This window comes from Cavia porcellus, unplaced genomic scaffold, assembly GCF_034190915.1.
Source record: "Cavia porcellus strain 051 isolate PalLab524CR breed Dunkin Hartley unplaced genomic scaffold, mCavPor4.1 scaffold_39, whole genome shotgun sequence".
Taxonomy (NCBI): Eukaryota; Metazoa; Chordata; class Mammalia; order Rodentia; family Caviidae; genus Cavia; species Cavia porcellus.
Window position 1 is genome coordinate 1309245 of NW_026947522.1, and position 72089 is coordinate 1381333.

Below are 72089 nucleotides of genomic sequence, written 5' to 3' on the forward strand. Positions count from 1 at the left end.
GCTGCCCCTCACCTGACTGGCCACCCAGGCATCCAAATGTCCTTTCCCAGTGCTGTTGCTGGCTTTGGGAGGCGCTGGATTGGAGTGGAGATGCCCAGAGCACTGGCTGGCCCTGGGGAAAAGTTGTTGTGCCATGAGTTTGTCATCCTTAGCCCTGCACCTCTGTGGGTCTGGGGCCAGTTCAGGGTTTCCCCCAGCTGCAGTGAACAGCATCCTCCAGACAGCTCTCCTGTGCATGCTCTAAATGGAGGCTGGGGGGGGGGGTCCCAGTTCCTTCCTGCTTCAGACAGGACTGTGAATCAAACACTTGAATATTTTTTCAGCATTCTGTGTGGCAGAAAACTCTATTCTTCGTCCTAGATGTTCTAGGGAAGGCTGTGTAGAGCTCTGATTGGAGTTGCAGGACAGGACTGTTGTCTGCCCCCCATGTTCTCCCCATTTTTGCTCAGCACCTGCCTTAAAAGGTTCCAGTGGATGGGGATGTGTGTCTGCATGAGTCAAGTTTGGGAGGCTCAGTGTTTTCTGTGCTTGTTAGCCATGTCTGGTGATTCTCTTTGAGTTAGAAAAATCTGTCATTTCCCTCACAAAATGGACTCATGAGACCTCTTTCACACTTGTAGCTCCCTTTGTATCACTGAAATCATGGAAAACTTTTTCTGACATGAAAAGATGAATACATACACAATGGTCTCTACATTTTCCCTGTAGAGTTTGTTTCTCTAGGATTTTCTCTTCTGTCAAAGAGCAATAGCATCCAGTCTCCTCCAGGAATGTTTGGCCAAACAGAATCTGATGTACTGATACGAAAGACCCAGGGTAGTAAATCACAGTGAGAGAAAGGTCAGCATTGATTGGTGACTAGCAGGAGCTCTGCATTAGAGAAAGTGCACAGGGACTCTTCCAGTGACTCAGCATAAGAATCAGTGCTCCTATTTGGCTGTTACATTAGCTGTGAGTTGCAATATAGCATCAAATTTGCTGTCTCAAAAAATGTGTATATATAAAAAATTAATCCCCAAGATATGGAGTTAAGATTTGAAGAAATCAGTCTCCATTCTGTTTTGTTTGGTTTTATTTGTTTAGTTTAGTTTAGTTTTATTGAGACAGGTTTTCTCTATGTATATCAGCTAGGCATTGACTCTCTGAGGTTCCAGGTCCTCTCTGATTGTATATCAATTTTGGTCTACATTGACATCCTTTGCTAAAATCACAATAGTATTTGAATGAATAAAGTGATGTTTATACATTTAAAAATATTCATTAATACAGGCCAGGGATTTAAGCTCAGCTGGCAGAAACACCTGCCTGGAAAGTGGTAGGTTGTAATTTTGATCCCCAGTAACTATAAACAAAAGTAATTTAAATTGCAAAGAAAGAAAATAATTTCATTTGTGAAAATGTAGGTTTACAAAATTTATAACTAAATATGTCAATGGAAAATTAAACATTGTTAATAGTCATATGTAGTATCTAAAGTTGTTGGGGCTGGGGATTGAATTCAGTGATACAAGGAGCTGCCTGGAGAGCACAAGGTCATGAGTTCAATCCCTCATACAAAAAAAAAATTCACAGTTGTCAGTGATGCAGTGCTATGAGCACATTTATTGGAACTGATACTTGTTAATTAATAGGCTTAATGTTTCTTTATGGCCTATGAAATACCTGAAGATAACATGGAACTTACAGTAAATAATGTACTGTCCCCTATAGGTTGCTATTTTCTGAGTTGTTTCTATTTTTTGTTTTCCCACATACTTGAAAGTTTAAAATGTACGCTAATGCTAGCTAGAAAAACTATGATAATCATTTTTTCAACTTAATGATATATTTCCCTATATCCATTAAGAACATTTTGTTTGATACAATTACTCCAAGTCAAATTGATAAACAATTCTTAAAGTTACAGGCAGCTGAGTTAGATAGAAATACAGGCAACCATACCATGATATAGTGGAATGACATTCCTGACCTTCTATGTCTGGTATGAGTCTGTGTTGTCTAAAATGCAAGAATTAGAGAGCACAAATAGCTATTTTGAAGAAAGCAACACAACATAAAAGCTAGTGCTGATTTAATATTGTCTTGTTTTAAAGTCCCATCAAGCTGTAGTACATCTGTTTCCATTGGTTTTAACATGTTGTATCTTACTATATTTCACTATAAGCTGTAGTATAAACAAAACTCTTTATAAGCAAATAGATAATATAGAAATTATTGTTTGTTTTCTATTAGTAGGTTCTAAATACCCTGTAATTATTGCATTCTCTTGAAAGGCTTCACACTGTCTAGATACCTAGATACGCTTGATATTATAGCATGCGAAGTTACACTCAAATAATTTAAGGAAAGAGGCACTGTGGTGACTACTATCATGTTAGATTATCTGGTGGTGAAACACAATGATGCTTGAATTGCTCGGTTCTGCCCTGCATTGTTCTATTACAATATCCTCTCTTATCTCAATCTTCCCCATATTTTTAAATTAATTTATTTTCTCTCTCTTTTTTTTAATTAAGGAAAAACTAAAATAAAGAACAACATGACATATTATAGTAACTTTTTTGTTGTCCTATTAACCTGTCTTGAACCCCAGTATTACTCTCTCCATCTTGTTCTGCCTGATTATTATATATTCTATTTTGTTTGATAGTATCAAGTTTGAAGGTATAGGCAATCACTTTGAAGGCAATAAGATATACTATGATGCCCAATATGGATTGACAATCATCCTTTTTTTTTTTTTAAATCCTGTAAGGTCCTCAGTGTAGATTTTATTGGTTTTGTTCCATATTGTTTTGATCAATTCTATTATTGAAACTCAATTTGAAAATAGCAAGAGGCACAATGGTAACCACTTTTGATCACATGCTGTTCTAGTTTTGCACCACGTGCTATGCCCACCCTTCTGTTCTGACTCTGTTTTGCTTAGTTACATTTGTTTTAATTCTCTTGAAAAAAGTAATAAGAACCATGAGAGTAATAAAACCCTAAAAGTCTAATTGTTACTGTAAAAAGAGAGGAAAGTAAGGTGGACTAAGGGATATAACTGCAGATATGTTCGAGAGTGTAAGACGGAAAACCATATAACTGAGCTTTTGTTGGATCATTGAATGGAACTGTCTCCAATTCCACTGTATGAATGTTCACTTCATATGCTTTACTTTAGTGATATGGACAACTGTTTCTGGGAAGATAACTTGTAAACTGTTAACTGGTGATTTTGTACTGTATATATTTTTTTCTACAAATACAGTATTATTTGCACCCTTTTCCTGCATTGTTTTTTTTTTTATGTCCTTTCTTTTTTTTCTTCTCTCTTTAAATAAAAAAAAATGGGCAATTGAAATGAATAGACATTTCTCAGAAGAATAGAAAATAAATACATCAAAAACTGTTCAACAAAATAAATAAAATGCAAGAATGAATTTCAGGAACAACAGTGTTGAAGAGCAGAGTATATTTATTGAAAGAAACAAAGTGAAAGTTTTTTGCTCTAAATAGAATATTTTGGAGGTGGGAGGTAGAACCAGGGGACTTTTACCTTGAAGTCACTTTCCTCTCCCCTATTCAACCTACCTGTGGCCAGAAAAGAATCTCAATCAGCTACTTACATATCAGCAATGCCACCTTTAAGCACCACCCAATTCAAAAACTGTATGTATGCTGCCCACATATTTCCAGAAGAAAAAGCCAGACCCGCAGTGGTCATGAGGTTCTCCCCATATTCTTACAATAAAGGCCATTTTGACTTTATATTGTCTTCTTTACTACACCAAAGATCTTATTGGAAAGCTTCTGTCTGAGAAAAACAGGAGGGATTCTGAGCCTGTAGCAAAGGACTCTGTCTTTTCTAGAGACTTTACAAAATAAAATCATGTGATGAGATAGGTTTAAAGTGGATTAGCTTACTGAGGTTACTGAGGAGGTAAATTAGCACAACAGAGAAGCAGAATATAAGTAATGCAAAAGTGGCCTTTTATTTAAAGAATGTGGAGAGGAGCCCACAGCCACCAAGGGTTTGGCTTTTTTTTTTTTCAGACTGACTATGGGGTTATGGGGTATATGTGACTTTTGACTGGATGTGGTGCTTGGAGAGGACATTGATGTCATGCCAGGAGCTGATGGGAATTTTCTTTAGGCCCCTGGGTAAGAAAGAGGAAGTTGTAATCAAGGAGAAAAGAGGAAGTGGCCATATGAGCAAGCATCCCTGATTCACCTTCTTCCATCTTGAACTACCACCATGAGGTTCTGTAATTGTTTGAAGGGCAAAGCTCTTTCAAGTACATCCTTTGGTTTGAATGAAGAAATCAAAACAAAGAATTTTTGCTATCTGTCTTCCTCCATGGCTGGTGGTAAACCATTCATAAGAAATATTTTGAGTCAATTCCTTAATGCATTGTTGATACCATAACCAAAATTACGGATCGATTCACTTTCAGAAAAAGAAGCAGCACTTAAAGACAGGGATAAAAGCCTTCAATGCAAGTATTCCTGGCAAGGTGAGATCAACAATGTGTGATACAAACTACTACTGACTTCTCTGACTTCAAGAAAGAGAAACATTTATACTGATATTGATATACTGGAATGAATCTCCCGGTCTACTATGTCTGATATGAGGTTTTTTGTTCTCTAAAGTCAAAGAATGAATTTTAGGAACAACAGAGATTAAGAGAAGATTACATGATAGATTACCAAATGATTACATATGGTGCTCATAGAAATAGTTAATGAAATACAAAAGTGAAACATACGAAGTGGGGACTCAAACAGCGAGACTGCACACAGTTTTGTTCAACTCTCCAACAAAAACTTAGTCATATGGTTATAAATCCTGTATGTGATTTTTTTTTTCTTTACAGAAATGACAAGCTAGGGAAATCCTATTTACATACATCTTGGAATCAGTGTAAAGAAGTATTCCTTCATACTGCAGATGGTAATGTGAATGTGAAAGAAACAGAAACACACCACAATGTTCAGATCCATGAAAAATATTGCAGTGGAGGTTAACTCTATGTATGCAAGCAATGCAGGAAAGGTTTTACCACACATGGAATTTGTAAGAAACATGAAAGAATTCACAGAGGAGAGAGACCCTACAGATGTAATCAGTGTGGGAAAGCTTTTACAACACGTACATATTGTCAAGCACATGAAAGTCTTCACTCCAGAGAAAAACGTTATAAATGTAAGCACTGTGAGAAAGCTTTCAGCACACGTACTTATTGTGTAATTCGTGAAAAACTTCACACTGGGCAGAAATTGCATATATGTAAGAAATATTGGAAAGCTTTTAGCAGTAAAATTCATTTTCAAATACATGAAAATGTTCACACTGGAGAGAAACCATATGTATGTAAGCAATGTGGAAAAGGCTTCTTCCAACCTGGAAATTGTAAGCACCATGAAAGAATTCACACTGCAGAGAAACCATATGTATGTAAGCAATGTGGGAAAGCTTTTAACAGACGTGCAAATTGTAAGGTTCATGAAAGAATTCACACTGGAGAGAAACCCTATGTATATCAGCAATGTGGAAAAGGTTTCACCAAATCTGGTCATTGTAAGCAACATGAAAGAAATCACACTGGGGAGAAACCATATGTATGTAACCTATGTGGGAAAGCTTTTAACACTGGAGCATACTGTAAGATTCATGAAAAAATTCACACTGGAGAGAAACCCTATGTATGTCAGCAATGTGGAAAAGGTTTCACCAAATCTGGTCATTGTAAGAAACATGAAAGAATTCACACTGGAGAGAAACCATATGTATGTAAGCAATGTGGGAAGGCTTTTAACACACGAGCATACTGTAAGATTCATGAAAGAATTCACACTGGAGAGAAACCATATATATGTAAGCAATGTGGTAAAGCTTTTATCACACGTGCATATTGTAAGGAACATGAAAAAATTCACACTGGAGAGAAACCCTATGTATGTCAGCAATGTGGGAAAGCTTTTTCCCAACATGGAAATTGTAAGACACATGAAAGTTCACACCTCTAAAGTCCAGTAGTGAGAAAGTTCATAAATACTTAGATAAATAGCAGGTTACCCCCCACAATATAAAACCAAGGGTGTTGAGGAGACCCAAAAATACACAGTACACCCTGGGGGAGTGAAAGGGGAAGAATAGTCTTTAAAAGACAGAAGAAGATATTGCTATAAGTGTATCAGGAATTAAAACCCATATTACTTGTACCACTCTGTTTAGATAGAACTTATTCCATCCCAGTTTTTATACAAGCACTAGATCTGAGGGCACAGACAGCTATCCCAAAAATATCAGGATATAGCACAGTAATCATCTTTAATTTCCTGTTAACTTAAACTGGATCCCTCTATAACTTATATTGTTATATCATTAATGATTTTATTTAAATCTGATTTGTTTGATTGCTTCTTGTTATTGCCTATTTTATTCAAAACCGTTAGGTTGATAGTATTGTCAGAGTGTAGACAACAATACTGAAAATAGCAACATTCACTCTAATACCCATTCTGATTTGATTAATATCTATTTTTGTAGCTCTATACTATCTACAAAGTTCTATTTCTGTTAATACTGTTATGCACTGATATATTCAATTATACTTTATCTGATGATATAGCCATTTTTCTTGATGATAACAAGAGACAATACAGTAACCAAGGTAGAACTCCTTGTACAGCAGTTTTATATGTCTTTTTAGTTTTATGTATCTCTAGGATTATGTTTTGCTCTGTCCTGCTTTGCTCTGTTCCTCCCTCTAATATAGAAAGGGTAGTAACCCATGTTAAGATGCATGCTTCCATAAAACCTATCAACAATTTACAAGAACTGATCTTATGACACGTGATGAAATGAACAAATACTTTGAAGGAGAAAAAAAGGGACTACAGTACCCAGTGCTGATTCCATAGTGTCATGATGTGAAATCAAGCAATACTATTAATCTTCAATTAGAGTGATTTGAATCTGCTTTGGTTTGTTTAAACTCAACATAAATGAAGATATGGATAAATACATACATGTTTAAGTGTATAGGATTGATTACCATATTACTTAGTTTTTATTAGATAGTTGAACAGAACTATTTGCAGTCTCCCTGTTTGAATTCCCATTTATATGTTCCACTTTTGTATCTTGAACAATTATTTGTAAGAGGACAATATGTAAACACAAACTAGTGATTTATTACTGTTTATTCTTTTCTTTGAATGTATGTACTATTTATGCCTGTTTTCTGTTTTGTTTTGTCTTTCTTTAAATAAAAATAAATTTTAAAAGATAAATGAATAAACAAAGTCCCTTAGCAGTGAGATTGGTAGACCAAGCTCTGATTGATAAATAAGAAAGCAGCTGTCTGGTAACATTTTTAACCAGTTTTTGTCCATTGATTAGAGACCTCAATGATCTCCAGAGCATTATAAGAGACACCTCAAATAAATTTATGAAATGTATTCCTAAATGTTCACATTGGTCATTATCAAATAAAGTAATACATATTTTTGGTTTGATGATGCCTGTATAAAGGTTTCACATGGTTATGACAGTTGATTGTAATCAACTACATGGTGTATTGCATATATTCATAATTCCAGATGCATAAGACTCCATGATTTTAAAGTGGGTATTTCTTATGGTAACAGATTTTTGTCTCATGTGCACACCTTTGCTGATAACAAAGACTTGTTCACACATTCAACTAAAGATCAATAAGTTGTTCAATAATACACAAAAAACTTCTTGTGTATTAGATAAGGCTGATTGACTAAAAGGGATATTTTATGTCAAAACAAGAATTTAGATTATTTCAAGAATCTCATGATTGTCATGATGCAATACTAAGTATGGTTCTGATTCCTGATATGTTATGTAAAATATGCAACTGTTAATACTGTAGGTATTCAAATGCTAAAATGTCCATGGATAGAAGAAAATAGGATTCATTTAATGTTCTAAGTTGTTTCATGTTTAGATAATATAGTAATGTTAAACTTATTGCCTCTAATATACTCTATTCTTACCAAAAACTTCTTTTGGATGTTTGACAGCTAAGGTTTGGAAGTCAAAAGTTAGAGAAAGAGAAGGGCTAAATGGATAGCCAATATTTTGGCCCCAGCCCTTCAAGGGTGGTGGAGACCCAGGATATAAAATAACCTCTGATTGCATCATCTAAAATATTCAGTGAGTCCCTGGTTGTCTCATCAAGAAGATGATGAGACCACAGAGGAAAGTCACCTTCAATGCAAGGTGTGTCTAAGAAGAGTCACCAGGAGAAAAATCTCCCAAGCTTTCACAGAGAGCAATGTGGTCAAGCAATGATTGTGACTCTTCTAAGTGGCTGACACTGACAGAAGAGCCATGAGGTGTTATGCATGGTTCTAAAATAACTCCTGAGAAGACCTAAGTGACCTTGATAGGAAGTAAGTAACTGACTGTAGTTGTCATGGTTTAAGCATGTGTCCCGCAGGCCTCATACATTTGCACTGTGCATTTGTGATGGTTCATTGTCTAGTGCTTGGGTTGATGGTGTCAGTGCTAAACACACATTGGGGTGGAGCCAGGATGTAATTCAATGGCAGGAAGAAGGTGTGTCTTGCTTTTTGCTGGTTCCTGCTTGCTCTTTGCAGCCTCCATGTACTGTGGCCCAGCCATACCTGCCTGCCTTGGAGCCAACTGAGTGTGAACTGAAACCTGCCAAAACTGTAAGAAATAAACCTTTCCTTTCTCAAATTGGGCCTCAGGTATTTTGTCTCAGCAACAAGTAAAAAGTAATTAAGACAGAATTTGGTACCTAGGAGGGGGTCATTTGCTGTGACTATACTTGACCATGTTTTTCGAGAGGCTTTGGAAATGGCTTGTGGGCAGAGTTTGGAAAGATTTGGAAGTCGCCTGGATGGGTAGAGCTGGAACAGCTTAGGCTGCTCTGTAGAGGGGATTCTGGTCAGAGCTCAGGAGACCAGAAGGCTGATAGATGGCCTGATGGTAAAAACCAGGCTTGCAAGGTTTCTGTTGGGAAGAAGGACTGCACTGGTTGTTGGACTCCACATGATGTGTGTTATGGCTTGGCAGAATGTTTGTCTGCAAACCTCAAGGTTTGCTCCTGCCCAGAGACTTTGCTGAGACTGAGACAAAGGGCAATTGACTGATTGATCTTGAAAAAGAAATTAAAAAGCAATCAAACCTTGAGGCTGTGTTGTGGCTATTGTTGAGGGCTTTTATCCAGATTTATGTTGCATATGAAAAGCAAAGATATCAGCAGGATGGTGTACAATGCTGTGAGTTTGGCCAGAAGTAAAATTCGAGGAAGACTGTGGCTTGCAAAGACAGAGTTGAGATTTTGATTCCTGAGGAGAAACATAGAGATAAGAAAGATGGCCCCAGGGCATCATAGGAAGGGGGTCCCCACCCTGTGCAACCTCAGTGCAAAAGTGAAATAATTTGCTCACAGGGAAAAGCTGTAGAGTGCCATGTTCCAGAATGGTGACAGAGGCCACTTGAGGTTCCAGAATGGTGGCAACTTAGAGAAGCTTTTCCTCACAATCAGGTACACAAAGCCCTGCAATCCAGGCAACTGACCTGTATAGCCAAAAGACAGAAAAGCCTAGGTACTGCTCCAGCCAGCAGCAAGCCTTGGTGGCATCCACAAGGTGCTGATTTTAGGTGCAAAAAAAATGCACAAATTCTGAGGCAAGATGGCATCCACCTCAATTGCAAAGTTCCTGGGAGGCCAAAAAGTGTGCCCCTGAGAGGGCAATTTGTGAAGAAGTAAGGGTGAAGCCAAAGTTGTGGTGGACACTTCAGAAGTTTGGAAAAGGCAGGAATGTGGATGATTCAAGGGAAGCTACAAAAAGAGCAGAGAAGATTTAAGAAAAAAGCTGTGGGAGGTAAAATCGCTGGATGTGCCATGGGGGTGCATTTACCCAAGCCTTTTGGAGTTTGTAACCAGATTGCTTCTGATGCTGAACATGGAATTCTAAGACTTAATGTACACCCTGCTGGACTTCTTTTGTTTCCAATGCTTTATATTCTCCTTGTAACTTTTGGAATGGTAATGTTTACCTTGTGCCTTTGCATTTGAGAAATGTCTAACACTGTTTCATTTGTACAGGAGTTACATTTAAGAGTTTGCCTTAATCTTGGAGCACACTTGGGAATTGGACTGTTCAGCAATGCTGAAACATAGAACGTTGACAACTCTTGGAAGTGGACTAAATGTCTTTTGTATAATGGATGTGCATGAGTCCTGGGGGCCAGTGGTGGAATGTCATAGTTTATGCCTGTGTCCCCCAGCTTCATGAGTTTGCATTGTGCATTTGTGATGGTTCATTGTGTAGAACGTGGTTTGATGGTGTTAGTGCTACACCCACATAGGGGTGGAGCCAGGATGTACTATAATGGCAGGAAGAAAGTGTGTATTGCTTTTTGTGGGCTCCTGCTTGTTATTTGCAGCTGCCATGAACTGCGGCCCAGCCATGCCCACCTGTCTTGGAGCCAACTGAGTGTGGACTGAAACCTCCAAATCTGAAGAAATAAACCTTTCATTTCTCAACTTGGGCTTCAGGTATTTTGTCTCAGAAACAAGTAAAAAATAACTAAGACAGTAGTTAATGCAGGTCTCATGTTAGCTTGGCCTTGAGCATCCTGCAGAAAAATCTGGCCTCTGAACATATAGTGCAATGTAAAAGCTTGGCTGTGGGGGAAGCTAGGATTACTAACATCCTCTGACAATTGCTGGCTATACTTGTAAATGACTACTCTTATGAACTGATGGACTATGATGAGTTTAAATTGGAGTTCTCCTCAATGCTTCCCCACCATAAGCTGGCAACACATCATGGGAGTCAACAAAACAAAAAAAGAGAGAGAGATGTTGGAAAGGATTGAAGATGAATACTTGTGCAGGCCTGTGGTGTGGCCTGGACATTATTGAATTGAGAATGAGAAGACACCGCAAGGAACAAGATAGGCCACAGCTGAGGCGACCTGGAGACTTCCTGGATAGTTTTTCTTAATTAGAATCATCTGTTGCTCTGTGGGTTCCTTGAACCTCTCCTAGGGCCCTGCTCAGGGTTTTACCATTGTGCACTGACTTCCTTCCTTGTCCTGATTAAATATGGGCTGCCTAGTGACAGGTGGCTGGCTGGTTAGCAGGGTTATGAGTTCTGAAAAAGATTTCACTCTTCCTGTTGCCCTCAAGATAATGCCACTTTTCTCATTCTTTTGGTCCTTTGCTGTGCATATTTTGGGGGCTAGATATTTAGGCATAGGCCCCAACAGAAAATTAACTTCCAGATAGGATAACTGTAAGTTTCCTGAAAATTTTGTTGCATGTAAATTTTCTTTACCTGTAGATGGAAGTGTTATTATCAACAAATATATTGCTAACTTATCAACATATGCTACGTTATTAACATATTGAGGGGTATTACAGTGATTTCTCAGAAGGCATGATTATACACCTCTTTACATCATTGTGAGTATTCTGAATAACTTTTCTAAGTCAGTAGTTATAACTGAAATTGGTAGATAATAAAGGAGGCCTCTATCAACTTGCTAAGTACTATGTAACATGAGTCTCGGTATTTCTAGCATTTCATTTGTTTTAACCATGAATTCCTCACCAGATGCTAGTTATGCCTACGTGGCAGAGAATGGATTGTACAGGAAATTAAGTGGTTTTTTTTTTCTTTTTCCTTTTTATCGATACTGGGGATCAAACTCACAACTGCCTGTTTGCAAGGCAGGTGCTTATGCTGCTGAGCTAAACCTCCAGCCCCGTGGTTTTGATCTCCAAAGAATTGCTGGAGTCAAACTGAAACAGGTAAATGCTAAAAAACTGTTAGGGTTTTCATAGATTAAAAACTCATTTACATAATTAGTTGAAGAATGAGTTGATGCATTTGGAAGATTATTCAGAACATACAGCTAGCTGAATTATATTAGATATTTATTTCTTTACTTTTATATAGGTACAAAATACCTGACTTACAGAATTTAATATAAATATATTCTTTATCTCATTGTTTCCATGAGGGAAGTTTGGTTTTGACTGTTTACAAAGCAGAAATATCTTGGAAAATAGTGAAAAGAAAAGGTAACTTTTCTATGAGGTCAAGGAGCCAGAGAACAGTTTCAGAACCTGAGAGGAAGGATCCAGGGACCAGATTTGGTTCATGGGTTCCAACACAAATGGCTGCAGTTTATACATATAGAAGCAATCATAGTAATATCCTACACATTTCTGAAGCCAAAAAGGTGTTAACAAATGGATCACCAGGCTTTAGGGAATATATGACTTCTAGGAATATTAAAATCCTAAAGAGTGTTATACTAAGATGCTAAAAATTAAAATAATTGATTGAAAGATAATTAACATAAATAGTTACTTAAAAAGATAGTTATTAGTAATATTGTCATTCTACTGAGCTCATTGTCCTAGTAAGCAAGCACCAACCACATAGTTATAAATTAACTGACCACGTCATTCTGCTGTTCTGTAATGCGTCATCCCCCCCACCTTAGTGACCTGTGTGCTATGTCAACTTTTGTTCCCCTTTTAAGAGACAAATGATGCTGTGTCAACCACTGTTCCCTTCATGAGAGACAAATGTTCCTGGAATTGGCAGACCAAGCGCTATGAATTGGCTAACCACCCACTGTGAAATGTCTGTGTCCTCAAGCAAAGGGGAACAAAGGCCCACCTTATTTCTGTTTCTCATCACTATGTACTTAATGATCAATGAGCTAATCATAAATGAACTATAAAAATCAGTCAAAACTCTAACTCAGTTGCACAGCTTTGCAAATTCCATCTGCACTGTGTCGCTGGGCCAGCTAAAATAAAAGCGCTTCTTTTAAAAAAGATGTCTTGCCCCGTTTGTCATCTTGGGGTCTTGCCCTGTTTTTTCATCATGGGGCCCTGTTTTTTGAGTATAGTACAACATTTGGGCGCTTGTTCAGGATTACATGGGGACCCCTCCCCACATTTTTTCACCAATCGATTGGCTTAAAACATCTGTAAGTATTTGGATCTTTTGTTGTTTGTAATTTGAATGCGCACCTTTGAAGTTGCAGAGGAGCTTGGCTGGCTCCTTCTGCACCGGAGCGGGACACCCTCCGGGACAGAAACTCTAGCCCATTTGTGATTTGGGATTTTTTTATCCACTTGGTTTTGTGCTTGGTATATTTTTACGGTGGAGCCATTTGTTCATTTGAATCTGTTACCTCAGTACTAACATTTAGATTTCTTTTTTCTCTTAAACTACTGTTGCAGGTTCCATGTGGCTTATTGGACCTAAGGGTCATAATGAAAATTTATTTCCCTTTAGGTCACCGAACCATGGACAGAAAATCCTTTGTTTGTGTCTTTAATGTTGGTCTTGTCTTTTGTGGTGCCTTGTTTAATGTTTTAGTCCTCAACTGATTATGTACAACCTTGGCATACCTTTAAAAGTATTTTTCTAGTTAAAACGTAAATAACAATACATATATATGTTTATGGTTTTTAAAATCATATTGGCTTTACCAAATAAAGCCAGGTCATACTGTTATTGAGCCATTTTAAAAAGTTACAGTTTTTAAAGTGTAACATTTTAAGGTGGTAAAAAGACATAAAATCATTTAATATATTTTAGACTACTAAGAAAGTCACTTCAAGGATTTTGTTAAAAGTTTTAATGTTGTCTAAAAAGCTAGAAAAAAGGTAATTGATGGGTAATAAACAGAAACAGAAAAACAGAAAAACAAATGTGTTCAGAATTTGACAGTATTGGATCAGTAATCTTTACTACAAAATGTTTCCATTAAAATGAGATTATATTCTAAAAAGGGGAGGATAAATTGGAGCCCTTTGTCACCCCAAGTTTATATAATGGTAAAAGTCAGTGTTGACCATACATAAAGTATATTTGCCTATGAAAATAAAAATTAAATAGGACTGTAATTCTCAGTCCCATCTGGACTAAAAGCCATCAGTGTTCAGAATTGCTGGACTCCTCTTCCTCACCCCCCTTTTTTCTAAGGACCCTCAGGGCCTTATTCCTCTTTTGGAATTTGTCTTCTCCATTCATCATCCCACTTGGGATGACTTCCAGAAGATTTTGCAGGTTTTGTTTACAGTAAAAGAGAGAGAGAGAGAAAAAAAACATTCATGTTGTGGGATAAAGAGCAGTGTGCATTCCAAATAAAAACCTGTCCTCTGATCCCGAATGCCAGAACTGTGTTTTCCCTTTGTCCCACCCCTGATCAGACAACCAGAGGTAAGAAGGCTCTCGTTCAGTATCACCAATTGTTCTCAGAAGCCTTTAAGGGCTGCCAGAAAACCCACCAATTTGTCCAAGGTAGCAGAGGTGAGACAATTAGATGATGAGTCTCCCTCGGGGTTTCTGGAGAGATTGCTAGAAGCCTATTACTTTTGTACACCTGTAGATCTGGTAGCACCTAAAAAGGCAAGGGCCATTAATAATACCTTTGTAACTGTCAGCACCTGATATTAAGCAAAAATTGCAAAGGCTTGAGAGATTTAAAAAAATGTCCCTCAGTTAGTTATTGGAGTTTGCTTAAAACTGACTCTTTCCTTCCAGCTGGTGCAAGCCATTGAATGGATTCCAGTTCCTGTGACTAGAAAGCAAATATGAGAATTTCTAGGAGCCATAGAATATTGCCTGCTTTAGATTACAGACTCATGAGACCAGGCTTTTCAGCAATTGAAATCAGCCTTAACAGAAGCTCCAGTTCTGGCTCTGTCAAAGTTGCAAAAACTTCTTTCCCTCTATGTTGATAAAAAACAAGGGATAGCAAAAGGAGTCCTGACCCAGAGTTTAGGACCATGGCAAAAGCCTATTGCCTATCTTTCCAAGAGACTTGATAATGTGGCAGCCTAATGTCTGCCTTGCCTGCAGATGATTGCCTTGGTGGCCCTCCTGGTGAAAATGGCCCAAAAGGTGACATTTGGACAAAAACTTTTAATTACCTCCTCTCATTCACTGGAGACTCTCATCAAAGCTTCACCAGACGGATGGCTGCCTATCAGGCATTACTTCTAGATCTGACTACCATCAGTTTCAAGGGGACAGTGTCTTTAAACCCAGATACTCAGCTGCCAGTTGATGACCTCTCCTTGCCCCTCTGATCATTTCATGGGGCTTCGACCAGACTTGACAGATGAGCCACTGTCCGTAGTTCCATCATATTTCTCTAATGAAAGCAGTCACATATATCAAGGTAAGCATGTCATGGGAGCCATTGTCACAGACTCTCAGATTCTATGGGAACAAATCTTAGAGCCAAAAACATCAGCCCAATGGGCTGAACTCATTGCCCTCACTGAGGCCCTCAAGTTGTCAGACTGATAGCAGATACGCAATTGCTACTGCCCATGTTCATGGGTCCATTTATCAGGAATGAGGTTCATTGACTTAAGGGAGCCAAAAGATAAAAATGCTCCCCAAGTTTTGGATTTGTTAGCTGCCATTTGGATGCCAAGGAATATTGCTATTAAATAATCTAATAGATGCAGCTACCCAAAAAGCAGCCTCAAAGTCAGTGGGGATTGAGATAATCCTGGCATTGCTACTGATTCCACCCACTCTGTCAAAGCCCTTTTGCACTCAAAAAGACTTACATTTGGCAGCTCAACTCCAAGCAAAGTCTGATATCCCTGGGGCCTGGTAGCAACTGCCTGATAATCAAGTCCTCCTCCATGAGGCCTTGAGATAAAAACTCATCCAACAAGCTCATCAGTCCACTCACATGGGAGGATCAAAACTCGCTGCTATTTTTGAGATAATTTCTTTATCCCTCAGTTATCAAAGCTTACTCAGTCTGTGAGCCTCAGAGGCCCTCACTGCCAGTTGGTAAATCCTAAGCAACTGCAACAAATGAAAACCACTTGGTATCATGGGACTATGCCTGAAAAACATTGAGGAATAGAATTCACAAAAATTAAAAAGCCTGGACTGTAAGGGAATGTGTACTGGTAGATAGCTTTTCCTACTAAGTCTTGAGTCAGCCCTGATAGCAGTGTTCCCAGTTTGGCCTCCCTTTATCCATGGGGTCTGACAATGGCCTGGCTTTTATAGCCCAGATAACTCAAAAACTAACCCAAGCTTTGCAGATTGATTAAAAACTCCATTGTGCTTACTGGCCTTAAAGTTCAGGACAAGTAAAAAGGATAAACCAGACTTTAAAAATGGTAATAACTAAGATGGCATTAAAAACTGGCAAGAACTGGGTGAGTCTACTTCCTTTTGCCCTCTTGTGTGCACAATGTACCCCATATGTTACAGTTGTTTCCCCTTTAAAGTTCTATGTGGGAGACCTCCTCCTCTTATTCCTAAGATTTCTAAAAAAAAAAAAAAATTAGCTGATCTGACTAATCAAGATCTTGTTAAGTTCCTCCAGGCCCTTCAGCTAGCTCTGACTTCCATCCACCAGTTATTCCGAGAACAACAACCTCTGCCTACAACCCATCCTGAGGATAAATATCCTGCAGTGAAACCTAGGACATTATCATCAAGAGACATCACCATGAGTCAGTCAAACCATGGTGAGAAGACCCTTACACCATGGTCCTCAGCACTCTGACAGCCGTCAAAGTCACAAAAAAGCCTGCCTCAATTCATCATTGCCACTTCAAGCCAGTTCTGGCCTCTGACAGTGATCAACCTACAGATAAGTGGACTGTTGTTCCCTCCAAGGATTCTTTAAAGCTTAAGATTGTGAAATGTATCTGATAATCTTGTTCTTAGGTGTTATTCCTCATGGACACCCAAGGAGATACCTTGTAACCCCACTGTTTAAAACTTAAAATTACTATTTCACTGGTAAATTATTGGTAGCCAATGCTACTGTCTATGAGATAACTAAGATAGATTTATGTTCCCTATTAGATGACATCCTAGAAAAAATTAAACAAAAAAAAATGTTGGGTTTGCATGTCATGCTGCCTGATTGGTTGCTAATGGAGACTTACAAGGACCTATGTATTCAAAAGAAATTACAGAGCACTGGCTGGTATCTTTGCCCCCAAAACCAACAGCCAACCTCTGATCATAGGTGTTCACAATCCGTAGAGACAAAATATTTTTGTAGCTATTGGGGTTGTAAATTTGTATCTCCTTGACAGAAAAATAAAGGGGGTCTTTACCTTTTTCCTCCCTCTTGAGACCCAATCTTCTGTTCTCCTCCACTAGACTTCCTGCTCCTGAGAACTTTTTGCCCTCTGCAATTTCTGTGACATCTCTAGCCCCTTCTTGCCTCTGGACATTGCTTATGGCAAATCAACTTTTAAATTCCCATACAGATGACACCTTTGTTGGTGGGATACTAAGCCCCTGCTCACACTGGACAATGTACAGGGTGCTCCAGGAATCTGTGTTTACTCTGCCTCCTACTCCTTGCACACTTCCCCTTATCCTGTACTCTGTAATCCTGCCTCTTCAGCTTTGATTTATACTTTTTCCTATCCTGCTAATCAACACCTTGTTGCTCCCAATGGAGCCTGGTTTGCCTGTACTTCTAATATAACTCCTTGTTCCATGCAGCACCTGTTTACCCAATGCCCTGAGCTTTACATATTAGTCAATATCTTTCCCCAGTGTATTGGTACTCTAGAGATAATGGTAAGAGTCACTTGTTCCCTAGCTTTGACTTAAAGAGTCCAGTAAGAACAAAAAAAATCCTGTATTATTACCTGTATTACTAAAAATTGAGATAACAAGGTCAATAGGTTTAAGAGTGTCTAGCCTAATAGTCAAAAGACCAAAATTATAGACACTTATATGCACTCATTGACCGAGATTTAGCAGCCCTTAGTGACTCTGTCTCCAAATTAGACGATTTTTTAAGTTCACTGACTGAGATGGTTTTACAAAACTGGTGGGGTCTAGATCTCCTGTTCCTAAAGGAAGGAGGCTTTTGTCTGGCAGTAGAAGAAAATTGTTGTTTGTATGCCAATCATTCTGGGGTTATCAGACAAAGTATGGCCAGCCTTAAAAGGCAGCTACAGGATCAAGAACAAGCCACACAAGCTGAATAGAATTGGTTTGAGCAATGGTTTTCTCTATCTCCCTGGTTGACAATGTTAATCATAGCAGCCTCCAGACCTCTCTTAATCTTAATTACTTGTTTAACAATTGGACCTTGCATTATAAACAGATTAGTAAATTATGTCAAAGACCAGGTGCAAACAATAAAACTCATGGTTTTAAGGACACAAGTTTATGAACAAATAGCACTTCTTGAAAATTCCATGAGCCAATGATTTGGTTCACTGACAAAAATCAGTGGGGAATGTTATACTAAGATGCTAAAAATTAAAATAATTGATTAAAAGATAATTAACATAAATAGGTACTTAAAAATATAGTTATTAGTAACATTGTCATTCTGTACTGAGCTCATTACTCTAGTAACCAAGCACCAACCACATAGCTATAAATTAACTGACCACGTCATTCTGCTGTTCTGTAATGCATCATCCCCCCACCTTAGTGACCTGTGTGCTATGTCAACTTTTGTTCCCCTTTTAAGAGACAAATGATGCTGTGTCAACCATTGTTCCTTTTATGAGAGACAAATGTTCCTGGAATTGGCAGACCAAGGGCTATGAATTGGCTAACCACCCACTGTGAAATGCCTCTGACCTCAAGCAAAGTGAAACAAAGGCCCACCTTATTTCTGTTTCTCATCACTATGTACTTAATGATCAATGAGCTAGTCATAAATGAACTATAAAAATCAGTCAAAACTCTAACTCAGTTGCATGGCTTTGCAAATTCCATCTGCACTGTGTCGCTGGGCCAGCTAAAATAAAAGCACTTCTTTTAAAAAAGATGTCTTGCCCCATTTGTCATCTTGGGGTCTTGCCCCGTTTTTTCATCATGGGGCTCTGTTTTTTTTTGAGTAGAGTACAACAAAGAGCTGAGTGCCAATTAGTGACAAGGGAACTATATGGCAAGGGGAACTTATAGTGTGAAGTCCTCGGGTGTCCCTGCCTCACCAGAAGGAAATGTTTAATTGGATTAGGAATTTGGTTCCATTTCAGCAATAATTGTCACCCCCCATGCTTGGCAATATGATCACTTTCAGAATTCAGCATTTTTATGAGTCTGAATGAGTAGCAAGCTTGTCTTGGAGAACTGATGCTTGCTTTTATTTCATCCTTACTCAGTTGCAGACCATTACTGTGATTTAAATGTAATGTCTTCACTTTACAAGGTAACTGTGCTCCTTTTGTGTTGACATACTGGGTTTGTAGGTGGAAAATTAATAGAAATGAGTGAAAATCATGAAAATGAAGTCTGCTGCCTCTAACACAGACTTCCGACTCTCAGTTCTGTTGTGTCCTACCCTGGCCTGTTCTCAGAATATTTTATGACATCAGTGGATTTTTTTATTCCTGGAGGATTCAACCTGAATCCTGAAAATATTTGCAGCCCATTATGGAAAGAGTCCACTGATCCTTGAAAGAAAGCAGGGGTAGCCATGAAATGGCAGGGATAAATAAGAAATTTAGAGAAGACCTAACACCACCACTTCTCAAAATTTAATGAAATCGAATGGGAAATTGTACTTCCCAATTCATTCCTGGAAGCAAGCATTACCCTGATACCAAAACCAGAAAACAATCCAAATAAGAAAGAGAATTACAGACCATTCTGCCTAGTGAACATCGAAGCAAAAATCCTGGCAAACAGATTGCAGAATATCATCAAGAAGATTTTACATCATGATCAAGTGGAATTACTCCCTGGGATGCAGGGGTGGTTCAACATACATAAATCCATGCATATAATACACCATATTGACAAATCCAAAAGCAAAAATCATTTGATCATTTCAATAGATGCAGAAAAACATTTTGACAAAGTCCATTACCTATTCATAATAAAAAACCTACAAAAATTGGGAGAGATGATCTTTATCTGAATCTGATAAAAGCCTTTTATTACAAACCAACAGTCAACCTCATACTAAGTGGACAAAAACTGAAAGCTTTCACTCTAAAATCAGGAACAAAACAAGGATGTCTACTGTCTCTATTCTTATTCAATATAGTCCTGGAACCCAGCTGGAGCAATTAGACAAGAGAAAGAAACAAAAGGGAAAAAATAGGAAAGGAAAATCTTAAAATATCATTATTTGCAGAAGATATGATACTCTACTTAGAAGACCCTAAAAATTCCTCCAAAAGACTTCTAGTTTAAGAAGCAAATTCAGTAATATAGCTGGTTACAAAGGCAACACTTAACAATCAATAGACTTCATAAACAAGAATAAAAAACTCATGGAAAGAGAAATCAAGGAAACAATAACTTTTACAATAGCATTCAACAATATGAAATACTTAGGAATCAATCTAAAAAGGGTGTAAATGACCTCTACAGTGTAAACTACAGTACTCTCAACAAGGAGATTGAAGAAGATATTCTAAAATGAAGAGCTATCCCATAGTCTTGGGTAGGGAAATTCAATATAGTGAAAATGACCATACTTCCAAAGCTATTGTACAGATTCAGCACAATCCCAATCAAAACCCCACAGCATATCTCAAAGAATTACACAAAATAAATCCGAAAATTCATCAGGAACCAGAAGAGACCTAGAGTAGCAAAGGTGATCCTGGGCAACAAAGGAAAGATAGGGTTCATCAAAATCCCTGACTTGAAATTATACCTTAAAGGTATTGTGATTTAAAAAAAAAGATGTGGTACTGACAAAAAACAAAACAAACAAAACCAGACCCAAAGATCAAAGGAACAAATTAGAAGATGGAGAAAGAACCCCAGACCACTAAACCATCTTATCTTTGACAAAGGTGCCAAATAGAGTTATTGGAAGAAAAGCAGCCTCTTTAATAAATGGTGCTGGAAAAACTGGCTCGATCCATTCTGAATATTATCTTTCAACGTGTATTAAGCTAAGATCAGAATAGATCAAAGATCTTATATTAAACAGAAACATTAAATCTGCTGCAAGATAGAGTAAGTAAAACTCTTGAAGACATTGATGTAAGCAAAGACTTTATGAAGAAAACTTGGATTGAACAGCAAAAATCAAAGACAATTATGTAAGAATCTCACCCTACTGAAAAACTTTTTAACAGCAAGAGAAATCACTATCAGAGTGAAAAGACAACCCACAACGTGGGAGAAAATGTTTGCCAACTGTTCCTCAGACAAAGTATTACTATTGAGAGCACGGAAAACTAAAAAATTTCAGTCTTCCCAGATTTAAAGACCCAATCCAAAAATGTGCATCTGAGGTGAAATACACAGTTCTCAGATGAAGAAATAGAAACAGCAAATAAATATGTGATAAAATGTTCTGCATCACTCATCATTTAACAATTGCAAATTAAATAACACTGATATGTCACCATGCCCCAGAAAAATTGCCTACTGTCAAGAAATCAAGCAATAACGAATGCTGGAGAGGTTGTGGGGGGAAAAGGAACCCTTCTCCATTCTTGGTGGTAAAGCAACCACTGTGGAAATCAGTGTGGAGATTCCACACAAACTAGGTCTACAGGTCCCACTCAACTCAGCTATTCTACCTCTGGGTATCTACCCAAAAGAATAAAAATCATCATACCACAGTGATATATGTGCACCCACGTTTATAGCAGCACAGTTTGTGGTAGTCAGATCTTGGATGGAATGCAGGACCTCTAGCTCGCCTGGCAGGCGATTAAGCTAAATCCCTGGACCACATTTTTTTTTACTTTTTAACTTTCAAATAAAATGGGTTTGGGAGAAAAAACAAGGACTGAGGTAAAGACTTTCAGTGCAAATACCCATCAGACCAGCTGAGGTCAACATTCCAGAAGACAGTCCAGAAGCCTCCACCATCTTTCATTGGGGGTCCACAGTTACTGGGTGGGGATTTTTTCTGTAATTATTCTTGGTACGGAAGGCAGGCAGGAGGGCAGGAGCCAATCAGTGATGCAGAGGCTGGCTGTAAGAACTGTCCAATCAGGCAGGCCAAGGTAGGCAGTCTCTTCCAGTGTCATGGCGTCAATTGCAAGGCCAGGGCAAAAAAGGTAGCACTAGATGTTTGCTAGACCACTATTTTTTGCTTCTATTCACTGTGGACTGCTTAGAAAGAACCTGGGAGACCTCCAGACTACGCAATGGTGATGTTATGGGATGGGAGCAGTGAAATGGGGTGGAATCCGGTTGAGACCAGTTAGAAGTGGTGAGAGGGGCTGGGGGTTTAGCTCAGCGGCATAAGTGCCTGCCTAGAAAGCAAGCAGTCACAAGTTCGATCCCTGGTACCGATAAAAAGGAAAAAGACAAAAAAAAAAAAAAAAAAAGTGGTGAGAAGCAGCTGTGCTGTCTAGAGCCTGTGTGCTTAGCCTCAGACCCTGAGGTGCTCTAGTGCTAGCAGTGAGTCATCCTGTGTCCCTTTTACCTCTCGCTGGGGCTAGGACAGTTCTGGGACCCTAGAACGCTGTTGCCACTGTGATACCACCAGGCCACAATGCCATTTTTGAAATCGCCTGCTGCCCTTGCTCCAACAGTCTGGGCCCAGGAAGGGGCATGAGGAGACCCTGATTCTGATGTGGTTTCAAGCTGGGTGCAGCTGTAATAAGCTAGGTCTCTGCTCTCATTCCTGTCAGCAACAGATCTGGAATCCAGAAGTTTGTAAATGTCTGTGATGCAGTACCTCATAGCCACAACTGCTTTCCTTAAACTTATGCATTTATGTATTTTGTGATTGCCTAAATTTATACTATGTTCTCATATTTCCATACTCATGAAAGGTGGAGGCAAAGGTTCTGAGAGTTCAAAGATGTATAGTGATGTGCCTCAGTGGAGGAAGGCTTCCCAAACACCGTATGAACTGCTGTGTATTATACAGAACAATGCAAAGAATTTTTGAACATACTTGATGTGACACATGTGTTCATAGATGATGTTTGGGAGAACAGCCATAGAGTTTTAAATTTTGAGAAAAATGAAGCAGCCATAAAAGTGTCATCAAGGGCAGGGTAAAGTGTGCTTGCTAAGACAAATTCCAGAAAGGGCTGCCTGTTAAATTCTCACTGAAAAATGCCTAAATGTAGTCATTTGCATGAACATATACAAGTGATGTCCTTCTGAATGGAAAGGAATATGGTTGTCATCTCTGAATTAAGGGGTGATTTAGTAGCTTGGTTGATCATATACATTGTTGAAATATGGAAATGCTCTGCAGTAGACTTTACTAAGTGGTGTAAAGGAGATGCCATAAATTGAAATTGTGCAGGAATATCAATAGCTTTGTCGTGAAGGGTTTTCTGCTTAGGATGGATCAGAGGAGAATGGAAAGGTTGTGGAAGTGACTGGCAGGACGCAGAGTGCCAATAGCAGGACATACAACAGAGAGGGCCTTCCCTGAAAGTCAAGTAGTTCTTAGGGTAAGCATGAAGTTAAAGTTGGCTTATGATTTCTTCCTTGAGGTGAATAACACCAGCTCTGGTAAGAATCAGTATTCCACATCCTTGTCAACCCATGAATTCTGTGTTCTTCACTTGAGATCTAATTTTGATTATCTCTAATTATGACCCAGTGTCATGAAGGTAAAATTTGAATTTTTTTTGTAACAGGGATCGAACTCATGATCTCAAGTTTCCTAGGTAGGTGTTCATGCTGCTGAGCTAAATACCCAGCTCTGAAAGTGTTTTCTGTATACTATGTATGATATCAACATTGTTCCTCAGAAAATGTTGAATATTGTGGAATTTTTCTATATTGTATGGATATAATTTTAAAGCAAACCAAGGTGTCATATGCAGTCAATTGTCATTTTCACATTGTCTGTGGGGTGTCTCAGTCAGGGTTTCTCTATTTCAGGCAGCTCTGTAACTTAGGCTAGGCCCAAACTCAAGGAAGTTCTCCTGCACCAGCCTCCCAAAATATATGTCTTATATCTGAATGGAGAATGATCACTTGCTGACACTGAGCTATAATTTGAAACTTGTACCTGGTTTCATTGTTTATACATTTTTTACATATAGCAGCTTTCCATGAATATTTGAGTTATTATTTATGTATCATATTTGATGTTATTTATGATTTGTTCTATGAAACAAAATTTAAATATCAAAATGCTGCTTAAGTATATTAAGAACAAAGGACTTAGTGGCCTAAATGAGATTTGAAGAGATATCACTATTAGTACATCAAAGTGATTCATGAGATATTTGTCTGCCTCTGTGCTTTATGGATGCTGGTCCTGCAGGCTCTCACTATGATCTCTGCTTTAGAGACAGTGCACAGGGACTCTTGAAGTAACTCAGCATAAGAATCAGTGCTCCTATTTGGCTGTTACATTAGCTGTGAGTTGCAATATAGCATCAAATTTGGTGTCTCAAAAAATGTGTATATACAAAAATTAATCCCCAAGATGCAAAATTAAGATTTGAAGAAATCAGTCTCCATTAAGCTGTTTTGTTTGGTTTTATTTGTGTAGTTTAGTTTTGTTTTATTGAGACAAGTTTTCTCTATGTATATCAGCTAGATTTGAACAGTTTATGGAGCGCAAAATTGCCCTAACCTCAAAGCAGCACTCCTGTGTCAGGCTCTTGAGTGCTGGGATTATAGATATGTGTGTTTTTACCCTAGAAAATATTGAGGCTTATAACTTAGCTGTGTTGAATGTTGGCATAATAGATGCCATCTTGAGCTTTGCATTTAACTAGTGCCCTGTATTTCACTCAGAAAAATGGAAACTCGCTCAGGGTAGAAGTCCCAGGAGAAAAGCAAAATGAGCTGTACCCAAAGAAAAAAATTAACCTGCTCAACAAAAGAAGCAGAATACAGTTGTCATCCAAAAATTATTATAAGATTCTAGCTAAATGATTCCCAACAGGATCATTTTGTGATTCTATCTTTTAAAACATCTGTAATTTTCCAGTTCAGAGCCTTTTATATAGATCCTGAAATGGGGGTAGGGGTTCTGTATAAAAGTGGTCCTGAGACCAGCTAATGAAATTCCACATTTCTCAATTGGGTTGCTTGGCTTCCTATATTATTGTTCACAAAATCACCCCGAGCTGCAGAAACCTTACTGACACAAGCAAACCTCAGGATTAAATGACAGTGTCCCTGAAATGAAAGAATAGCAGTGAAAAGGAGAGGAGAAAAAAGACAAACACCATGTGTTATAATGCCCACCTCTTTTCCCCAGCAATGAAGAGGCTGAAACAGTAGAATGGCCATGTATTCAAGGACAGCCTAACCTACATAGTGAGTGCAAGTCTGGCCAGAACTCCAAAGTAAGACTATGTCTTTAAATCAAAAAACTAAAATGAAAAAAAAAGCAACCAAGTAGACAGAAAGACTATTGAAAACAAACAATAATAGAGCTGAATGAAATTTGAGTTATGTAAAATGGGAACTATTGAGTGATGTTGCAGAGGAAAGAAGGCCATGTAGTGCCATCCAGGAGGCAGTGACAAACAGACTTAGTAATGGCACCTATTGTGCTACAGCACAACAGTGACCTCCTTCCTCCAATACATTTGCAGTTCACTAGAATGAGGAAGTCTAAAAGCTCATGGAAATGTTAATCTCAGGGCAAACAAGCAGCTTGAAATTCTAGCTTTAGAACAATGCCTTTAGCAGACATTTCATATTTAAATTGAGATAAAAGAAATATAATCCTGCCCTGTTTGATATCAAATACATCAAGTTTAATGGCTCACAACATTGAGAAATGAAGTCATAAACCAAAAGAATTTCAAAAATTTTCTTAGAAAAAAAGAGAGAAGAATAGCCCTGAATTTTCAGGAGTGGTCTTTGGATTATTGGCCACAGACCTATTGTCAGGGGTCATTTATACAGGAAAGTCATAGTGTGGGTACAGTGTGGGTCTCAACTACATTCAACGTATAAGCTTAACTAATATTATTCAACAGGGGAACAAGTCAGCCAGAAAATGTACCTGGAAAGAGCCAAGGCATTTTGTGGGAACAATAGTCCAGTTGTTCTGGTCATTGAGTATGGTAATTGGTGCCTATCAGGACTTCCTGGAGGAGGTGATGGTAACTGTAGTGCATTTCAAGCTTTTGTTTTTCTCTTCAGGACCATGTAGACATGGTCACTGCATCTTCTCATTCAGGTCCGGCTTTCTTCAGCTGTGCCTGTAGCAGTGATTGTTGTATTTAGTTTTTTGCATTGGACTCTTTGAGGTTGCATTTCCGCTCTGATTGTATATCAATTTCTGTCTACATTGACATCCTTTGCTAAAATCCCAATACTATTTGTATGACTTTTGAGTATATGTGAGTTTTGAGTGAATGTGGTGCTTGGAGGGGACATTGATGTCATGCATGGAGCTGAGGGGAATTTTCTTTAGGGCCCTGGGAAAGAAAGAGGAAGTTGTAATCAAGGAAAAAAGAGGAAGTGGCCATATGCGTAAGCATCCCTGATTTTGCCTTCTTCCACCTTGAACTACCACCATGAGGTTCTGAAATTGTTTCTAGGGCAAAACTCTTTCAAGTACATCCTTCAGTTTCAAGGAAGAAATCAAAACAACGAATTTTTGCCACCTGTCTTCCTCTATGGGGGGTAGTAAACCATTCATAAGAAATACTGTTAGTCATTTCCTTAATGCATTGTAGATACCATAACCAAAATTACATATCATTTCACATTCAGAAAACAAAAGTAGCAGTTAAAGTTGGGGATAAAGCCCTTCAGTGCAAGCATCCCTGGAAAAGTGAGATCAACATTGTAGAATACAAACTACTACTGATTTATCTGACTTCAGCAAAGAGAAAAAATTATAATGTTATTGCTATAGAGTAATGAATCTCCCGGTCTAATATGTCTGGTATGAGTTTGTGTTCTCTAAAGTCAAAGAGTGAATTTTATGAACAACAGAAATTAAGAGCACAATATACTTATTGAGAGAAAGAAAGCTACCTGAGAGAGAGAAGCGGTCCTTAGCGGGATGACAAACACTGTCTTTCTAGGGAACTTCATAGAGTAAAATCATGTGGTGAGATGAATTTAAGGTGGGGAAAAATCAGAACTCACAATGCAGATGGGCATAAGATGGGACAGAGCTATGGTAGCCAATAAGATTATGAGTTCATGTAAAGTTGATTAAATTGGGAACAAAGGGGGAAGGGAGTCACATAGAAAGCAGGCTTTCTTAGGCAGCTGTGTCTCTTCCCTTAGGGGTTTGGGAGGGTGACTCCTGAGTTCATCAGGATGATAGGAACTATTTAAAATGTCAGCCCTTAGGATAAGGATACTTTTCTTTGAATGGTGACTCCTGACCTCCTCAGAGTGCTATGGGACTATTTATAATATCAATCTTTAGGATATGGATGAATTTGCTTATCATTTGTATTGAGACTTGGCCCATAGCATGAGGTGTCAGTCTTCCCCATACTTGCACGGTATCTTGTCTCCTGCATGGACTCCTTGGAGGACCTAGCCCTGCCTTATGCCAATACTATTTAAATAACTCAGGTGCCTGTAACAGTACTGTTTGGATAATTGATTACAGATGTCTTGTGCTCTGGGTGAATGATCTGGGGATTACAGTGTGCAATGTATATACCAGTGTTGCCCCCTGATTGACATGTTTTGAAATTTAATTTTAGTTGATGTCTTCTTTTTTCCTTGAAATAAAATGGATTTGAAAATTAAAAGCCTGAGGTAAAGCTCTTCAGTACAAACACTCCTCTGTGGAGCTGAGATCACCACTGTAGAAGAACATCAGCTCCAGAAGCCTCTGCACTACAGTCTATCATTTGAGATCCTCTCTTGCAGGGAGGGGTTCCTTTCCCTGTTGATTCTTGACTCAGAAGGAAGGCAGTAGAGCAGGAGTCAATCAGTGATGAAGGGGCAGGCTATATGAATTGTCCAATTTTCAGGCCATTGCTTGCTGTGACTTTTGTCTCTTCCAGTGTCTCAACATGATTTACCTTTTCTGAGTATGATACTGGTAGCAAAACACTTGCTGTATCTCACTTAGTACTTTTGATGTCATGTGGCCTGATTAGCAAAGAACCTGAGAGATCCTGGAGCCATGGAATGGTGAGGTTGTGGATGGGAGCCCAGAGATAGGGTGGGTTGGGTGAAACCAGTTACAAGTATTTAGGAGTAGTTGTGGTGTCTGGAGGCTCAGGTATTTAGTTAGCTTAAGCTCCTGAGGTCCTCCAGCATTGCCCATGGGTCATTCCTTGTCCCTTTTGCCTCTTGCTGTTGACAAGGGTGATTTGGGGTCCCCAGAACCTTGGCTTCACTATGACAGCAACAGACTCAAGTATCATCTTTGAAATTCACTGCTGGCCTGGTAACTCTACCATCTTAGGCATTGGAAGGAGCTTGGGAAGACCCTGACTATGATGTTTTTTGTAGCTTGAAGAGCAGTAATGAGCTAGGTCTCTGCTCTCTTTCCTCAGAGTAGCAGATCTGGAATGTCCAAAGTTTCTTAATTTCTGTAATGCAGGGCCTCATAGCCACAATGGCTCAACTTAAACTTGGGCTTTTTTGTATTTATAGTGATCTCCTCAATTTATAGTATGTTCTCATATTTCCATCCTCATGACAGGTAGTGGCAAAGGTCCTGAGAATTCAGAGTTGTGTAGTAGTGTGCCTCAGTGAAAAAAGGCTTGCCAAACAACTCGTGAACTCCTGTGTATTATACAGATCAGTGCAAAATAATTTCTAAACATTTTTAATTATTTAGGTGGCACCCTTGCTCACAGACTAGGTTTGTGAGAACAGCCATAGTTTTAAAGTCTGAGAAAAATAAAGCAAATATGAAAGTGTTATCAAGGACAGGGTAAAATTTTTTGAAGGACAAATTCCAGAAAGGGCTATCTGTTAAATTCTCATCGAAAAATGCTGAAATTTAGGCATTTGCAAGGACATATACACGTGATATCCTTCTGAATGGAAACGAATAGGTGCGTCATCTGTGAATTAAGAGCTGATTTAGTGGCTTGGTTGTTCATGGACAGTTTAAATATGGAAATGCTCTGCAATGGACTTTATTAAGTGGTGTAAAGGAGAAGCTCTAAACAGAAATTTTGCAGTGATATCAATAGTTAGGCATGAAGGGTTTCCTGCTGAGGATGGAACAGAGGAGTGTGGAAAGGATGTGCAAGTGCCTCACAGGATTCAGGACGCCTATAGCAGGACATACAACAGAGAGGGTCTTCACTGAAATTCAGGTAGTTCTTAGGGTAAGCGTGAAGTTAAAGTTGGGTTCTGATTGTTTCATTGAGGTGATCAACACCAGCTCTGGCAACAATCAGTATTTCACATCCCTGTCAACCCATGAATTTTGTGTTCCATACTTAAGATCTAATTTGGATTATCTCTAATTATGCCCCAGTGTCATGCAGGTAAAATTTGGATTCTTTTTGTACCAAGGATCAAACTCATGACCTATGCTTTCCAGACAGGCATTCATGCCACTGAGTTAAATACCCAACTATGAAAGTGTTTTCTTTGTTGGATGGAAGAGATCCACATTGTTTCTCAGAAAGTGTTGAATATTGTTGGAATTTTTCCATATTGTATGGCTATAATTTTTAAAAACAAACCAAAGGTGTCTTATGCATTCTCTCTTCAAGTTTCACTTTGTCTGTGGAGTGTCTCAGTCAGGGTTTCTCTATTTTAGGCAGCTCTGTAACTTAGGATAACCCCAAATTCAAGGAAGAACTTCTTCACCAGCCTCCCAAGATATATTCCTTATATCTGAATTGAAAGTGATCGCTTGGTGACAGTGAGCTATAAATTAGAGCTTGGGCCTGGTTCCATTTTATATACTTATTTTTTAAAAACAGCGTTTTCCACTAACATTTGAGGTATTATTTGTGTACCATATTGAATGTTATTTATGTTTTGTTCTATGAAACGAAATTCATGTTTCAAAATGCTGCGAAGTATATTAAGAACAAAGTACTCACTGGCCTGAATGAGATTTGAAGAGACATTATCTGTAGCCTATCAAAGTGATTGATGAGATATTTCTTTTCTTTTTTTAAATTTTGAAAGTGATAAAATACAACAGAACAAGGCAGAATAAGGCCAACTAAGATCATATAGTGAAATTGGTACACAACTTCACAACAGGTTACTGGGATAATAGTAATAGGTCTCACAGTATATTTTATTATCTTTATAATAGTTGTTCTTTCAAACATGTATATCAAAATGAGATGAAATACAGAACATTATAGTACTTATCAAAACAGAATATTGAATAGAGCAATACAATTAATCAGAATAGAGCAAAACAGTAATAAAAATATTTGCCTTCGAAGAGATAGTAGAAGGAAGTCCCCTGTATTTGTTATGGTCTGCTTCCCAGGAGACACTCAGATTTCTGGTTCCCATTTGCTAAAGTTGGGGTGACAGGAGAAGAGGGGAAGGGAAGTAGAATGTTTGATTCTAGGCCATGCATCAGTAGGTTCACTATTGCTTAGTAGGGAGACAGGCTGGTTGTTTGGTTTCACAGCGTCCTAAGTTCCCACATGGCGTGGATCTCAGGAGCAGCTGCTGGTTCTCCCCCTGGAAGGGCCTCATTCTGCCAGACCGTCACCGCTTATCATGGAGAAGTGGTGCTGGCTTGCCTTCCAAGTGTCCTAAATTCCAGCATGGCATGGATCTCAGGAGCTGCTGCTGGTTTGCCCCCTGGATAGGCCACAGTCTGCCACATCATCACCACTTACCAGGGAAGGGAGGTTCTTGTTTGGCTTCCCATTAGATTGATGGGATATTTATCTGCTTCTGTGCTTTGTGGATGCTGGTCCGACAGGCTTCTCACTGTGAGCTCTGCTTTAGAGACAGTACACAGAGAATATTGCAGTGACTCAGCACAAGCAGATGACATGATACTCTACATAGAAGACCCTCTAAACTCCATTGAAAGCATCTTAGATACAATAAATGAATTCAGTAATGTGGCTGGATACAAAATCAATACTCAGAAATCAGTAGCATTCCTATACACGAACAACAAAATCACAGAGAGGGAAATAAGAGAAACTACACTCTTCACATTAGGAATCAAAAAAATGAAATATTTAGGAATTACTGTTACAAAAGAAGTGAAAGATTTATACAGTGAAAATTATAATACACTGAAAAAAAAATTGAGGATGATCTCAGAAAATGGAAAGACATCCCTTGCTCATGGATAGGAAGAACAAACATTGTGAAAATGGCCATTCTCCCAAAACGGTTATACAGATTCAATGCAATCCCAATAAAAATACCATCAACATACCTTGAAGATCTAGAGAAATCACTCCTAAATTTCATCTGGAATCCAAAGAGACCTAGAATAGCAAAGGCAATTCTAAGCAGCAAAGAGCAGGAAGCATCACAATCCCTGACTTGAAGTTATACTACAAAGGAACAGTAGTATAATCAACATGGTATTGGAATCAAAACAGAGCCGAAGATCAATGGAATAGATTAGAAGATACAACCACAACTACAAACACACTCAACCACCTTATCTTTGATAAAGGAGCCAAGCAGGTTCACTGGAAGAATGACAGTCTCTTTAATAAGTGGTGCTAGAAAAACTGGCTCTCCATTTGCCAAAAACTAAAGCTAGACCCATGTCTATTACCATGTACTAAATTAAAATCTAAATGGGTCAAAGATCTGAATATTAAAACAGAAACACCAAATCTATTGGAAGACAAATTGGGTAGAAACCTTGAAGACATAGAAGTAGGCAGAGAATTCATGAACAGGACTCAAACTGCATGGGAAATACTTCCCAAAATCAATAGCTGGAACCACTTCTTATTAAAAAGTTTCTGCATGTCAAAAGAAATCTCCAGCATGGTAAAAAGAAAACCCACAAACTGGGAAAAGATTTTAGTGAACTCTCCCTCAGACAAGGGAGTCTTGTCTAAAACATATAAAGAATTTAAAAAACTCAGACCCCAAAAATTCAAAGATCCAATCCAAAAATGGGCATCTGAGATGAATACGCACTTCTCAGGTGAAGAAATGCAAATGGCAAGTAAATACATGAAAAAATGTTCATCATCATTAGTCATTAGAGAAATGCAAATTAAAACCACACTGAGATACCATCTCACTCCTGAAAGAATGGCCAGGATCAAGAAAACCAACAACAACAAATGCTGGAGAGGATGTGGGGAAAAAGGAACTCTCCTGCACTGTTGGTGGGAGTGTAGACTGGTGCAGCCTTTGTGGAGGTCAGTCTGGACATTTCTCAAAAAGCTGGGATTGGAAGTCCCATTTATTCCAGCTATTCCACTTCTAGGCATATTTCCAGAAGAACTGAAAGCATCATACTACAGTGATATATGTGCACCTATGTTTATGGCAGCACAATTTGTAATCGCCAGATCTTGGAAACAACCCAACTGTCCATCAACTGAGGAATGGATAAAAAAGTTGTGGTATTTCTATGCAATGGAGTATTATTCAGCTATAAAGAAGGATCACATTGAGATATTTATCAATAAATGGGCACAGCTTGAGACCATACTCGTAAGTGAAATAAATCAATCTCACATGTGTGAATACTGAATAGTTTCCCTAATGTAAATAATGATTCAAATATATAAAAATATGTGGTAATCATGATTCCCCATTATGTGGCCTTGAAGCCTTATAAAGTTTTCACTTAGTAATTGGAAAGGCTTTATTCTGGGCTTCTTGATATGGAAATACTTGAAGCTATTGTATATGAAGTTTTATTCAAATATTTCAAAGAAAAAGACAGACACTATGGTAACTACTATCAAGTCGGGTTATTTGGTGGTGAAGCACTAGGTTGCTGAAACAGTCATGCTTTGACTTGTATTGTTATATTGTTATGTCCTGTTTTATCTCAATCTCTGCCTTATTCATTAAAAAATTATTTAGTTAAAAAAAAGAATCAGTGCTCCTATTTCACTGTTACATTAGCAGTGAGTTGCAATCTATCATCAAATTTGCTGTCTTCAAAAATGTGTATATTCACAAAATTAATGACTAAGACCTGGATTTAAATTTGATGAAATCAGTCTTCATTCAGCTGTTTTGTTTGGTTTTACTGTTTAGTTTTGTTTTGTTTTATTGAGACAAGCTTTCTGTGTGTATATCAGCTGGATTTGAACATCCTATGGAGCATAGAATTGCCCTGACCTCACTGAAACCATCCTGCCTTAGCATTTTGAGTGCTGGCATTATAGATATATACCACCACACTTTGCTTTTGATTCAGATTTATAGGAGAGAATTTAAGATATCCCAAACCTGGTGTCTCAACCGTCATGTGAGAAATATATGTATGATCCTTTAGGAGGTGGTGACATTTGAGGATGTGGTCGTGAACTTCAGCAATGAGGAATGGACTTTGCTGAGTCCATCCCAAAAGAACCTCTACAGAGATGTGATGGGCGAAATGTTTAGGAACATGACTGCAATAGGTAAGCACAAAATACTTTTGTCACTCATGCTGTCAGAATGTTGTTTGTTGCTCATCAGTGCTGTTTCATTAAAAACAATGTGAAAATATTTTTAAAAATCAGTCAGACCTCGACATATTATATCATAGCTCTAAACAAAATCTATTAATTTGTATGTATTATTCTAATGAGCACTGGTATTTCTATGTCTACAATTCAGGAGGACTTGGGGATATCCAGGAAGCTGAAAAAGAATGCAAAATTTACTGGAGATACTTAAGGTAATTCGCACTCATAAGGAGAAGGAATGTTCCTGAGTAATTAGTGAGTCAGCAGAAAAATGACCACCAAACAAATGAGGCACCATTCAATTTATTGTCAGTAATATTCTCCAAAGATGTATAAGCTAGGGTATGTATAATGAGTGAATTAAATCATGAAAATGTATGACATTGCATATAGATGTGTACAAAAGGCATACACTTTGAGTTATGACATTCTCCCTTCAGTTTTTCTACCGATATATACATGTGAATACAACACATTCATTATCTAAAAATTGCTAAGATTGCAATAGAATTTGAAATAAAATGGAGTTCTTGTGTTTCCAAGCCATGCTCTAAAGAATCAACAATTCTGACTAAAATTCTTAGAAGGCTGGTGGAATGTTAAGGGCACTCATTCTAAATATCAGTGTGCAGTTGTCTCTAGAAATTGATCCCCTCATACTTATCCTGGATATATTTTTAAAAATTCAAAATCCGCATAAAATACTGATACATGCTTGCTCATATACAAAGCAGATCAAGTTATAATAGATCAGGCCTTGAAGAAGCTTAGCTATTTATGACTGGATTTGTGGAGAAGGAAAATGATAATAGACTCTCTGTGATTGTGCATTCTTGTAAATCCAGCACACTAGGAATCAGATTTTACAGAATGGCAAATTCAAGTTCAAACTTCACAACTTAATGATCAGTGAAAATGTCTTAAAACAGATTTAAAAAGGTATAGAATTTATGCTAATACCTGTTGTTCATTCCCAGCATGGAAAAGAAAAAAAATGAGTTATATAATTCAAAAAATAAATAATATAATGTCATTTGCCATAAGAAATAGGTGGGTCTTTCTCCCATCAATTCAGTGAAATAGCTCAGCTATAAAACCTAAAAGGTCACAGGGTTTCTTTTAGATGAGAAACCAAAATATAAATTGTGGAATGAAATGAAAGAGAGTTAATAGAGAAAAGTAAGACTGACCATATGGAAAAGGGAACTACAGGTTAAGGACAGAAGGGAGATTGTGATGGGGAAACATTTCAGAATGATCTGTATGTGATACACATATGTACCCATGCCCAAAGTGAAGCTAAAGATTCTGCATTTCAAAAGGTACCAAATTTTAAGATTTCCAAATGTGTACCATTCCTTTGGGAATGGTTGTTTTCAACATGTCTTACAAGGGCATTCTGTTACTTCATGTTCAGAATTTCTTAGCAGGCATTAAAAACAGAACTTTACATTAATGCAGTCATTAAACTGAGACCCATTTCAATGTGAATTTTTCTTTTTTTATTTAATGTAAGGAAAGACTAAAAAAAACAAAATAAGTAGAAACAATATCACTTTCAAAGTGAAAATAAACAGTAAGAAATCTAAAGACAGTGATTACATATGCTGCTCATAGAAATAGTTAATGAAATACAAAAGTGAAACTTATGAAGTGGGGATTCAAACAGCGAGACTGCAAACAGTTTTGTTCAACTTAGTAATATGGTTATCAATCCTATATGTGATTTTTTTTTTTTACAGAAATGACAAGCTAGGGAAATCCTATGGAGATACATCTTGGAATCAGTGTAAAGAAGTTTTCCTTTGTACTGCTGAAAGTAATTTGAATGTGAAAGAAACAGAAACACACCACAATGTTCAGATCCATGAAAAATATTGCAATGGAGAGAAACCCTATGTATGTCAGCAATGTGGAAAAGGGTTCACCAAATCTGGACTTTATAAGCAACATGAAAGCATTCACACTGGAGAGAAACCATATGTATGTAAGCAATGTGGGAAAGCTTTTAACACATGGGCAAATTGTAAAATAGATGAAAGAATTCACACTGGAGAGAAACCCTATGTATGTAAGCAATGTGGGAAAGCTTTTAACACATGGGGAGATTTTAAGAAACATGAAATAATTCACACTGGAGAGAAACCCTATGTATGTAAGGAATGTGGGAAAGGTTTTACACGACATCAAAATTGTAAGCAACATGAAAGAATTCACACTGGGGAGAAACCATATATATGTAAGCAATGTGGGAAAGATTTACCCAACAAGAACATTGTAAGCAACATGAAAGTTCACACTCAAGATAGAACCAGTGTATATAAGCATCATGAGAATTTTTTGAGCACAAGTCCATATTGCATAATGCATGAAAAACTTCACACTGGGCAGAAAACTTATATATGTGAGGAATGTGGGAAAGGTTTCAGCAGAAATGCTCATTGTCCAATACATTATAAAATTTACAGTGTTGAGAAGCCTGTGTATGTGAAGAATGTGGGAAAGCTTTCACCACACATGGATTTTGTAAAATACATCAATGACTCCACTCTGGTGAGAAACCCTATGTATATAACAATGTGGCAAAGCTTTTACCTCATAAAGTCATTGCAAAACATGTGAAAGAATTCACACTGGGAAGAACCACTGGCTATGTAAGCAAGTGGAGACACTTTCAGCAGCCAGATTGTAAGTGAAATATGTGAAGAAGCTCACACAAGAGATAAATCCTATGTGTTATGGGAATACTCTCAGCACACATGATCATTGTTACATATCTGAAAGAGCTCACTGGATCCTATGTGTATTAACAGTGTGAGAAATATGGCAATCCATGTTTGTTGTTAAATACATAGAAAAAGCAGCACTCTTCAGACAGTTTAGATCTAAGTTTACTTTAAAAATTCCAAGTAGACCTGAAGAAATAATCAATACAGAAGTTTGATGTCAATATTTCTTCACAAATTTCCCAAAATGACAAATCTGCAGTGGAGCTCTACTCAAGTACATATTTTGTACGGTTTTCAGTTAATCACTTATACCTCTTTAGATTTTTTAATGTGTCTTTGTGCTTCAACATGGCATCTTGTAATTAAACATGGTAAACTGAAATGGCCTTTTCACTTCCAAGTATGGATAGTGTCTATGTACTTAATATTTTGACTTTAAACCTTAATTTTTATATTTTTGGTGAATTATTTTTATTTAAAGAAAAAAACCAAAAATGTAGAAATAATACAGAAGGTCTGAAAAATAAACAGTAAGAAATCACTAGTTGATTAGTTACTTATTGTCATCTTAGAAGTAATTGTTCAAGTTACAAAATTAAAGCATACAAAGTGATATTCAAATAATTACACTGCAAACAGTTCACCTCAGTGATCCAAAAAAACAACTTATTAATATGCTTATCTGTTCTACAAACTTGTTTTTTATCTTAAAGGTGGTAAGATTAACATGACAAAACAGAACAGTTCATAAGGAAACAAGTTAAGGAAACACAGGTTTCACATCAAGTCCACTGAGATGTTCATTTTCTATCTTACTGTCTCTAGTTTTCTTCAGAATAGTTGTTCCCATCTTCACATGCATTGAATATATACTGAACATTATAGAACTAATCAAATAATTACAGGATGATGCAGGCATTTTTGATCTTCAAGACTGATTTTGGGGAAGTTGATAATGATTACCGTAATGTGTCTCATTCTCTTCGTAGTAGACGTCTTTATTTTTATGTATGCTGAAATTGAATATACTAGACTAAACTAATATCACTCAGAACAGTGAATAATAGTATCCTGAGAAGGAGAAAGGTGAGGAATTGCCTAAAAAAGAAGGCAGAGGACATTGTTAAAAGTTTATCAGGATTTAAAAGCTACAGTAGTTCTGTTGCTCTGTTTAGTTTGATTATATTTTGTTCTGGTCTGTCTACTCATATTAGATTTGAGGGCACAGAGGGCACAGAGAGATAACATCATGCCAGGTTATACCATGATGGTAACTGTCCTTAATTTCCTATTAACTAAAACTGAAACCCTGTATTACTTACATTGTCTTACTATGACTGATCTTATTTGAAGCTGGTTTGTTTGAATGTTATTTAGCCTTGACTTATTTTATTCACATTTGGTATGCTTTCTGGTATCAAGTCCAATAGTAGAGGCAACTACTCTGAAGATGATAAGATGTGAAAGATATATATTGGAGGGCTGGGGAGTTAGCTCCGTGGCTTAAGCCCCTGCCTGGCAAGTGTGAGGTCATCAGTTTGATCCCCAGTTAAATTCCAGGTTTAATTTTTTTTATTTAAGGAGAAAAAAAAAAAGAACATAAAAAAACAAAGCAGTAAAAGGGTACAAATAATACAGAATGTAAAGAAAAAAATACAGTAAGAAATCACTAGTTAATAGGTTACATATTGTCTTCTTAAAAACAGTTGTCCAAATTATAAAATTAAAGCATATAAAGTGAACATTCCTACAGCGAGACTGCAGACAGTTCTGTTCAACGATCCAACAAAAGCTCAGTAATATGGTTTTCCTTCCTACACACTCAAACAGGCACTTATATCCCTTAGACCACCTTCCTTTCCTCTCTTCTTCACAATAACAATTACACTTTTTGTTTTTTTTTTTTTTTACTCCCATAGTTCTTATTACTTTTTTTGAGGAGAATAAAACCTCAAGTGAGTTTACAAAACAGAGTTGGTTAGAACATAAGGATGGGCATAGTACTTGATGCAAAAATAGAATATCAGGTGATCAAAAATGGTTACCACTGTGCCTCTAGCTATTTTTAAAAAGATTTCCCTTTATCATCAGGTATAATAGAATTGATCAAAACAGTACAGAACAAGACCAATAAAATCTACACTGGAGACCTTACAGAATTTCAAAAGAAGATAACAGTCAAACCATAATGGGCAACATAGTAAATCTTATTGCCTACAAAGTGGTTGCCTATACCCTCAAACTTGATACTATTAAAACAAAATATAATATAGTAAAATCAGGCAGAACAAGATGGGGAGAGCAATACTGGGGTTAAAATCAGGTTAATAGGAAAACAAAAAAGTTACTATAATATATCCCGCTATTTTTTAATTTAGTTTTATTTTAATTGAAAAAAATAGAATAATTTTTTTTAAAAAGAGTGGAGATCGAGCTAAAAGAGACATTGTAATAGAACAACACAGGTCAGAACTGAACAATTAAAGCATCATTTTGTTCCACCACCAGGTAATCTAACATAATAGTAGTCACCATAGTGCCTCTTTCCTTGAATTATTTGAGTATAACTTCATATACTATAGAATCAATCACATCAAGACAGTGTGAAGCCATTCAAGAGAATGAAAGAATTACAGGGTATTTAGAATCAGTTAACAGAAAATGAACAACAATTTCTATATTATCACTTTGCCTGTAAAAATTTTTATTTATACTATCACAGTAAAATATATTAAGATACAACATGTTAAAACCAGTGGAAACATGTACAACAGCTTGATGGGAATTCCAAAGAAGATGATATTAAATCAGCAATAGCTTTTATGATGTGTTATTTTCTTCAGAATAGCTATTTGTACTATCACCAATATTAAATTGAAAAACCCAGGGTAAAACCATTACACTTAATGAGTGAAAACATTATATGGATTCAAACCAATATGATTGGGTATCACAATTGCCACATACTTCTGTGTATTATCATTTCTTATACTAGGGAATATATTTGGTATTTATACATGTGAGTTTGATTTATTTCACTTATGAGTATGGTCTCAGTCTGCGTCCATTTATTTATATGTCAATGTGATCATTCTTTATAGCTGAGTAGTACTCCATTGTATAAAAACACCATAAATTTTTTTATCCATTCCTCAGTTGATGTACACTTAGGTTGTTTCCAAGATCTGGCTATTACAAACTGTGCTGCTATAAATATGGGTGCACATATATCACTGTGGAATGATGGTTTCAGTTCTGTGAATATGCCTAGAAATAGAATAGCTGAGTCAAAAGGTGCTTCCAGTCCCAGCTTTCTGAGAAATCTCCAGACTGACCTCCACAATGGCTGTACCAGTCTACACTCCCACCAACAGTGCAGGAGAGTTCCTTTGTCCCAACAGCATGTCCAACATTTGTTGTTGGTGGTTTTCTTGATCTTGGCCATTCTTTCAGGAGTGAGACAAAATCTCAGTGTGGTTTTAATTTGTATTTCTCTAATGACCATTGATGGTGAACATTTTTTCATGTATTTATTTTCATTTGTATTTCTTCATCTCAAAATTGTTTGTTCATCTCAGATGCTCATTTTTGGATTTGATCTTTGAATTTTGGTGGTCTCATTTTTTAAAATTCTTTATATGTTTTAGACAGAAGTCCTCTGTCTGAGGGGCAGTTCACTAAGATGTTTTTCCCAGTTTGTGGGTTTTCTTTTCACTATAGTGGAGATTTATTTTGATGTGCAGGAACTAAGAGGAGATCCCAATTATTGATTCTGGAAAACATTTCCCATGCGGTTTGAGTCCTGTTCAATTCTCTACCTACTCCTATGTCTTCAAGGTTTTTACCCAATTTGTCTTCCAATAGATTTAGTGTTTCTGTTTTAATATTTAGATCTTTGATCCATTTAGATTTTATTTTAGTACATGGTGATAGGCATGGGTCTAGTTTTAGTTTTAGGCATATGGAGAGCCAGTTTCTCACCACCATTTCTTAATGAGAATGTCATTCTTCCAGTGAACATGTTTGGCCCCTTTATCAAAGATAAGGTAGTTGAGTGTGTTTGTAATGGTGGTTGTATCTTCTCATCTATTCCACTGATCTTCAGCTCTGTTTTGGTTCCAGTACTATGTTGATTTTACTACAGTTGCTTTGTATTATAACTTCAAGTCAGGGATTGTGGTACCTCCTGCCTTGCTTTTGCTGCCTCTAACTGTCTTTGCTATTCTAGGTTTCTTCTCACTGCAGATGAATTTTAGGGGTGATTTCTCAAGTTCTATGAGGTATGTTGATGCTATTTTTATCGGGATTGCATTGCATCTGTATAAATTTTTGGGTTAGGGTTAGGGTTAGGGTTAGGGTTAGGGTTAGGTTATAGGAATGCTATTGATTTTTGAGTATTGATTCTGTATCCAGGTACATTACTGAATTTATTTATTATATCTAGGAGTCTTTCAATGGAGCTTTGGGGATCTTCTATATAAAGTATCATGTGATCTGCAAATAATGATAATTTAAATTCTTCTTTTCCTCTCTTTACGTATTTTATTTCTCTCTGTTTTCTAATTGCTCTGCCCAGTATTTCCAGTAGTATTTAAATAGGAGCTGTGATAAGTGACATCCTTGTCTTGTGCCTGATTTTAAAGTAAAAGCCTTCAATTTTTGACCATTTAGTATGGTACTGGCTGTTGTTTTGTCATTGCCAGCCTTAATTATATTGAGGTAAGGACCATCTATTCTAATTTTCTGCAAGGTTCTTATCATAAATGAATGTTGGACCTTCTCAAAAGCTTTTTCTGCATCTTTAGTAATGATCATGTGATTATAACTTTTGGCTCTATTGATATAGTGTATTACATTTATTGATTTAAATATATTAAATAATCTCTGCATGCCTGGGATGAATCCCACTTGGTCATGGTATATGATCTTCTTGTTGATTTGCTGCATCCTATTTGCCAATATTTTATTGAGGATTTTTGAATCTTTGTTCATTAGGGAGATTGGTCTGTAGTTCTCTTTTCAGTTGGGTCCTCCTCTGGTTTTGGTACTAGAGTAATATTTGTTTCTAGGAACAATTTATGAAGGATTGCTTCCCTTTCCATTTCAATGAAGAGTTTGAGAAGTGTTGGCATTAGGTCTTTTTTTTTTTTGTCTTTTTCATTTTTATCAGTACCAGGGATCGAACTCACGACTGCCTGCTTGCAAGACAGGCGCTTATGCCGTGAGCTAAATCCCCCGCCCCGAGCTAGGTCTTCTTTGTATTTCTTGTAGAATTTTTCACTGAAACCGTCTGGGCCTGGGCTCTTCTTCGTAGGTAACGATTTTATTACGTTTTCAATTTCATTAATAGAATTTGGATTATTCAGTAGTTTTACATCTTCATGACCTTGCTTTGGTACGTCATATGCTTTAGGAATCTGTCTATTTCTTCTGTGTTATAAAAGCTTTGAGAGTAGAGGTTTTCGAAATAGGTGTTGATGATCTTCATAGGGTCTGTAGTAATTTCACCTCTTTTATTCCTTATTGCATGGACTTGAACTTTTTCTTCCATTTTTTTAATAAGGTTGGCTAGGGGCTTTTTGATTTTATTTATTCTTTCAAAGAACCAGGTCTTTGATTCATTGTTTTTTTGGATTGCTTTTTTAGTCTCTATTGCATTGATTTCTGCTCTGATTTTTATAATTTCTTCTCTTCTTTTGGCTTTGGGCTTGACTTGCTCTTCTTTTTCTAGATGTTTGAGGTATAACATCAGGTTATTTATTTGTATTCATTCAGTTTTCCTAATGTGGGAACTCGTGCAATAAATTTTCCTCAGAGGACAGCTTTCATTGCATCACACAGATTCTGGTACACTGTATTTGTGTTTCCATTTGTTTGTAGGTATTGTTTAATTTCTTCTTTAATTTCCTCTGTGACTCACTGATTACTCAAGAGTGTTATTCAGTTTCCATGTGTTTGTGGGATTTTTGCAGTATCTTTTATCATTAATTTCTAATTTCATAGCGGTATGGTCTGATAGCATGCAAGGTATAATTTCAACCCTTTTGCATTTATTTAAATATGCTCTGTGAATTAATATATGGTCTATTTTAGAGAATGACCCATGTAATACTGAAAAGAATGTGTATGCTGTTGTTGTTGGGTGGAATACTCTGTATATGTGTATTAAGTCCATTTGTTCACAGGTGCGATTCAGTTCTTTTATTTCTTTGTCATGTTCTGTCTGGTTGATCTGTCCATCGGTGTCAATGGTGTGTTAAGATCTCCTGTTAGAATTGTGTTAATGCTAATTTCATTTTTCATTTTTGTTAGTTCTTGTTTTATATAACCGGGTGCTCTGGAGTTTGGTGCATATAAATTTAAGATAGTTTTCTCTTCCTCTTGGAGTTTTCCCCTAACCAGTATGTAGTGACCTTCTTTATCCCTTCTGATCATTATTGGCTTGAAGTTCACATTGTCTGCAAACAGAATAGCTACCCCCCTGTTTGTTTGTTTGTTTGTTTGTTTGTTTTTGCTCCTGTTGCATGAAGTATTGTTTTCCATCCTTGTCTTTCAGTCTGTGAATATCCTTTTGGGTTTAGATAGGTTTCTTGTAGACAGCATATGGTTGGATTTTGTTTCTTAATCCATTCTGCCAGTCGGTTTCTTCTAATTGGTCCATTGAGACCATTTACCTTAATGGTTAGAACTGCTATATATTGGTTTATTGTTGACATGTTATCTTTCTGCTGTTGCATCTTTATCTTTCTGCTCTTTTTAACTGTCTGTTTTGTTTAGTGGTTTTTTCCTAAATGTATCTAGGCTGTCTTTCAGTATTCTTTGCAGGGTTGGCTTGGTGATCATGATCAGCTGTTCTTTGTCATAGAAGTATCTTATTTCTCCATTGATTTTGAAGGACAGTTTTGCAGGGTACATCAGTCTAGGTTGGAAATCATTTTCCTTTAGCATCTGAAATACTTTGCTGCATGCTCTTCTTGACTTTATTGTTTGTGCTGAGAAGTCTGCTGTGATTCTGATATGCTTTCCTTTATAGGTGATCTGTCTCTTCTCTCTGACAGCTTTTAATATTCTATTCATTTGCTCAATTTCTGGGATGGTCATTATTATATGCCTGAGTGTAGATTTATTTTGGTTATGGCTATTTGGAGTTCTATATGCTTCATTGATCTTGATATCAGTTTCCAATCTCGTGTTTGGGAAATTTTCAGCTATTATTTCTCTAAATATCCTGTTGACATCCTTTATGTTGTCCCCTTCTTTTTCATTTATCCCTATCAACCTTATGTTGTTCTGCTTTCCATCATCTTGCAGGTGTTGAATAGTTATTTCTTGATTTCTTGTGTTTTTTAAAAGATCTTTCCTTTCCTGTTCACTGGCTGCAATCTTGTCTTCGAGGTCTGAGATTCTATCTTCATATTCATTGAGGCAGTTTTTACAACTTTCAATGGAGTTTTTGATTTCCTGTATATCACTTTGCATCTGCTTTATGTATTGTTTGTTTCTTATAGAGTTCATCCAGGGATTCTATCTTTTGTTTAGTTCCTCCAATTTTTTAACTGTGTCTTCTTTATATATGTTCAGAATCTCCTTCATTGCTTTTAACATATCTTTTTTTACCTATGAGATTATTTCTAGTTTGAATTTCTTTAATGCTTCCCAAAGTGGCTTCTTTATTTCAGTTACTATTATTTCAGGTATTTCAGTTATGTAGAATTTGTTTTCTTCTATGCACATGGCTCCTAGGCTTTTTTGGGATGGGATAGATGTTTGAAATTGCATTTTGGTCTTTCATTTTGTCATTTTGCTGTATTTTCAAGCTTCAAGTGTTGTTCCAAGTGAGGAAGCGAGTTCACCCAGATTTGGACACGATTCCATGCCACAGCTGAACTTGCTGGCAAGGTAGGGAGTTTCCCCAGACTGGAATTGGAATCTGTTTCTCAGGCCCACTCCCTGGTCCTGGCAGGAATCTGTGGGCTCATCCCCAGGTGAGGAGGAGAGTTACTCCAGACTGGGAAAGGATTCTGTGCCTTGGCCTGACTCCCTGGTTCTGACTCCCTGGTCCCAACTCACTGGTCCCAGTGGGCAACCACCTGGTCCCCAGGTGAGGAAGGGAGTTCCTGCAGACTGGGATGGGATTCTGTGCCTTGGCCTGACTCGCTGGTCCTGGCAGGAAACCACGGGTGCTACATCAGGTTTGATTATTAACTGCTTTCACATCCTACAACATGTTCAAAGTTGTGTTTTTATAAAAATAGGTATATAATGTTATGCTTAATTATATAGTCCCTGATGATGTGGACAATTCTATAGAAAATAACAAGAGAAAGCATAGTAAGTACTGTATATCACCTAATATTATGGTCTTATATGTCTCTTTCATATCATGATTTTCTAGGAATTTGTTTTGTTGTATTATGTTGATCTGTTTTCCCCCATAACACAGAAAGGATAGATATACACATAGAGATTCACACATGGGAATCATTTCTAACCTATTTATTTGAACAAATAATATAATGCATAATGTAATGAACAGATACTCTGAAGAAATGACATTAAGAAACCCAATGCTAATTCTGTAGCATTATGATATAAAATTGAGCAATACTATTATTCACTGTTCAGAGTGATATTAGTCTAGTCTCTTATTTTTTTGGGAATTGTAATTTTCACATGGCGTTTTCATCTTTTGATGCACATGCTTCATTTTCTCTTTCATAAATGATGTTTCTGAAGTTAATGCAATATTTGGCATTAAGATATACATTTGTAGAGGCTTGGAGTATGTGTTTTTGACAAAGTTGTGTTCTTTTCACATAACTTGTACATTAATGAATGTTATGTTTTCCAAGTTGTGACAAGACATCTGCTGATTTCCTAATATCACTGGATATCATACCATGTAAATTATGTTGCCTGATTTTATTTCTCAGTGGAGCCAATATTGGTCATTTAAGTAAACCTTTGTTTCTCTAACCATCATAATTTTACTTGTTATGTTTATATTACATCTTTATTTGATAGTAAGGTGTCCCCACATGTACCAAATGTAAACCAGACTACTGTGAATTTCTGATTGTGCCATACTGACAGTATCATAACTTGTCTCCAATAGCACATCACAACATATATATCAATATCTCCAGAAATTATAAAATTTGGCATGATTTATGAGTAACCATACTTTGAAATCAATTTTTCTTAAATATGGAGTTGTTTTGAGGGAAAATGTTGTTATTGGATGTATCGTGCAAATGCCTTTATTTTATTCCTTGATGCTGTGAATGCATTATATATTTTGTAATTATTACTGTTTTTTCCTAAAATACTGAAGTAATGGCATGAAGGGAAACCTAAATTTTGAGCTGTCAACACAGTAAAAAGTACATTTGCTAAATTAAGATTCACATTGTGTTCTGCTTTACTGAATTGTGAATTTATACAATGGCATATGACTTTATTTATAAGGACCAGTGCATGATGTTTGTGGTGTGTACTGTTTATCTTTAAACACATACACTGGGCCATGAGTCCCAATTGGTTTCCTGTGGCCTGTAGTTTTCACTTCCATTTTAACATTCATGTAATTTGTAATGTGTTTAATGCAGTGTTGTTGAATACAAAATCTGCTTAGGAATTATATTGTTAAAAACTGTGGTGTCATGAAAACACCAGTGAACATTGCATTAAATACCCCTAATCCAGTGAAAATAGCTTGCCCAAGTCTCAATTATCCTTGGGAAAATAAATTACTCACCTCTTATGTAATCATCACTAAAACTATATCTATTTTGTACCTGAAGAACCTTTTACTTCACGAAGTAAAAGACACTATGAAGTACATTGTCAGCCTCTATGCACTACAGCATGTGGCCAGATTCCCTGCAGCACATTTCTGCTTACCATCAATCAGAATATTTGGAATTTGTATTACAGCTAATAATAGAATACTGAATCTATAAGACATATATCCTGAGTACATGCACTTTCTCATTTTACCATGAAAGTAAATCTTGCTGGTCCTGTTGATGCATGCTTGTAATCCTAGCTTAATCCAGTGGGCTTAAATTACTGGAAGGGGAAGTTGAGTCTAACCTACACAATTAGAGTGACCTTGTCTCAAAATATATCTACAAGTTCTACAGATGTAGCTTAATGCTTTAGATCTCCTCCCTTTCTTACCCAGCATCAACATTTTTAATTCTCACAATTGCACATCAGTAGTTGTCCTTTTATCAGTTGGCCACCTGGCAGTTATCCCAGAAAATCACTTGGGAAACACATTTGTTTATGCAGTGACCATCCTGAGTATCATTTGGGCAGTTGTCAATTTAACCCATTCATTCTTGTATTGAATACAGTAGAATTGTCACTTTTATATTTCTTGTTATTTTATAAAAACAACAAAAAATATGCAATTTTTGATCATTTTGTATTTAAATAATTGCATTGGTAAGGAGTTACCTATAAAGATTAGGCTAAAGATGATTTCTTTAGTTCAAGCATCAGGAGAGAATGAGATGGGATAATTGCTTTGAAGCTGACTTTGGGAGGCAATTGCTAGATGGTTTAGCAGAGTGTGAAACAGTTGTTTTTATGCCTGCTCTGGAAGTTTAAGAAAACAAGTAAGTTGAGGTCAAGTATATAAATGTACGATAGGATAAAAGAATCACAACTGCAAATTGTGATTTTTTCTTTTACTCAGGAAGTGTACTTTTTTGGTAATTTGTGCAGCAATCTCAAATATGCCTCTACTGGAATAAAACATAGTGAAACATGAAAGAGCCAGACATTCCATGTTCTGAATGTAGAGGTATTAAAAACATTTTTTCTTAATGCTATTGCTGTTGTTTTGTGTAGAAAATAAGATAGGGTGACAAAACAAGCAAAAAGGACTTTGTAAGATTTTAATCCTCCTGCATAAGCATAGAAGCCACAAAAAATCAAACCAAAAGGATGAAGAAATAAACTACAGAATGAGAGAAAGTTTGCCTATTACTCCCTGACAGCTAACATGCAAAACCAATAGGAACATGAAAGGAATGCACATTTTTCAGAATATGTACAAATTGCCAAGAAATACTTGGAGAACAATTGAGCATCTTTGCACAATAGAGAAATGCAAATAGGGACATCATTTCATTGCAGAGAGAACTAATCACCATAAGATCTAAAGAACATGTAGAAGCCCACAGGAGAAAAGGAACTATTTAATCTTGTTGGTGGAAATGTAGATAAGTAGTTCAACTACTACTGAAGTCAGTTTTTAAAGTTTTCAAAAGACTAAAATTAGTAATTCTCATTAGTGCAGTGCTTCCTTTAGTGGGTCTCTTCCCCAAAGTGTTAAGGACATATTGCAGTGATTCATGCAGATTCCTGTTACTGCAGCAATAGTCATTTTTCTGTGGAGAGCAGCAGCAAGCACTGCTCCATCACCACCAAATACCAATTACGAACAACAAATACTCACTAGGGTACTCCATTTGATAAATGGTGTGATATTTTATTGTGAAGTCAGCTGTGACTTAGTTTTTCCAGTAGACTACAGGTCAGTATAAATATGATAGTGATGCTAATGTCACAAGGCCATCACTAGTACACTATTATGTTCATTAGATTTGATGTATTTATCTTTTTGAGGATGCATGTTGCTATGAAGTTCAGGCTGGCTTTGAGGTCACATTATAACCTAGAGTGGTCTCAAACAAGTCTCCTTCCTTAGTGTCTCAAGTAATGTGCTCCACACAAGAGCCACTATGCGTAGTTTATATTTGGTATATTTAGTGCATATTCAGGATATTTTATTTCAACTGTTTTTGTTGTTAAAGTATTTCCATTTTTTATCTCCAGCATTTGTAGAAACTGTGGCCTCATTGAGGTGGTGATGTGCATATCACCAGCCTCATGACATTGTCTGCTGGGTTCAGAGCTGTCAGTGTACTGCAGTGAAATACAGCTGTGCATAATGGTTTCTTTTTCTACTATCCTTAGAAAACATTTTTAAAATTTCCATGGATAATCACAGGGTCAATAACCCTGGCTAGAGTTTCATGCAAATTCTCAAAGTTAAGTACACTGTAGCACTGACCCAAAGATACTCTCTGTCATCTGAGAGTCTCTATAGTCCTTTCTGTACACACACTTTGTGCCTGAGCCAGCACCTGTTGTGGGTCCCAGAGTCTGCTGCAAGGCCAAGGCACACATAGCTTTGTGACCGCCTTTAGACTGGTGTCCTATATGCCACTCTGCTGAGGCAGAGCAAAGCTTCTGGCAGGAAGCCAGAGGCTCTGAGGCTCTGAGACAACACAGGTTTTTCTTTGTGAACACAGATAATCTTATATTTCTGTAAGACAGACAGCTCTGTCCCGTATTTCTACCCAGGAAGACAGAAGAGTAATATGGAGACTGTAGATTAAACAGGGGTGCTGCCCTTCTGCTCCGCCAGCCCGGTCTTGGGTGGGAACCTGACAGTGGCCCAGGCTTGCATCCCCCCCGACCTGCACCTGCCCATGAGTATCTGCCCTCAGGGCATGTCAGACCCAGTCACACTTGACTTAGGACAGGAATTGTGTAGGGGGATTCACAGTGGTGGTCAGGCCTTCATGTTACTCTGCTGGACTCATTGAGTCTGAGTGGCTTATGGCTGAATCTAGTAACACCTGTCCTGGTCTGTCTCCTGACTCTGGGTGCCAGAAGGCTGGGGACAGTGAGCCCTGTCCTTTAATGCCCTTGTCATTTGGCATTTGCCCGCAATCATCCTGAAGGCTCTGGGATGAGTGAACCATTTTTTCAGCCATTCCCACATGGTCTACCTATGCGGGATCCTGAGGCTGGGGTCCCGTGTCCTTGGAAAGCAGCATAACCTGCTCCCTCTTCACTGTCTTGAGCCAACTGTCTGTAAAGACCAACTGTCACCAGACCAAGGTGCCTGGTGACCTGAGCCTTCAGAGTTCTGTTTGAACCTAGGAAGTGAGGTCATGCACTGGGGTCCACAGTTTGGCCTTCTTCTGTGATATCACCTTTCTTTTTGTTGTGGAACAAATCTATGCCCTCCTTAGAAACAACAAGTTAGAATGCTAGAAAACTGAGTATACTTTTAGACTTTGTTGCACTTTGAAAATTTTAATGCAGCAAACATGTAGATGCTTCAGATGTGTCAGGCTGGGTGCCAAACACAAATGTCTATCCAAAGGGTCCATTGTCTCAGAGGATGAAAGACTCATTGTCTTCTGTTATAGATTTGTCAAATGTTAGGATGACTTCCTTTCCTGGGCTTATGTTAGCTTTATTTCAGTTTCATTAGGAAGCAGAATACCCATAATAATTTTACCAAACAATGTGAAAGTCTCGTGTTATAAACCCCATATATCCACAGGAGGAGGATTCATAGCCAGCTTTAATCTCACGTGCTTAGGAATGATTATTTATTCATCCTTAGATGTTCAACTCAGCCATACACTGTAGTTCTCCAAACTCTGACCTCCTGAGAGCGGGGACAGCAGGTGGTGAGTACAAGGGGAGGTGACATTATCACCCCGTACCGATGAAGGACACATGTGCATCACTCCTGGGGAACTTGTCTCCTAGCTGCTGCTGTCACTTCCTTTCCTCCCATGCCAATCAGACCATGGACTTTGTGTCCCTGATGGGTAGTTTCCCTTTCCTAGTGGTGATGGTGCTGAGCCTTTTCAGTTGTAATACTCTTTGGTTGGTCTCCTTGAAGCAGTGTTTCCATGCTGGGCTCTCTCTGTGCTGCCACCACCCACTATTATGTGGCTGAACCAAGCACATGCACCTGTCACCCATCTTGTGATGGCCATTGTTTATGTTTTTGGGTCCGACTTCAAAAGGATGCTGCCACACTCATTCTTACACAAGCATTTGAGTGGATACCAACATTTATTTCAAAGAAAATGCATCGTATTGCTGGTGTATGGATAACTTAGAAATTCTTGCTATATTTTTGGAAGCAGATATTTTAAGGAGAGTTATGTGGTTCCTTTTTTATTTTGTTTTGTGTTATTATGTTATACTATATTATGGTTTGTTATGTTATATTATGTTATATGTTGGTGAGGATTTTGAAAGTCCTTCAGGGTCTTTTCAGTACTTTCTGATTTGGTTTTGTATAACCAACCTAATGAACTTCGAGAATATCAAAAACTTTGACGAATTCTGTTTTGGAGAAAATTTAAAGAGGAAAACACAATCAAGGATGTTGTTGCACACCTGTCATTCCAGGACTACGAAGGCTGAGGCAGAAAGTTTGTGGTGAGTTTTAGGTCATCCTGGGCCACAAAGGAAGATCAAGGCCAGACTGAACTGCATAGCAAAATCCTGTCTGAAGAAAAAAAGAAAGAAGAAAGAGAGCAAAAAAATGAAAAGTCAAAAATAGACTTTCTAGTGAGAAATCTTTGGAGGTTCTCTTGCATGTGTACTTTAGTCAGCACACCTAGCATAAGTTTACCATCATGGAGACATTGATGTGCTTCCTGGTGTTTGTACTCTTTCAATTTTTAAAGGCTTTTTATTTAGATGATTGCAGATATGCTGCTGAATATATCCTCTTAGGATTTGGGTAGTTCAGTATGAAGAGATTTTGATCATTCTGGTTTTTGTTTCTGCCCTCAATTTATATTTAGTACCAGAATTTGAGCAAGGGATTACTATTTTTATTTTGAAATAATAATAAAAATCATATAAAGATACACTTTTTAAGTCTATAAAAAGATAAAATAAGTATAGATTAATAGTGATTAATGTACCTTGTTCAGTGACCTCTGAGATTTCTTAATGATCAATATTTTCATACATTTGTAAAAGCTTTGGTTTGGTACAAATTTTAAGACATGGTCTCACTAATTTTCTAAATGTCCCAGGCTAGGCTTAAACCTTTCCTCATCATTCCTCACTCTCCCAGTGTGCTGGGATTACAAGTGTATATTATCCTGAATTGGCAATTGGTAGCAATGTTGTGTATTCATGCAATAAAATGTTTGACTTTGGTCTTCAGACACTTTGTAGAACGAATCACTCTAGTTAAGCCACCTTGCTACCCTGCAGCTTCTTTCACAGTGAGTAGGACTGAAAATCCCATTAACACTCTTAGTAAATTCTCTGCTTTTCTAATTGTGGTCAGCAGGCACTTCAGAAGATCACTCCAAATGCCTTCGGCACTAGGATTGAGGCTTGGTGTCTTTGAAGCACATTCTCTTTTTCTTTGATCCCTCATGGAATTTGATGATTGTTTGAAGTCAAATTGCAAGAAAGGTGGGAAGGTTAAAGCTACTTGGGGCACACTCCCCTCCAGAAGGCCAGGTCAGTGTAAAAATTTATTTACGTTCCTGGTGTCAGTTGCAAAGTTTTTTTTTTTTTTTTTTTTTTTTTTTTTTGTTCAATTTCTAGGATTTGAATACAGAGCTTTGCATTGGCTTCTTTGTCTTCACCTTTTAACACTTTTCTTGTTTTGAGCCAGGGCCTTAATAAATGGCTAAATTGCTGAGGCTCACCTTGAATTTTTGATGCTCCTGACTCAGCCTTCCAGACTCCTAGGATTACAAGCCACACCAGCAGACCCAGTCTCATCATAGTGTTGTTAAAAACTTATTGGCTGCCCTGCTGCCACCTCTCTCACCTGGGGCCCATACTAGGACCGCTGGGGACTGGAAGGTGCACATCCAGTGGAGCGGAGGTGGGCCCTGCTGCTGCCTCTCCCACTCAGGGCCCGTACTACCACCGCTGGGGACTGGAAGGAGCACATCCAGCTGAGCAGAGGCCAGCCCTGCTGCCACCTCTCCTGCCCAGGGCCCAACTACCACCGCTGTGGACCGGAAGGTGCATATCCAGCTGAGGGGAGGCCAGCCCTGCTGCCGCCACTCCTGCCCAGGGCCCATACTACCACCTCTGGGGACCAGAAGGTTCACATCCAGCTGAGTGGAGGTGACTCCGGTCTGGCCCTGAAACTGCAAATTGAGGAAGCTTTAGGTCTACCTGAGAGGAGCCTGGCAAGCCTCTTTTAATCCAGGGACTCTGCTGCCAAGGAGGGAGCTACTAAAAGAGGAGTTCCAGGAGCCCAGGACATAAGAGTCAATTTACAACACAACCAGGGGAAACTGTGAAACAACACTTGAAACACAGTAATATAGGGAAATGACAAAATGAAAGACCAAAATGCAATCTCAAACACCAACCCATCCCCCCAAGAAAGCCTAGAAGCCATGTACATAGAAGAAAATACATGCTATATACCTGAAATACCTGAAAAAATAGTAACAGAAATAAAGAAGCAGCTCTGGGAAGCTTTGAAGGAATTCAAAGAATTATATAAATAATATATCAGGCAAAAGAAGAAATAATAAAAGAAACGAAAGAGATGCTGAATATATCTAAAGAAGACACAGCTAAAAAATTGGATGAACTAAACAAAAGGATAGTATCTCTGGATGAACAATATAAGAAACAAACAGAATATATAAAACAGAGATATACAGGAAATGCAAAGAGATATACAGGAAATCAAAAGCAACATTGAAAGTTGTAAAAACCACCTGAATGAATGTGAAGATAGAATTTCAGACCTCGAAGACAAGATTGCAGCCAGTGAACAAGAAAGGAAAGATCTTTTAAAAGTAACAAGAAATCAAAAAATAACAATACAACACCTACAAGATGACACAAAGAAAAACAACATCAGGTTGATAGGGATAAATGAAAAAGAAGGAGACAATACAAAGGATGTCAAGAGGATATTTAGAGATTTAATTGCTGAAAACTTCCCAAACATGAAATTGGAAACTGATATCAGGATCAATGAGGCATATAGAACTCCAAATAGCCATAACCAAAATAAAACTACACCCAGATATATAATAATCAACATCCTAGAAATCGAACAAAAGAATACAATATTAAAAGCTGTCAGAGATAAAAGACAGATCACCTATAAAGGAAAACCTATCATAATCACAGCAGACTTCTCAACACAAACAATAAAGGCAAGAAGAGCATGGAGTGAAGTATTTGAGACCCTAAAGGAAAATGATTTCCAACCTAGACTGATGTACCCTGAAAAACTCTCCTTCAAAATTGATGGAGAAATAAGATACTTTCATGACAAAGAACAGCTGAAGAAATTAATGATCACCAAGTCAATCCTGCAAAGAATACTGAAAGACAGTCTAGACACACTTAAGAAAAAAACCACTTAACAAAGCAGACAATTAAATAGAACAGAAAGATAAAGATGCAACAGCAGAAATATAACATGTCACAAATAAACTAATATATAACACTTAAAATCATTAACATAAATGGCCTCTTTGTTTAAAATTTTATTTAAAAGGAAAAAGAGAAAAACACAAAGCAAAACAAAGTGGTGTAATGGTACATGCAATACAGAACTACAAAAAAAAAAAAAACAGTAAGAAAACACCAGTTAATAGATTACATATTATCGTCTTAGAAATGGTTGCTCAAATCACAGTATCAAAGAATACAAAGTGGACATTCAAACAGTGAGACAGCAAACAGTTGTGTTCAATGATCCAACCAAAAACATTAATATGGTCAGCTATTTAACACCCCTAAACACACTTGCTGTTGTATCCTTTAGAGCTCTTTTTTTTCCCTCTCTTTTACAGCAAAATTTACACATTTTGGGTTTTATTACTCCTTAGTTCTAATTACTTTTTTTGGGTGGGGATAGAATAAAGCGAAATATGGCAAAACAAAGTTGTCAGTCAAAACCAAGGATAGACATAGCACATGATGTAAAACAGAGTACAAGGTTATCAACAATGGTTATCAACGATGTCTCTTGTTTCCTCAAAAAGAATTGTCTATCTCATTAGATATTATAAAGTTGAACAAAACAGTAGAGAACAAGACCAATAAAACTTAGGCATTGTAAACATTACAGGACTTCCAAAGGAGACAATAGTCAAACCAGAATGGGCATCTTAGTGAATCTTATTACGTTCAAAGTAGTTGCCTATACCCTCAAACTTGATACTATCATCCAGAATGGAACAGAGTCTAATCAGTCAAAACAAGATCATGGGAGTATTACAAGACTTCAAAACAAGTTAATAGAAAATCAAATAAAGTTACTATTATATATCCTGCTAATTTTTAAAACTTTTCCCCTTAATTAAAACAAACATAAGAAATAACTAAATAATTTTTTTAAAGAATAAAGGAGAGATTGAGATAAAACAGGGCATAACAATATAACAATACAGGTCAAAGCATGACTGTTTCAGCAACCTAGTGCTTCACCACCAAATAACCCGACTTAATAGTAGTTACCATATTGTCTGTCTTTTTCTTTGAAATATTTGAATAAAACTTCATATACTATAGCTTCAAATATTTCCATATCAAGAAGCCCAGAATAAAGCCTTTCCAATTAATAAGTGAAAACTTTATAAGGCTTCAAGGCCACATAATGGGGAATCATGATTACCATATATTTTTATATATTTGAATCATTACTTACATTAGGGAAACTATTCGGTATTCACACATGCGAGATTGATTTATTTCACTTATGAGTATGGTCTCAAGCTGCGCCCATTTATTGATAAATATCTAAATGTGATCCTTCTTTATAGCTGAATAATACTCCATTGTATAGAAATACCACAGCTTTTTTTATCCATTCCTCAGTTGATGGACATTTGGGTTGTTTCCAAGATCTGGCAATTATAAATTGTGCTGCTATAAACATAGGTGCACATATATCGCTGTGGTATGATGCTTTCAATTCTTCTGGGAATATGCCTAGAAGTGGAATAGCTGGAATAAATGGGATTTCCAATCCCAACTTTTTGAGAAATCTCCAGACAGACCTCCACAAAGGCTGTACCAGTCTACACTCCCACCAACAGTGCAGTAGAGTTACTTTTTCCCCACAGCCTCTCCAGCATTTATTGTTGTTGGTTTTCTTAATCCTGGCCATTCTTTCAGGAGTGAGATGGTATCTCAGTGTGGTTTTAATTTGCATTTCTCTAATGACCAATGATGATGAACATTTTTTCATGTATTTACTTGCCATTTGCATTTCTTCACCTGAGAAGTGCGTATTCATCTCAGATGCCCATTTTTGGATTGGATCTTTGAATTTTTGGGGTCTGAGTTTTTTAAATTCTTTATATGTTTTAGACAAGAGTCCCTTGTCTGAGAGAGAGTTCACTAAAATCTTTTCCCAGTTTGTGGGTTTTCTTTTTACCATGCTGGAGATTTCTTTTGACATGCAGAAACATTTAATAAGAAGTGGTCCCAGCTATTGATTCTGGGAAGTATTTCCCGTGTGGTTTGAGATCTGTTCATGAATTCTCTACCTACTTCTATGTCTTCAAGGTTTTAATCCAATTTGTCTTCCAATAGATTTAGTGTTTCTGTTTTAATATTCAGATCTTTGACCCATTTAGATTTTAATTTAGTACATGGTAATAGACATGGGTCTAGCTTTAGTTTTTGGCAAATGGAGAGCCAGTTTTTCCAGCACCACTTATTAAATAGACTGTCATTCTTCCAGTGAACCTGCTTGGCTCCTTTATCAAAGATAAGGTGGTTGAGTGTGTTTGTAGTTGTGGTTGTATCTTCTAATCTATTCCATTGATCTTCGGCTCTGTTTTGATTCCAATACCATGTTGATTATACTACTGTTGCTTTGTAGTATAACTTCAAGTCAGGTATTGTGATGCCTCCTGCTTTGTCTTTGCTGCTTAGAATTGCCTTTGCTATTCTAGGTCTCTTCTGATTCCAGATGAAATTTATGAGTGATTTCTCTAGATCTATAAGGTATGTTGACAGTATTTCTATTGGGATTGCATTGAATCTGTATAACCGTTTTGGGAGAATGGCCATCTTCACAATGTTTGTTCTTCCTATCCATGAGCAAGGGATGTCTTTCCATTTTCTGAGATCATCCTCAATTTCCTTTTTCAGTGTATTATAATTTTCACTGTGTAAGTCTTTCACTTCTTTTGTAAGAGTAATTCCTAAATATTTCATTTTTTTGCTTGCTAATGTGAAGAGTGCAGTTTCTCTTATTTCCCTCTCTCTGATTTTGTTGTTCATGTATAGGAATGCTATTGATTGCTGAGTATTGATTTTGTATCCAGCCACATTACTGAATTTATTTATTATATCTAAGAGTCTTCAATGGAGTTTAGGGGGTCTTCTATGTAGAGTATCATGTCATCTGCAAGCAATGATAATTTAACTTCTTTTTTTCCTATCTTTACCCCTTTTATTTCTCTTTCTTGCCTAATTGCTCTGGCTAGTACTTGCAGTACTATATTAAATAGGAGTGGTGATAAAGGACATCCTTGTCTTGTGCCTGATTTTAAAGTAAAGGCTTTCAATTTTTGGCCATTTAGTATGATACTGGCTGTTGGTTTGTCATAACTGGCCCTTATTATATTGAGGTAAAGACCATCTATTCCAATTTTCTGTAAAGTTCTTATCATGAATAAATGTTGGACCTTATCGAAGGCTTTTTCTGCATCTATAGAGATGATCATGTGATTCTTATTTTTGGCTTTATTGATATGGTGGATTACATTTATTGATTTGCGTATGTTGAACCATCCTTGCATTCCTGGGATGAATCCCACTTGATCATGGTGTATAATCTTCTTGATGATTTGCTGGATCCTATTTGCCAATATTTTATTGAGGATTTTTGCATCTGTGTTCATTAGGGAGATCGGTCTATAGTTCTCTTTTTTAGTTGGGTCTTTCTCAGGTTTTGGTACTAGAGTAATATTTGCTTCCAGGAATGACTTAGGAAGGATTGCTTCCCTTTCAATTTTATTGAAGAGTTTGGGGAGTGTTGGCATTAGGTCTTCTTTGTATTTCTTGTAGAATTTTGCAGTGAATCCATCTGGGCCTGGGCTCTTCTTGATGGGTAAGGACTTAATTATATTTCAATTTCTTTAACAGAGATTGGGTTATTCAACAGTTTTACATCCTCCTGATCTAGCTTTGGTACTTCATATGGTTCTAAGAATCTGTCTATTTCTTCTGTGTTATCAAACTTTTGAAAGTAGAGGTTTTCAAAATGGGTGTTGATGATCTTCTGTATTTCTATTGGGTCTGTAGTGATTTCACCTTTTTCATTTCTTATTGCATGAATTTGAGCTTTTTCTTTCATTTTTTAATAAGGTTGGCTAATTTCTAATTTCAGAGCATCAACCTTATTAAAAAAGGGAAGAAAAAGCTCAAATTCATGCAATAAGAAATGAAAAAGGTGAAATCACTACAGACCCAATAGAAATACAGAAGATCATCAACACCCATTTTGAAAACCTGTACTCTTGATACTGTGATTTGAGCAACTATTTCTAAGATGATAATATGTAATCTATTAACAGGTGATTTCTTACTGTTTTTTTTTTTTGTAGTTCTGTATTATGTGTACTCTTACACTGTTTTGTTTTCTTTTGTGTTTTTCTCTTTTTCCTTTTAAATAAAAATTTTAAAAAAAGGTTGGCTAGGGGCTTATCGATTTTATTTATTCTTTCAAAGAACCAACTTTTTGATTCATTGATTCTTTGGATTGTTTTCTTAATCTCTATTGCATTGATTTCTGCTCTGATTTTTATAATTTCCTCTCTTTTTTTGGCTTTGGACTTGACTTGCTCTTCTTTTTCTAGCTTTTTGAGGTGTAGGATCAAGTTATTTATTTGTATTCATTCTGTTTTCCTGATGTGGGAACTCAGTGCAATAAATTTTCCTCGGAGGACGGATTTCATTGCATCCCACAAATTCCAGTAAGTTGTATCTGCATTTTCATTTTCTTTAAGTATTTTTTTAATTTCTTCTTTAATTTCTTCTGGGACCCACTGATTACTCGAGTGTGTTATTTAGTTTCCATGTGTTTGCAGGATTTTTGAATTATCTTTTATCATTAATTTGTAATTTCAGAGCGCTATGATACAATAACATGCAAGGGACGATTTCAAATCTTTTGCATTTGTTTAAATATGTTCTGTGAGCTAATATATGATCTATTTTAGAGAATGATCCATGTACTGCTGAGAAGAATGTGTATTCTGATGTTGTTGGGTGGAACATTCTGTATATGTCTATCAAATCCATTTGTTTGCAGGTGTGTTTCAGTTCTGTTATTTCTTTGCTCATTTTCTGTCTGGTTGATCTGTTCCTTGGTGTCAATGGCATATTAAGGTCTCCTGTTAAAATTGTGTTACTGATAGTTTGAGTTTTCATTTCTGTTAATAGTTGTTGTATATAACTGGGTGCTCTGGAGTTTGGTGCATGTACATTTGAGATAGTTATCTCTTCCTCTTGGAGTTTTCCCCTTATGAGTATGTAGTGACTTTCTTTGTCCTTTATGGTCATTGTTGGTTTAAAGTTCACGTTGTCTGCAAACAGAATGGCTACTCCTGCCTTTTTTTTTATTCCTGCTGCATGAAGTATTGTTTCCCATCCTTTGACTTTCAGTCTGTGAGTATTCTTCTGAGTTAGATGGGTTTCCTGTAAACAGCATATGGTTGGATTTTGTTTCTTGATCCATTCTGCTAGTCTATTTCTTTTGATTGGTGCATGGAGACCATTTATATCAATGGTTATTACTGTTAAATGCTGGCTTATTGTTGACATGTTATCTCTCTGCTGTTTCGTCTTTATCTTTCTGTTCTGTTTAATTATCTGCTTTGCTTTGTGGTCTTTTCCTTTGTGTATCTAAACTGTCTTTCAATATTTTTTGCAGGGTTGGTTTGGAGTTCATGAAGTTCTTCAGCTGTTCTTTGTCATGGAAGTATTGTATTTCACCATCAATTTTGAATGATAATTTTGTAAGATACATCAGTCTAGGTTGGAAATCATTTTGCTTTAGGATCTGGAGTACTTCACTCCATGCTCTTCTTGACTTTATTTTTTGTGCTGAGAAGTCCACTGTGATTCTGATAGGTTTTCCTTTATAAGTGATCTGTCTTTTTTCTCTTACAGCTTTTAATAATCTATTTTTGTGTTGGATTTCTGGGATGGTGATTATTATATGTCTGGGTGTAGTTTTATTTTGGTTATGACTATTTGGATTTCTATATGCTTCACTAATCCTGATGTCGGTTCTGATCTCATGCTTGGGAAGTTTTCAGCTATTACTTCTCTAAATATCCTCTTGACATTATTTATGTTGTCTGCTTCTTTTTCATTAATCCCTATCATTCTTATGTTATTTTTCTTTGCATCGTCTTGCAGTTGTTGAATTGTTGTTTCCTGATTCCTTGTTAATTTTGAAAGATCTTTCCTTTCCTGTTCACTAGCTGCAATCCTGTCTTCAAGGTCTGAAATTCTATCTTCACTTTCATTAAGGCAGTTTTCACAACTTTCAGTGGATTTTTTTATTTCCTTTATATCTCTGTGTATCTGCATTATGTATTTTGTTTGTTTCTTATATTGCTCGTATAGGGAATCTATCTTTTGGTTTAGTTCCTCCAATTTTTTATCTGTGTTTTCTTTAGATATATTCAGAATCTCTTTCATTTATTTTATCATTTCTTGTTTTACCTGGGAGATTATTTCAAGTTTGAATTTCTTTAAATCTTCCTGAAGTTGCTTGTTAATTTCAGTAGCTATTGTGTCCGACATTTGAGGTGAATGGCATATGTTTCCTTCTATATACATTGCTCCTAGGGTTTCTTGAGATGGGCTGGAGGTTTGAGGTTGTAATTTGGTCTTTCGTTTTGTCATTTTCCTATATTTCTGTGTTTCAAGTGTTATTTGAAAGCTTCCTCAGGGTCTGTTGGAAATCCTCTTCTATGATGCAGCTCCTGAGACTCTGGCACCCTGTTACCCCATGCCGCTGGGCCTGCAGAACCAATGGCCCTCGTCTGCCTGTTCAGAACTCTGAAGTTCGAGATAAGCTGGGCCTCAGGGACATTGTGTGCTCACCTGCTCTTTGGAAGCTCCACAGCTCTCCAAGCACAGCTGGGATGCAGAGGCAGATGTAGATGCCTCCAACCCACCTCTCCCCTTCACTGCACCTGGAAGCCTGGAGGGTCCCAAACAGTCTGGGTTTTGGGCAGAGTGCGCTGAGCACTCACCACAGGCTGTGGTGCCTCTGGAACCTGCGATCCTCCCCTGCTTGCTGAGATATTGACAGTCCTCCAGACACACGGGGAGGCTGATGCAGGCGCCCCAGATCCACCCAGCCGCTCCTCTGCACACCGATGGCAAGGTCAAAAATAAATTTTAGAAACTTACGTGTCAAAATTCTGCCAATGTTTCATCTATATGAAATCTAGAATTGGAAGTTCACATTGCTATACAGTATTTCTCCTGGAATGGTATCTGAGAGGATGGATTAACGCCATCTGGAATGTTTACATAGTTTCATTAATATCCTGGTCAAAATGTTTAAAGTTTCCAAGATTTTCAAACAGAAAATGTTTAATATTTCACTTGCATCTCAGTCTATCACTGAGTGGAGATGGGAGATGGAGGAGAAAGAGTGGCAGCTCAGGGCCACATGGGCCATATCTTAAATAGATTTCCTCACAAGCCACTGTTTAATAAGCTGTGGCCAACTGAGGAAGTCATTTTTAATTTTCTTCTTCTAATTCAAACTTATCTTAAGCAATATCTGGGAAGTTTTAACCTATTTTATGAGAGGAATTCTCCTTCAAGAATGCTTTTGATACAATTTGACAAAGATTAATATGGTTCTCCATTTAAGAGAGAATATATGCCAGTCTGCTTAAATCATGAAAGATGACATATATTTCACCCAAGTATCCAATTTGAGTCAGAGTTATAGTCAACAGTGTAAAATATAGTACTTCAATAACTATTAAAGTGTCAATTAAAATATTAGATATACTGAGAAATGGTACTTGTCATAAACTTACATGAAATATTCATTAGTGGGAAGATGCTCTTAGAAGGAAATTTTTCTTCTTTGTGTTATGCTAAAATCTCTATGCACCTATTAAATTAGGCCCAGTCAAGATTACATATCTGATTGTATTATCATGTTTACCAAATTTTTCTATCAAAAACTACAATATAATTATGTAGTGTTGTTATCATTTATGTGATGACTTAAGAAACGTTCAACTGGAAATGGATTCTGGAGCCAGACCCAAGACTTTCACTGTGAGTCAGCACCATTCATGGACTGTGGAGGGAGAGAACAAAGCCTCATCAGGAAGCAAGCCCTCCTTGAGACCTAGTGCCACGCACAAGCCACCACTGATTTGGGGACAGGCAGACCCAAGTCCCTTCTGACGTGGATTGGCAAACAAGAAGAGCCAATCCCTCCCTCTCTGCCACTGCCAAGTGACCAGCTGATCCAAAGCAATAAAGGCTGCCATGATAGTTATTGAGGTGAAATGTAATTTGATGCTCAGGATGTTTTAGTGTCACATGGACCTTGAAGGTACAGGGTCAGTGGTCTGATCATCTATTCAGAGGATGGTGATACACAGTGTGGCATCCAGGGCGGATCTCCTTCTGAGGGTGGTAGCAATTGTTAATTCCCTATTGTCTTGTTTTAAAGTTCTGTATCATTTTCATTGTTTTGCTGGATAGGAGTTTTTCCTGTTTTGTTTGAGTTTGTTATATCTGGTGGCAAGAAAACTATATCAAAGACAGCAGGAATATTATGTAGCCAATTTGGATTTACTATTGTGTTGTTTTGAAGTCCTTTATTGCATTCCTTGTTTTGTTTTTGTTGGTTCTATTCTGTTCTGTTTTGTTTGATTTTCACAATGTCTGATGGTATCTGCAGCTATTTTGAGGGGAGCAATAGGCATCATGATAACTATTATTGATTTTGCATTGTTTTGAAGCCCTATATCACTTACACTGGTTTGTTTCATTGGTTTTATTCTGATTTATTTTCCTTGTTTTTATCCTCTTTAAAACAAAAAAAATATGGATTCTGTACCTCAGACTTTTATAAATATTAATTGAGTGCCAATATAATGCTTCATACACTTTGTAAGAGCTAGTAATATTTTAAAAGTTCATAGTCAGCAACACTAAGAAGTTTCAGTTTCATTTGACTAATCGACACACATATTTAAAAATATATAAACATGGCAATTGGTATATTCATGAGTTATAGTGTATTTGTGGTCCTAAGGGAGTGTAGGGAAGGCTCTCTTTTATTATTGTAACTGAATATATTTTCACTGATCTTATTTAATATCCTTTATACATACTGATATGATGTTAATTCTCCATGAAGTCTGTGAAGAGATGGAAGTTTATTTCCATAGAGAAATTATATGCTTTCTTTTATTGTATTATGAGAACTAGATTGTCTAAAGTAATTTGCCTTTTAATTCTGACTTTAAATCATTTCAGTGAGTAATTCATACTATCAGAATGGAACATTTTTACCTCTTCTCCAAATTAGTTCCTGCGGTCTACCTTGTAATTGCCTTGTTTTACATGTTTTGAAATTGTGTGTTATAAAAGCACTGAAGGCTAAGAAGATAATCTGTTTTATTCCCCTGAAGTTTTGTACAAATTAATTTAGGCCTCAGATTACAAATGATATGACCAGGATTACACATCTAGTTTCTTGCATAATTTACATTAGAAACTCGGGCACCTGACATACTTATGTTATCTATCTAAAAATAAAATAGAAAGATATGTTGACAAATAAGAAAGAGAAATAGAGAAAGAAATCAAAAGAAAAGAGAAGTAGAAATACAGGACATTGTGAAAACCTTACCTTAAAATGAAAATATAATTGGTATTTTTCTGCTATAAATGAACATAGGAATAAAAATAAAATATTTTAAAATGCATCAAAGCATGTATTTTGCTTCAGAGTCATAAGTCATAGATGTGTTTTAAACTGTAAAGCATAAACAAGTCTATTGGTTTAGACACTCCAAAACAATGAGATGTACTTTTATCTCTTTTTCTATGTTTCCTAAAGCAAACCCATATTTTAAGACCACTAATCCAGCAATCCTAATATCTATGCCAGTACTGTTACTTGATTTAAGAGAAGAAACTATTTGGTAACAAATACAAGTTTATTTTCTTATTTAAAATACACACAAATTGAAGACATACACATTTGTGTGTTTGTCTGTGATGTGAACAGTTAGAAAAGAAATAGAATCTGCTTACAGTTGACTAGTGTTGAACTTGCTATGTCACATGTATTTAATCAAAAAGATTATTTCAAGTTATCATTTTGTTAGTTTGAAAAAAAATCACATGGCCTTGAATATCAAGCAATACTCATTACTAACTGTTCTTTCATGAGACAAAGTACCAAAATATAGTAATTCATAACAAAATCTTATCTTTCAATTTAATAAACTAAGTTTGTTATTTAGGGTTCTACCGGAATGATTGGGGTTCACTAGCAATTTGTTCTCAGGATCTGTCATGTGTCTGGAGCTGGAAACTTCTAACAGATCAACAAAGCAACCAAAATGGCTCACTCACCTTGCCTGCAGTCAATGCTGTTAGTACTTTTTTCTTTTGTCATATTTTTATTAGTGTATGCTTACAGTACATAATGACTACATTCATCGTGGGGGATGTGTACATGTATTTAGCACATCTTAATTTTTTGGAGGCTTGCTCTCCTCTCCTCTCCCTCTTCATTTTCTCTCCACAGTTACAAAAGCTCTATTTCCAAGTTTTTCTTTCAATTCTTTTTTTTTCCTTAAATCACTTTTTCTATCCTTCCCTTCTACTCCCCCTATGTTGTATTCTCCTTCCCAAATGAACAAGTTTTCCTACTGCTTAATATGTATCCTCTGTTCTTTACTCTTCAGATTTCTCACACAAGTATAGTCAAGTGATATTTAAATTTGTGTGCATAATGTATTTCACTTAAGATTGTGGACTTGAGGTACAGCCATTTATCCTTTTTTATAGCAAAGCAGGACTCCATTATCTATAAATATTATATTTTCCTTATCTGTTGAAAGTATGCTCATGGTTATAATAGCATAGTTCATAATAGCTAAATCTTGGATGCTGTTAGTTCTGAATTCAGTTGGGCTGTAAACCAACCAACAACAGTAACTTTCACATATGTGTTGGGCTTCTTATAGTATACAATGACCTTGTTCCAGGAAGCAGAATCCAAAGTGTCCCCAGAAGCCTAAGCAGAAAGTAAAAGACCACTGGAGTCCTAGATAATCACTTCTACTACATTCTAGTAGGTAAAGTACCAACACCAGTCTAGATTCAAGGGAATGAGGATTCAAACTCCACTTTATATTGAAAGTAAGAGCTTATTATTACAAGAGGAAACAGTTGACTTGTAGCCATCTTGCTACACTGTGTACCAAAAGAGGTCTACCAGTGTTGTCACACATCTGGAAACTCATCTCACACTGCAAGGATATAGTTCACACGGGAATCATCAAACCAAAATATTCATTTTTTACATGTTTAAGTAAATAAAATTATGACTTACAAGCACTGATAGTCACAAGTTTCTTTCTACAGAATCAAGTGAAATTGAATTTACCCTTTATATTTTATAAATTAAGCTATTATATATTGTTTAGTTTCAATGAATTTTAGTATCTTTGCTTTTATACAAAAAGAGGAGTGGAAATCAATTCAGTAATGTGTGCTTTCTTTGTCCTTATATTTTAAACTATTTTATTGCTTTCATTTTTGATCAATCATTTTAAATTAAAAAATGATTAGCAAGATAATTATTAGTGGATGTAAAATTTCCCTGAAAAATTTAAGCAAATATATATATATATTACACATATTAAAAACAGATAGATGAGATTATTTTTCATATATTTATATTACCACATTCTACTAAGTTTATTTGAATGCTTTCTCTGATATAAAGTTAGAAATAATATAATGAATATTTGGGTTGTTTTATCACAGTTTTTGTTTCAAAGATCTTTTAAGAATAATCCCATCATATTGCACACAGTTCTCCAGCAAGTAGTAATACCCTCAGACATATTTATGGTTCCTTTGCTCAGTTATCTTGTAATATCTACTGTCCATATGAATACTTTCATTTTCCAAACATTGATAAAAATGACAATATGTTATGGTTTTGAATTATTTTAGTCCTAGAGTCTTATCAGTTATTCTTAATAACCACATGCCTCTCTATAATAAAATGTTTTTTCACAAGCAGTACTGTTAAAATTCTCTGAGGTATCTTCAAGACACATGCAGTGTTACATATCTGTGAATATTTTCACTTCATGCTAATATCTATTAAACAACAACAAATTTACCTACTCTAAAATGTAAATTACTATTGCAATTAAAATTTACTAGGCTATTTAGTTAACACTTGATTGTGCTATTTTATTAGTATAATATTAATACAGGCTTGCTGCGCATTATGAAACTCAAAATACTATAGTATCAAATGACTTCAGCAAACCAGCAAAATTTCATTTTGCAAAACAGTTGAGTGAATCCCCAGAAAGTGATAACTTTAAGATCATTTTGGCTAGCTACTAAAGCTTCCACTGCTGTCAATTACAACCTGAGAAATAGTGTCCTACTTCTCCCTAAGATAATGTCAGACCCATGTGGTTGTAATTCTGAAAAGCAGTACATAGGTAACATAACTTCAACTGTGTTGTCAAGTACTTATCAAGACCCATTTTACATTTCCTACATCAACTCGGATACAAATTGATATCTCTAATACATGTGAGACAGTTATCATCTAGAATAATTTATTGTTGTCCCATAGGGCATGATATAATTTGGATGGTGACAAAAGGTTTCAATAGTAAACTACTGGGATAATAGAAGAAATTCCATTTAAAAAAAAAGAAATTATAACAACTTTCCATGAAAATGATGGAAATAGCCACTCAATATTAGAGAGACAGCTTCACTCAGGACTTCTCTGTCTGAAATTTATGTTCAACTGATGATGTATGATTTATCTCTTTCCTCATAGTAAGCAACAACAGTGCACAATTAACAGTACTAAGAGAATCAGGCCATTAGTGTAAGAGAAATATGAATAGATTTTTGCAAGACTGAACAAAATAAGCAACATAATAACCATTGTGATTAATTTATGACTCCTGAGATTTCATCTAAATAAGTTGATTTTGACTTCCTTATGTTCTTTAAAAGTTATTCCCACTGTGGGTTGAATCCAGGCTCTTTTCACTAAGCTACATCCCCAGTTTTTGCATATATATTTTATTTCTTGTTTTGAGACAGTCTCATAAGTCACTCAGCTATCCAAGCTAGAGTTGAATTTGTGAACCTCTTGCCTAGATTCCCAGAGACTTGGGATAACAAACCAGTGTCATCATGCTTTGGCCCTTGAATTTTTTTTCTCTGGGGAAGGAAACATTCTCCAGTGTAGGGTATGAATTTGAACATGCACATCATGAACACTTTCATACAATGGATTCTCATGTAACCTTGTGAGTGTAGAGTCAATTTAAAATAAATAATAGCATTCAAATTATTAAACATTTATTAATTTAAATGTACAACTGCTTGTAAATGCTTTTCCTTTTCCAACTCTAGCTTCTTATTAAATTCTGAAAGAAGCTACCTAGTTTTATTTTTGGGCATAATTGATCTCGACTCTTCCTTCATACTTAGGGCTTTGCCCTCACCCAAGAAGGTTCCTTAGCATTTCAATATCATCAGGTTCTGACCTAGATCCCTTATCTCCCAAACTAGTGTACAGTGGAGGTTAAATAAAAAGAGACAAATTGTTTGATTTTTAGGGCTCCAGGAGGGTCAAAACCCTTTAATTAAGCTGAGACTTCGAAGGTTAAGACAAAGGATTCTCTGAATCAGTCCGCTTATATTAGGACCAAGGACAATAGGCAGAGAGTCTGAGGAAAGTTCAGGCAGTGAGCAGGGTCTTGGGAGTCACTTCACGGACATTTCCACATCATGAATCAAGTCAATTTAGTAGCACTGTCTTATCATGAAGACATGGTAGAAGTGATACTATAGGCATAATCTTTGCAGCTGTAGTCTCTACCTAGTTAATTGGGGTTGGCTCCAAGTGTCCACAGCTGTCGACTTATCTTGCCCTTTGAGGTATCTCTGGCCTCACAGGCCACTACAGGCCTCAGCCATGACCAGTGATTCACAGAGATTCACTTACTGTGAATTGGCTCCCTTGCCAGGCAAGGGGCCTAGGCCTAGGACCGACTCACAGAAAAACATAGAAAGCTAGTTAGTAAAATTTAAATCCTGTTCAGAGCCACTTCATAGTGGTCTCCAACACAATATGTTTTCATATTGTTCTTGCTATACTTTTCTCAAAACTTTGTATATCCTATTTTCACTACTGTCTTCAGTGTACTGAATGGAAATTACTTAGTACTTACCTCATTAATAAATACATTACAAACTGATGAGGTCTTGGAAAGTATAATTCTTTCTGTAAGAGAGTTAGTGATAGGTTAAAATAAATGCAATAATATGTGGAGAACAGTTTGATGATGCTTATGTGACTACTTTGTGTAAGAGAGTTATTTTTTTAAATTTTTATGAAAATTAAAACTGTATTGTAACTCTTTCTAGAGATGTCAACTTTATTATGCATGGTTCAGAATAAAGAATATATTGGTAGTTTTAAAGTTAAAGAGGTTGAATAGTCTGATCTGATTTTTAGTAAAAAATTGGAACGGAATTCCAGAATTCTGATTTGAAAATGGACAAAACGATTTTCTCTACTGAAAGATATTTTTTAAAAGATAGAATTTTTTTTTCAAAATCTTCATCAGTAATTTGTGGTTTGAGTACATTTTTGAAAATGTAAATTGTTATCTGTATAATTAGGGATACATAGTATGACCCACCATTACCCAAATCATTATGAAGTCCTATCCTTTCTATCAGCAAAATGCACTGGAAATTTATCTACCTCTCCATTTCTGTCATCATTCTAGGTGGAATCAGTACATTTCACACCAAAATTATCACCCAAATCTATAGTTTATTCTGATTACTTCCTAGTTAATATTACAAATAGTAGGCAATGCATTCTGAATTTTAAAGACTAATGCACTGCCTAATATTAATATGTAACCTGTACACTTTGGCTTTGTCAGTGGTAAAATAGGCACAAAAAGAATACCTAACTACATGACTGTGAATAACACGTGAGCTAGCATGATGCTCCACTTAGAGCAGTGTAAGTCACTTGATAAACACACATTAACCCTGTAAGTTCTATGAGAGTAAGCTTTTGTATGTTTCATTCATCACAAGTATCCAGTGCTTTGAAAAATATCCATATGCTGGATAAAACAGGATAGCTGAATAAGGATGAGCTCATACTTTTGGTGACAGCTGCCATTTCAGAGTAACACTTTATGGGAAAATAGTGTATCCTGCAAGAGTCCTAAATGTGTAAATATTAGAATGGGAAAGAAGAATGAGGTGATATGGGCACTTAGTCACAACTAGGAAGGGTTTCAATGAAAATTCATGATTTGAGCTTAATTTTATGGAGCCAATAAATCATTCAGATGAATACACAGATATGTGCATGTTTATATAAACTCAGGTGAGCATTCATGGAAAAAGTAGGTAGCACAGCAATAAAAGGCAGGGCTCCTGGAGCCACACTTCGGACTCTAACTTCCCTGCTTTACTAACAACTCTGGGTAAATGTGGGCAAGTTTTATGCTTCAACTTTCTAATCTATTAAATGGAGATAATAATAGCAAATATTTCAGAATGTTGTTCAAGGATCAAATGAGTTCATATTGGTTATTAGTATTTATAATTTGTACCGGAAATTATATTTGTATTTGGAACAGTGTCTGTTACAGTAAATACTATGTAATTGCAATCAATATAAAATTAATACTGTTATTATCCTTTGAAGATTTCTTTAGATGAATTTTATTAGATTTAATGTTGTTTATTAGATTTCATTTTGCTTACAACAAATTAAAGCTATGGAAAGAAACCATCAAGTAACAAAAATGAGGACTATACACACACACATGAACACACACACAAACACACACACACACACACACACACACACACACACACACATATATATATATATATATGAAACCATAGTGAACAGATTCTCTGGCCCTCATTTATTTTAAAATATCTGTGAACCTCACAATGTTTTCTTATGTAAATCAAAAAGTCAAAAAAGTGAAAGGACAACAATGACAAATAAACTAAGACAAATTTAGCAACTAAATAAAAAAAATCTTTCTACTTCCTTACAAATCTCCCAAGAGGAAGTTGATTTTCTAATCGATATACTATTACTGAGTCTTTCCTTTCTCTGTAATTTTGTGGACATGGGGCAGTGAGGTAGACATAATGTGCTGACCAGGGACTATAGTGGCTCTTGAGGCATTTTAAAAATGGGTAGTGCTCAAAATTAGTCATGTTAGGTAAGTCTTTCATAATTAAAATAATATTTAAAGATTGTAAAGACTGTTGAGTTTCTACCACAGTGAATACTTTTCTTGTCTTTTAATCAACTCAGTGTAATATGCAAAAAGCACATTGTATCAGGCTAGTTTTGAAGGCAGTGTATACACATAATAACAGACTTATCATAGGAAGTGAGCTTTATTTTTGTTCTCTATAAACACAGCTGTGCTAAATATTTTTGTGTCATGGATTTTCTATATTAAAATTTAGCTGTATTGAGCTGGGTGTGATGGTTCATGCATGTAATTTCAATGAGCTGTGAGGCTGAGGCAGGAGGTAGAAAGCTCCAGCCCAGCCTGGGCAACTCAGAAACAGAGTAGGGTGGTAATTTGTAACTTAGTGGAAAAGCGCTGGATTGATTCACCAGTACCAAAAACCAAATTATTAGCTGTTCTTGTAGAAAGTGGTACTACATACATTTGTGATCAATGTATTCTTGATAGTTTTAAAATAGTTTAATTTCTTTCCCTGCTATCAAGGTGGAAATATTGAAAAGTGGTGACAGTGTAATCTAAGGCAGCTGCTACTACTAAACATGGGTATATCATTTAAAACTAAAACAAACAAACTAACAAATCTAAAACTAAAAAGTCAGCTTCTGAGTCATGCTAGAAACACTTAAATCTTCATAAGGTGTCTGAAATAGGTGGTGACTCTATTTAACAGAGCTTCAGATGTATTTCTAACATAACAGAAAATATTATTTGATCAACTTAGCATATAGCATTTGTTTGGGATAAATACTACAGTGATATTTATTTGAAAACTGAACAAAATCTCAATGAGCAAGAAACATTCCATTATTTAGAATTGGGCAGAAACACTAAAAAATTCTAAATATGTATATTATATTTTTATATTTTTGAGGCAGAGTATAAATAATTAGGCTCAAATAAATATAGAATAGACATTGACCTTAAATTAGTAGCAGCCTAAGTCAATCATGCAATTATGTTTTATTGCATAAATTTAGGAAATTTTATTTTCAACTGTGAAAATAACAATGATGTCATAATTCAATTCCAAATACTATAAATTTCAATAGAGTTTTAAAACTCTTCTCATACTAACTTTAAAGTATACTAACTTTACTGTAGTTCTCTGAGGAGCAAAGTATCATTTTCATATAAATTCAGCTTCGGCACAAGATGTAACATACATTATTTACATATAGTAATTTGTAAAGTTACATTCACAGATTGATTCAAATGTTTTCAATAGAAGTATTTAATGATTGACAGAGACAATTAGATACTTTTGTTGCTGGAATAGGCCAAGAATTAAATTATATTTTATGAAAAGACTTACAGAGATGATAAACTTGAGCAAAAAATTAAATGCAATTTTTATTTAAATAACTCATTTTTTAATACCTGGTAGAGATGCAAAAGAAATGTTTCTTGTTTTTGAATGTTTTAAGTTTTTAATTGTGTCTGTATCAAATTTAGGGAAGCATATGAGAAAACATATACTAGTTGTCAAATGAGCACTTGTATAAGTGAGTCCCACAAAATTTTTTGTTGTCTAATAAATATGATATTTAAAATCATTTTAATAGCCATAGAAAAGCAAACATGCTATGATTAAAATGATACAGAACTCCTCACTTCAAAGGCACACTGGACATGTCAAGGATTTATTGTATTTTTGTTGTTCACTTTATATAAAATAAAATGGCTCTCATGATTCATAGTTTTATTTATAAATTTAATATGTAAAAAATATAGAAGTGAGAGCCAAAATACAACCAGGTACCTGTTATAAACTACATTAAAATATTTTAAGTAGGAATTTTACTCAAGAAATCCAATTTACAAGATGCATTCGGAATTCCTTCTCTAGATCTAGCATGTTTAAATCATAAAAGATTTAGTGTAGCAAAAGAGAATACCTTGCATTATCAGTATCACAATAACTAGAATATTTAGATGATAATTTTATTCAAATACATAATTAGTTAATAAATTTAACATTTAAGTATTTGACATAACAAAGAGTTCTTCAAAAATCTAACCTTATCTTTTCATGAAATAAGGTATAAATTATTTTAATGTAGAAAAAATGCAAGATAAAATATAAGGTATATTTTGATTAGCTGTCTATTTTGAATAGTTGAATAGAAATTAATAGCAATAATCCTGTGAAACTTGTTATAATGGAAATAATAAGAAATCTTTCACTATACAAAAAATTGTAAAGATATCTTCCTTCTTTGCTATTTAGAAAATACTCCATTGATATTTAGAAAATGTTCTTTAATGATATTATTATTCAAAGAAAAGAATGTTATTTGATACAGTTGGCCATCCTGGTACATGAAAGAGATACTAAATAACATGCTACTCATAAATAAATTTAAATATATTTTGAAAAGTTTTGTATTTGTAGGTAAATTACTTTTTGAGGATACCTGATATGCATTGATGTAAGTCAATTTCACTAAAAATGTAAGTTTGAACTACACTGTGCATAGCCCTTAGCATGGATT